This window comes from Epargyreus clarus, unplaced genomic scaffold (genome assembly GCF_041222505.1).
Source record: "Epargyreus clarus isolate Ecla_fem2 unplaced genomic scaffold, WU_Ecla_fem_2.2 ptg000004l, whole genome shotgun sequence".
NCBI classification, from domain to species: Eukaryota; Metazoa; Arthropoda; class Insecta; order Lepidoptera; family Hesperiidae; genus Epargyreus; species Epargyreus clarus.
The window spans coordinates 6,825,083-6,897,171 of record NW_027332212.1 but is presented as its reverse complement, the minus strand read 5'-3'; the positions used below and the strand labels follow the sequence as shown (position 1 = coordinate 6,897,171).

The window sequence follows — 72,089 nt, the reverse complement described above, 5'->3', positions numbered from 1 at the left end:
ATTGCGATGCAGCGCTGAATCAACATCTACTCGTCTATCCTTGAGTTGCTGGGACTTAATGAATGCTTAATTACAGCATATTATTCTACAGTAATGTATTGACTCTTGAAGGAATATATAGTATACTTTGGTTTAACATGTATGGTATATAAGCGAGATTTTCCAATTAGTAGTCAGGCATTGCAGAATCTAAATATATAAGTCCACGCTCGGATATCTGTGTCTTTATGCCATTGAGACGCAAATACGGGTACAGAACGCAGAACGGGTACGCAGATCAGAAATCTAAAATTATTTGTATACTGGGGCGAAAAATCGGGACCTTGATGTACACAATATAGTGTCGGCACATACGAATCTTTGTCTATTATTATTGTAACCAAATAAATTATAACCAAATACTAAATTATCCAATTTTTTAATAAACTAAATACGCCAGTAGTCCGAATATTGAAGTTATACTAACCTAACCTAACCTAACCATACTAAACTTCACCAGCACAGTAAGTGTTTAAACATACAAAACTTAAGTTAATGTGATTCGATAAGAACACTGAACATCATTACAAAGTTACTTAGAGACGCTTGTGATGCGCTGAATCAACTTCAGGCCTTGATCCTAAGTTGAGAACTAATAGGTGCTTAGTTGTACCATTATTCACTTAACACACTATAATTTATAGATGTACATTCTTGGAAGTGCATACTAGTTAATTAATGTGATGCGGCGCGGTTCTCACCAAGGTGGTTCAAGGTAGAGCCGCGATAAAGGTATGTAGTTCTGCCTTACACTTAGAGTTAAGCTCTGCTTTGTTTTTAAGTACAGTGGATGACAGATACATTTAAATGAGGCATTATAACTTCTTTTTAAATGGTATTCTTAGTCAATCTTGACAAATCCATCTGAGATAGATTACAGTTGCCCGCGGAAGTTAGTATAAGTTATCATTTTATCATCAGGTAAACTTCAAGCTACGAGAGCTTCCTATTTTTTGTCACAGGCTTCTGTTCAACTTGCCTTTTTACTTAGCATGTGTATATGAGATTCAAGTCTTGCAGCTGAATTAAAGATCAGTTAATCAATCAAATCAATGCATTGATTAGCTTAGTGACGTCATTCGCAATTGAATATGTCAGACGCCCCAAAATGGCGGAACAGTTTTATGCACCCCCATTAGTTGGGTATCAAATAATAGTCTGTGATATGAAAAAGCTTTTTAAACAAAAAAATTTTTTTTTTTTTTTTTAGCTTTTTTTTATTTATATAAATTTGTTTTTAGTAGGAATTCATTTATGTTACAATAATCATTCCGCTCTGTTACATACAAAATAATAATAAATACCTTAGAGTCGCATGCGGACAAACCAACAAAATTACATAGTTAATTATTTGTTCTATATGTTACGAGTACCTATTGAAATCGATAACTAGACAGATCGAGCGAGCAAGTTGAGACAATTTGCAATGTGCAACTCTACTCCATCGATTACATCTTGAACTTGCTTCGTGTTGCTAATAGAAGCGAAGTTATCGAGAATTACGAGTATGTATCGAGAAATTTACACATCAGATAAGAAGATATCCTATAGCTTTTCTTTAATATATCCGAATATAAATGTTGATCTCCTTCATGTAATAATCGAATTATATTATCTTTGGTTTAAAATATCTTAATATTATTATTTTCAAAATTATTCTTGATTTTAATTCTACAGTTTATACTACTTAAACAAGGATCTACCTTATCTACTTCTTATTGATGAATTGATTAATTTGTATTCTTCTTATTAGGATTTGTATCTCGGACCCCGCGATTGTGTGTTTTATTCAATTATTTTTACCACTGAAGACCTCAGATAGGATAACGCACTCAAATTTAGATTTGATTGTCCACTTCAAATCCATGGGCAGTCACATTCCATCAGGTATGTTGCTAACAAAACTTTATTTTTCAAAAAAATGCTCTAGGAATATTTCATTTAGGCGTACATACTCAAATGCAGTATGGCTTTGAGTTTTGATGAGTTATGATGGACTCTTTTTGGTAACACTCGTTTCGCTCCGTTGCCAATTTCGAGCCATTTTGAACGTTGAACGATTGCTGTAAAATTTTTCGTTTGTATACAGTTTGTTTTAAAACGCCTGCTTTTTTGGAGCACCGTTTTGAGAAATGAGTTGCGAGTTTCGTAAAAGGTTAAAAATCTACTTCTAATTATGTATAACAAATAAATAAAAAGGCCATTTATTCCACACTAACTCATAATAAATGTACAATAATTTTCGTAAGTTTTTATATTACTGCTATATATAATATATTATTGTTGTTATTAATTAAATCAAACTGAAATTGTAAATATTATGGTTTACATAATAATATAATAGTTTTCATTACATTTAATTTATTTTAAATGTTATTCCTCTTATTAAATATTGACAGTTTAACTAGTACAATTGTACTAATTACGTATACCAAATGGTTAATTAGACTTTATACAAAATACCCGGGCAATATTAATAGTAATGTGACTACAGTTATTAAAATATATAAATTGCCTGAGCATTGTATATATGTATATTCTTAAAATGTATCTCCGCTATTAGATAGAGTAATAAAATCCGTATTTCATTACTTTTATCTGGGCAGCCGTCTTGATAATATTCTAACTATTTACTAAATTTCCATGAATTGATCCCTTCTGCTAGCAAAGCGCTGCTGCGCCGTTTTTATATAAAAAAAAAAACAAATAGAAAGCGTGAGGAACAAATTATATTTGTTTCTTATTTAAAAGGAACATTACCAAATTTGTAATGCATATAATAATACTATCGGTAAATATATTAAAAGCTTAAAAACATTACACACCACATTTATTCCGTATTCCTCTTAAAATAATACATTTGCCTATTGCAAACTTACCTCGATTCCGCAGATACTCAATTCAAAACGTTTTAATAAATAGGTACAGAATAAAAGATATTTTTCTTGCCTAGATAACATGTTTGATCGTTGGTAATATAAACCTAAGCGGGATTAGAGTTTATCGGAGTTCTAATATCCAGAGCCTTTTGTATATTATATAGGTCAGCGCTGTACAAAGGCAGATATAGATATTCTAATAAAGTCAAGTAGGAAAACCGCACAAGAATATTATATGCACTACCCTTTTGTTTTTTATTATTAAGCAATAACTGACCTACTATAGCGCATGAGTGTCTTAGAATGAAAAAGGTTTAGGCCTCAGTTACCACGCTAGTAAATTCTAATTAGAGAAATTAAATATTTCGCACTTAAATTAATACTATAAGTATTTAATGCGAAAAATCAGAATTGCCTAAAAACTTAGTAAATTATACCTCAAACTCTTAATGTGGTTGAAATCGCACTACTCAACCATCACAATCATTTGAAGTTGCATGTTAAAAAAACATATTCTATAATCCTACAATAGATGTAACTACGAGTATTTCGTATGTAAATAGTCCTGAAATTATGTGGTAATTAATTTTAGAGCACTACTCCATTAAGGTTTTAAACATACATTTTAAAAGGTATGTAAAGTATGTATGTATGTCAAGTAAATAACTTGAATTTTATCATGATTCATATAAAACGTGGTAAAACTCGCTAACATTTAACCCGCAAATATTGATAACTTCAAAGCCGTGTTGAACAAAACTTCGCTTGTATATTCTCACCATAATTACTTAAAGTCTTTGAAGCCTTAAGCATATCAACTTTCTCAAGACGCGGCATAACTAGGTATTACAACTTAGTGAGCTTCAAGGTAAATTCTAATAGGAACAAGAAAAATATTTTTCAACCTACTAATTATTTTATTTTATAAGACTGAACTAGGAAAGGGAATATACTAGCAAACGGGGATACAGCCAATCTGGTGGTAACTAGCCACAACGATCGATGCGTCCATCCTGAGGACTAAGAGGACGTACGGCTGTACGACTGTACGGCTGTGTGTGGTAAGGTAGAGATTTTCACTTTAGATGTTCCAACTTATCCTTCAGAAATACGTATTTTAAATCAATCAGACATTTAGAAGGTAGAAGGTAGAAGGTGTTACTACCTATCATCATTTTACTGGTAAATGATGAATGAACAACTCCACAAAGAGACCCTGCTGCCCATCACTTCAATGGAATCCCTTACTCCCTTTAAAACTACAGGAAAAAGTGGTCTTATTTATATAAACACCAACATAAAACAAAATAAAATTCGAACGAAATGAGCAATGCGAAGTAATAATGGCAGATTTAAGGATAACGCCGAGATTTGGCCGGTGCTGAGGTAATTTCATGGGACATTTCCCCTCAAGGGCAGTCTGCTGAACGATCTCATAATGTGATAGTAGCTTGCAATGCGTAATTGCTCTTTCCAAATAGTTTGCAAGTTTATGTAAGGCAAGATTAATGGCTTTTTTATACCTATGAACATATTCGTTTTAATATTGACGATAAGGCTATCTGATAAGTCTAACTTACATATGGATATACCTATATGCAATATCAGGGGAGACACCAATCGCCCTTAAAGGAGAACTGTTATTTAACCTTTCTGAATTATAATCTATTCTGGCTAATTAATGTTTGTAAATGTTATACCTAAAATCGAATTGGAATTAATGTTTTTCGATAGCATTATTTTTCTCTTAAATCTTTGATTATTTTTCTGTCTATCTCTCCAGGGAAATTAGAGACTTAGTTTGTAAATTATCAATACTTTCTAAATTACTAGAATCTGTTTATTTCATTTTATGTATATTTACCTCTACCAACATATTGTTTATGATTAACTAACTTCGAATTTCTTGAGTGCACTGCATTACAGCGTAGAATGTAGTAGAATGGAGTTAGCGCCGGAGATTGATAGTAAAAATTTTATACGCAAACATAATCGCATTCTCATCTTGAAGAAGTTAGAAAGTGGTATCTTTTACTTTCTTATAGAAAAAGGAAAGTAGACAGGACCGGATTTGAAAGTGTGGAGGCCCGAAATTATTTTCTGAATTAAAAGGAATATTTCTTCCGTCGGGTTTTTCAAAAAAACATCTACCAACAAAAATATAATACTGTTTGAAAAAAATATATAATTATAATTTGAATCATTATGATGTTTTTTCTCAATTATGGAGAGACATATTGACGGGTCAACAACCTAGGGATTTTCTCTATTATGGCCTATCTTGTGGAGACTCCAGTCAACATCCGGCTCTCGAAATAGATTTCCAAGGAGAAATGGTTTTTAATATGGATAAGTCTGTTAATTCTTCGCAGTATGCGCAACAATGCACTCTAATTTACTCGGTCAAACCACAATGGGAACAATAATATTCGTAGGCGTGACATTACATAGGATCTACTTATTAATATAATCCCAGAAAGTATAGTCTAGTCTTAAATTGTAATACTTTATGTAATAGAATGTAAAAGCTAGAGGACGGTATGCTTGAAACGCAATCGTGTAAGAACAAATTATTCTGCGTCAGAATAACTGGTTAGAAAATGTTAGGCTAAAAATTCTATAGTCTGGTCACATTTTATCTCTTCTGCATAATGTTGGTCATGTATTTTCTTACGAGCTAAATTATAAATGTTTGATTTTGAATTATGAAAACGCAACATGTTCCTTTACTTTCACTTCAAAAGAGCGTCTTATTGCCGCAAAAACAAACTGAAAAACCATGCGTAAGGGAGTAGACGAACGGAATAAAACTAACCTAGCTGTACGAATCAATTCATTATTCCACTCCACTCATATATTATAGTCTGTAGGTATCAACAAGGTTACCGAAACCAATAATTGTAATTGTTCGCCGCCCTAAAGCAAACAGAATATGCGCAATAAATAATTATCGCTAGCATCGACCACCGACCGGCGAACATTCGCTAAAGTAGCAATTCCCCTAACTATTTCCCACCGAGGAATGTGTTGAGAAAAGAAATATGACGCAATTTTCGTAATGCTTAGTTGTCGAGCCACAAGGGAATGAAAAATTCAGGGGGCCGGCGAACATTACGGTAGCACATTGCTAAGAGCGTTTTGTTCCTGGGAACATTTTTTGCGAACAAGTAAGTAATGGTGCTCACTTGTCTCGCGTTTAAGTTTCATCGAGTAGGCGCTCGCGAGTTATGAAGTGTCATGTGTTGTGGAAGTGTTTTCGCTAGTTGTTTATGTTTGCGGCGAGGTGGACGAACTAATATAATAGACGCTTGATGGGTAATATTTTAACGGAGTTTTTCGTAGTACGATATTAGATTCCGAAGAACACGTTGTTGAGACAATAATCTAGAAGTAGTACTGTAGTAGTTAGTAGGCAGTGTCATTGTGTCGATAAATGATATAACAATACGTTCTTCTTAAAAATAAAATCGTTGGTGTCAATGGAACCTTTAAATATTGTACTATGAAACTGCTTTTTAAATGCAATTTTATTTTTATTTTGCATGAGAGATATTTGCAATTTTCACAATAATTATAAGTATTTATGTTTTTAAGCATAAATAATAATTCATCATGTAACATGGTATTTAATAGAATGAGATATTTTTATTACTTGATAAAAAATAAACTTTACTGTATTTATTACTAACCATAAATAATAAAGTTAGACCTACAAACCTAATGAATTCTTACAAAATCTCTCGTTGTAGGTAAATAGGCTGTATTTTCGTCGCGTAGTTTCCTTTTCTTGTCAGATTATTTATCACAAGCGGAATACTAAGTTTAGAACACGAAAACATCTAATTTATAGGATATTTTTTAGTTTGCGATAAATAAAAAAGATACCTTGACTTCATAGATTAGTAAAGATTACTCACTCATAACAAGAAAATGTAACCAGTTTTGACAATTGAAATTGTCACTGTCATCTATTTTTGTGTTTGAAAAATATTAAACATTGTAGTTTTTAGATCATTTAGGAATGAAACGATATTTCTCCGCACTTTTTCTTTGATTTCGTGTTTTTGTACCACTTACCTAACTGCGCATGTCGGCATTGTTCCGCGTTAATTACACCATGACAGCCATTAAATGGCTGACAGAATTGTCAGCCGTTTAAGCCATTTAATGGCTTCCTTCAATTACAAGGCGGTGAGATATCTATACTTATGCTATTGCTTGACTTTATAAAAACTTTATTTTTATATCATTGAAGCATTAAATGCGCATGTATGGTTATTTGATGGATAGCCGACGTTCCATCAAAAGTAAAATTAGTTGCTAGAACATAAATATGTACCTGACCCACCATTATTTTTACTGGCGGCCATCTTGGATTTCAGTTTTTTATAATTGTTGTATTCTACAAGTGAAGCCCTTTCATTTGATGCCCACATTGGGTGGGTTGTATTGAAATATGTTCGCCGCCATTTTGTTACGGCGGCCATATTGAATTCACAACATAATTAAATTTATATATTGCGTACGCGTAATTAAGATATATGCAAATTTCAGCACAATCGGACACTGGGAAGTGGGTGAAAATTAGCAAGATTTAATTACAAACACCGCGTCAGGTGAAACTAAATAAAATATTGTAAAATGAAAAGATTAAAATTAGTCCTATATTTAATTATATTAACAAATAAGTAAATACACAGCGACGGAGACACGGAGAAGCATAATGTTAAATAAGGTACAAGCAAGAATATATAACATAATATTCTTGCTTGTACCTTATTTAACATTCCATTTGAATGCTAACGTTAACGTTACCTAATAGCGTAGGAAATACAAATTTTCATACTAAGAGTGCTTGTTAGAAAACAATTTAAATATGGAAAGAGTTTTCAATCGACAAGAAAATCTTTCATTTTCCGCATAAGAAAGTCATTTCCAGTACAATCATGTGACTTCCCGTGACTAGTGACGTCATAAAACCTACATGTGATGATGTGATGTGATGTGATTTTAATATTTCTTTGAAAACTTTTCTACACTACTAATTGTGTAAAATTTTTATAAGGTAGTGAAATATTTGCATTTACACATCAATATCTGGAAACTTCTACTAATATTACGAAAACGATTCTTATTTTTTTCTTTTAACTTGCACAAATTTCATGAAAATCCGAATAATACAATTTTTTTAGAACTAGGAACAGTTTTCTAAATCTCCGAACATTTAGTGTCCTTATGATAAATCGTCATTGCATTATTGTCATATAGCCCTTTTAATTTCAAACGACGTGAGTATTTATACCAATCAGCGCACGAAAACATGCTGAACTATTCAGACGCTCGTCTAAAACAGCCGTTGCACCCACTTCGGGCGCAGCTGCAACCAATTTATACAAGAGCAGGTGCGACTAGCAACTAAGATAAAATGCTTTTACAACCCTCGCTTCAAACATTGTGTAGGACCCGTCTGGGAACCTACAAAAATATAACTTTAAAAAATATAACCTTTAGGTTTACTGGTAAAGTTGTAGGTGATTAGCTTGTAGTATATTTTTGAGTCAATTTCTTCAGTGCGTATTGTACAAGGAGGGAGAACTATTTATGGCTCGACTCCAGGGGCACCACAGGCATACTTATTACTACCCAATAACAGCTCTAACTGACGGAGAAGAAGACATACTTCCCCGAAGCGTTTTATCTTAGTTGTCAGGGGATAAGCACTTAGTTCCTTCCAGGTGCAGCGGTGGTGTCTCAGAAGTCGAACCACAAAGTGCAACACCTTCATAAACTCTTTCTAACTTTGTTTCTTTGTCAAATAATAATTTCCTTAAATATACGCAGAATAGCCGTCAGTTAAAGTTACTAAGATTTCACAATTAGAGTTAAAGACAATAGTATCCACGATGCAGAAACGCAGATGCGGCGTCTATTCCGAACATTTACGTAGGCATTGCCTGACGTCTAGCAGTCTGTCTGCCTCGCTGTTTACTTCATAACGCAATGACGCTTTTCCGTGCCTTTGATTATTCCACGTATAAGCTTAGGAACTTGCATTAGGAAAGGCTAATGAAAGCTGTAGATTCGACAATCTTTACATTAGGTATCCGATTGTACTTCTTTCCAATATTTTATAGCGAGATGTTTAAATGTGAAAGGTTTAAGGTACATTAAACGTTTAAAGGTCAATGATCTGACGTTCTTGTAAGTAAATTTATGTCTCGTCTAGATTTAACAATTTTATGGAAATAACTCTCACTGGATGACCCCTAACCCATGTGGACGTAATCTCATTTACCGAGTAAGGATGTTATAAGAATATATAAAAAATAATTTGAAGGGAATCGAAATCGAAAGGGGGGCGTACCGAAAATATTTTAAAGAAGCTAACTCAATCACTGAATAACTACATTAACAGAATCATACGCATTACGTAGGTCACTAAAAAAAGAGTTTAGAATGATAAAAACCGTGGTGGAGCACTTTTAGATCCACGTCTGCAAATCATATTATCTTATAACAGCAGTTTACGTTCTTTAAACCGAAGTGTATTCAATTTGGAGTTGACTATAAGTGTCTTGGAGTTACATAAAATATTAATGTACCTATTTATGACGTAATGTTTATCCAGTAGGTATTTGAATAAAACCCAAAGTAGGATTAATTCGTACCAATCGAATAACCCCAGATAAGATTGATACACGGGCATCATAAATCGAAGTTATCTTCATAAATCCGTTGACCCGAGCAGGAGATCTCAAATCGATTCGACGTGATACGGAATACGGGAGCGGCTGTATCGATTTTCTTCAACACAGGCGATAAGGGCGGAATCGTTTCGCTTTCAAATGACGAGATATTATCGAGATTCAATAACGTTTTATGTACTTGATATTTAAATTTTCTTAATCGGAAAGATTTTTGTTTTAAGTGTGATCTAAAGTTGAGTGCTTTTAAGTATAAACATTTGAAGCCAATAGCAAGATTAGCGAATATAAAATTTTATTATCAAAATAATTTTGCTTTGAAGTTTGGTTTGAAATTGGCAATTTTGTGTAACAATAGATTTTTGGACGGATTGAATGACTGAAATTTACATTTATTGAATGAAAGCAGTGTTGATAATTCTAAGTAGGTATAAAATGACAAAATATTTTTTTCGTCTTAACCCCATTTGTGTAGCCATAAATAACGATGTCCATATAACATTCCGCGAACGAAGAGACTACCAGATTACAAGAACAATAAACAAACTTGAGCATCACAAAATCCTTCAAGGCCCTCCAAGAAAGACCCTTATCATGTTACTCTAGTGTCTTACTCTTGAGGAGTTAACGAAACAACTAGTCTTATTTTGGAAACAAACACTTATCTTTTCTTCAATATTGTAATAAAGTGTACACTTAATGTAACTGTAAGTTTGACCCTGTTTATATTTACAGACACTAAACGTATCAGACATGAACCGTTTCAGGCAAAATAAAATTTGTCTGTACAATATTATTGACAGGGTTATAAGGTTATAAGTAGGTCCTTCACTACCTTTATGGAGTGAGTATCAAATATAATTGTTATAAATAATTCAAGCAAAATATTTTTTAATTGAACAATATGTTTGTATATTTTGGTGTGGGTGTTGTTTTTATCGTTAATGTGTGTATAAAAGAGTCACAACATCATCCTAGTGAGATCCATTATCAAACAAACCATTTGCAAACATTTTGGTGTGGTGTTATTTACTTCTGTGTGTGTGTCTTTACCACAACATCTGCAACATTGTGAGATTTAATATCAAAAATACCATTCGTGAAATAGTACTGTAGATACATACGAGTACATTTTTACCAATAACACCCACATATTCAAACCCTCCGTTATTCATAAATAAAACACAAAAAATATTTACTATTCTCCTTTAAAAGCCGTTATCTTGCCGAATACCTTCAAAATCATCCCAGATTACGGCCTGAAGCGGCTATATTTTCTAAATACGCATCCCAAGTACCTTTACCTACGTCCCGAACGTGATGGAGGCTGTGTGACGAGAATCGGAAATAGGATCGAAATGTTTTGTGGTTTTTCCGATTGAACCCTGAAAGGTAGCTCTTGAATTCGGTAGGTTTGTTAAAGTATTCCAGTGGGAAGTTTCTTTTAAGACGAGAGGGCTTACCGTAGTTTGTTTAGTCAACTCAGTTGCTCAATACAAGTTGACGCGTCGTTCACAGCCCTCTAAGAGGTAAATAGTCAGCAAAGAAATGGACACAGATTTTGAGTGTAAGATCGGAATTAAAGGTATACTTTTTACACTTTAAATAATGTACCTAAATTCAGTTTCATTTCATCACTGTATAAAAATGTTTATGATACAATTACCAAACAAATCTATCGAATGGAAAGTACATAATGGATGTACATATATTAAATCTCTTCGGGCAATATTGACGCATAAGCTCTCATTATGATTTGAATTAGAATTTATAGTATATAGACATAAGTGGAGTCGATTTTACTATATAAATTTTGCAGTTTGACGCGACAGGCGCTCTAAATAATTATGCGAGCGACAAACAATTAGCGGTAACTCGCCGCACACACATAAAAGATGGACCTTACGTCAAAACATAATTAATATAGACTGTTGTTGACACACCGCCACTGGATATTATTGATGGACATTATTTATTGCACGGAACACGGGACGTTCTGAGGGGATTCGGATGAAATCAAGAATACCCCAATTTATGATCCCCCTTCAACCTTTGATGACTGCTAATTTTTCAACGGAGAAAAAACTCGACAGTCGCTAACTTTCTTCCTGAAAGGCGCATAAATTTTAATTATGCTCAATTATAATTATTTTAGTTCCGAGATCATTCATTTAGGAAGTTAAAAGGAAAGTTGGAAATAACCGGGGATTGCTTAATAAAGATGTTCACTATTACGAAGGTATATTTTTCAGTGGAACGAATATAAATGTTACAGACTTTATAGTTTTTTACCGTGTATGAGGAAAAATATGTAAGTAAATATTTACAACACCGACATCTAAAATCGACACCATTATAATAACTTGGCTACTAAATGTCGTAAGTGTTGTAGAAAAGACATTTTTAGGTATGATGTAAAATATTATGATATTATTGTATAATAAACAAGCACTTTTTTAATTGAATTACCAGAGAATTATAGCTACTGATGTGCTCACACGCGTAGGTATTTACGAATTGTAATTTTAGTATTTTATTTCTATATGCGTATTTATCATACATCATACCTATTGAGGTCATAGATTAGTAAAGACACTTCGCCGCCTTGAAATTGAATGAAGCCACAAACGGCTTGTTAGTAAGTAATTATTAATAAATAATTATTTCATAATAAATAAATAATTATTTCAAATATTTTAGGGACATTTTAGCACGGAGACGTGGCAAAACTTTTTTACGCAACTATTTCATTTCTCAAAACGTACCCAGTTTTCTTGTTAGGAGTGAGTAATCCTTACTAATCTATGATTGAGGTACTAAATGTTATGAACGTTATAAAGCCTCGCGTCCCTTTTTCGCTTGAAACACTTTCATCTAGACGTATCATGTAAAAAATATAACTCAAGTTATACATAGGTACTTCCATTGTTTGCCGCTGATATTTTTCAAAAAACTATTTCCAGATATTCGGCGACCCTAAATAAATGGATTTTGCTCTATTTACAATTCAGGGGCACTAGTGGGTACTACTAAATTTGAGGCAGAACAAAGCCGACGGATACCATTTTTAATTCAAAACAAAGGCTTGTTGATTTCTTTTTTCCATGTTTTTTAGAAATATAGACAGTTGTTTTAGATATTTCTGAATGTAATGTTTAGATTAATAAGTACATAATCACTTTAGAATATGTCGCAGGTAAATATCAATATCATAGTACAATTAGTGTTTTGCATTCATTCATAATAGCCACCTAAAATATGATAGACCAACTAAGCTTACCGACACAACTTTGGATATCCCGATAACCTCTGATGAAGTTAGGTTTTCATGTGATGATCACGTTGGACGGCAACAAGCAAAATATACCCCTTGATGACGTCAACCCTGAAGAACACAAGGGAAAACCTTTAGATTTGGAACACAGAATCGATTGAAGTGGGTCCAATACGACTTGACTTCGAGTTCTTTTATTATTAATGTTATTATTAAACAACATTTATTTACTTGATTTACTCATAACAGCAGTGTTAAGCGCTGCTGTGTTCTAGTTTGAGGGTGTGGTAGGAGAGATACAAGTATACTTTTCCGAGGAATTTCAGCCTAGTCTTCAGGAATAGCAGCGCATCTATCGTCGACCTCAAGGAGAAATCTAATGTCATTATCGTAGTTGCCTCGTTTTCCTTAAAAATCCAAGCTACATACAAAGACCGCATTGGCATAAGATCAGTTTAGGGTGTAATGCGGCATGAAATTATGTGTTTGCCTACTTACCTAGTGAGCGGCGAAATTGGCTTGAGACCCGCTTGTCCGTCGCAGGGACGATTGGCATTTGACATCCGGGACAAGCTTTTTATTTTAGCTGAAAACAAAAATGTGGGTGTTTAAGTAGGAAATAAAAAAAAATAGAGTAGAATTAAGAATTTAATGTAACGTGCTCATAGAATTACGTATTCTTTTGTATCTTTTCCGTTCCTTTTTGCCAAATTTATTAAACTTCTGGTAGAGAAGTTTAATAAATTTGGCAAAAAGGAATTGCTAAAAAATATAATTATTGTGTTTAAAATCTTAGTTTTACAAGGAAGTTCAGTCTTCACTATAACGTAGTATCTGACGGAATTTATTTAACGTAACACTGTATACCTACTTTAGAAGTGGCTTTCAGTCGCTGCTATTTATCTTTAAAATAGAAGTTCTCGGAAAACTCAAGCCAAATGCAAATGGAAGCACTTTACTGGCATATGACCTGTTTAGGACGTAATGCGGCATGAAATTACGTGTTGCCTACTTACCTAGTGAGCGGGGAAATTGGCCCGAGACCCGCTTGTCCATCGCACAGTCACGATTGGCATTTGACATCTGCGATATTCTGTGAACACAAACTCGAATCATCGATACATTACAATCTCGACTTTCGACATCTCTGAGTCACTTAATATTATAACGAGTGAGTTAGAGTTTCGAAAACAATTAAATTCCACGTTCACACACAGTAATCCCGTACATCCTCACAACAGTAGTCCCGTTACAAAAAACTGTATATACGAGTACCTAATGTCAGAATTCGTCACACAAAATTTTATCTCATCTCCAGACTCGAAAGTTCGGTAACACTAGTACTGTGAACTTTTAAAGAAATACCGACGCATCTGATATTTAATCGCAGATGCGGCGTTCGAGATAAGTATAAAACGATATTACAGAATAGAATTCCTGTATTGCTATTGTAGGTCGGTTCGATAGGCGTTTGTCAGTGAAACCATACGTGTCAGTGTTGCATAACGTCGAATATAAACTGCCTAAATTAGTAAGAATAGAAAGCACTAGAAATTGTTACTTGTAAATAGAAAATTTATTCTTCCATTTAATAAAAATAAAAAAATGCATTATTTCAAAATGCTTTTCAGTAACGCTTATTAGATAAGTGAAAATTTCAATTGGCTAATTACAACAGTTGGCAAACCCAAGTTGGGAGTCTTTCAAAGCGCCTCAGAAGGTTTTACGTGGTTTATCGTTATAAACCATTATATCTACACTAATATTATAATGAGGAAATCTTTGTTTGTTTGTTTGGTTGTAATGAATAGGTTCAAAAACTACTGGACCGATTTTAAACATTCTTTCACCATTCGAAAGCTACATTATCTACGAGTAACATAGGCTATATTTGATATAAATAGATCTTGAAACATGACCAATGACCTAGGCTCAGCTGAAGCACATAAGATCGCTTCAAATTTTGTCATTAGCGATTACCCTAAATTTCGACCGCGCCCAATGTCACTACTTCCATGTCACTATTTTCGACTTTCCATTTTATACAGAAACCTAAAAAGGTCTGTTTTTCATAACTCAACGTATTTCACCATTTAAACTCTAACCATATTTTAGATTTGGTTTTGCCCCCAGGTCACACAAATCTCGCTGACGGTGGAACTTAGCTGAGCAAAGTCCACCCGATTATAAGCTTTATAGGCGCCAATAAATTACGTAGTTAGCTCACAGAGCTAGGCCTGTTAGAATTGCTACTAAATCGCCCGCTTTGCTTTTTGATAGCTTACTTTGGCTATCGTCCGTGAAATAGGTTATTATTGTTTAATTTCAAATTAAATTCGTGGATAGTCTAAAACTAAATTCGCGAAAAAATCACGAATGTATAATGAATACATTTTTTTATAATATAGGAGTAGCAGACGAGCATAAAGTCCACCTAATGATAAGTGCCTACTGCCACCCCTGATCATCCGTAATCAACCTCAGATAGGATTAGATATTCCTACCTGAGGTCGACCACAGATGCGCCGTTACCCCTGAGGACTAAGCCGCAACGCCTCGGATAAGTATGTCTCCCTTATCTCACGCTACATACTAGAACACAGCAGCGTTTAACACTGCTATTATCAGGCAGAAATAGGTGTGGCAGTGGTGCCGCCGGAGTCGAACCTCAGGGGGTTCTACCGCCTTCATACCACCAATACATGGAATACGTAGGGTAAGTTTTACCAATTTAGTCGTAAGATGTGATCTAAGTGTATCGTTGACGAAGCAGTGTAATCATTTGTATTCCGTTCCATTCCGCCACGCTCCAGGGGCTTGGAATGCCAATCGGCCGCTTAGGGGCTCTTAATGCCTAATCACATAACAATTAATTACAAATTCATGGAGGCAAGCGGTTTGTCGCCACTGCCTTATTTTAAAGATAAGAACGTTATCTGAGGAATCAAGTGGTTATCGATAGTAGTTTATTGTACTGATTATAGGTATAATAATTCCTTCACATTTTTTTTATATAATTCCTCTACAAATACAGCTTGAAAACATATTTTATTTTTTCAGGAGTTATATATAATGTTTATTTATTTATTTATTTATTTAAACTTTATTGTAAACATAGTGGTTACAAAGGGCGAACTTAATGCCTAGTGGCATTCTCCACCAGTTAACCCTTGTTGATGGAGAAATGTTGTTATAATTAAACCTTCTGCCTTCTGTTTTTGTTATAATTAAGTCTGCCCTGTCTATCAGTAGGGAAGCTCACCGTGTTCCTGTAGTCTCAGTACCAGAATAGAGCTACGGTATCTTCTGCCTGTCTTCAGAAGCCTAAGAGACGATGTGTGGCCGCATAACGTCGTTAACATTAACGTGTAACAAATTTAAAGGTAGGGTGAGCGTAATCCCGACCCGCGTGGCGGAGCGGTCACCATGCCGGTCTGACGCGCGAAGGGTCCCGGGTTCGATCCCCAGCCAGACAGATATCTAAATGATGTTTTCTGGGTCTGGGTGTTTGTGTATTTGTCTATGTGTGTGTTCATGGCACCCACGGCACAGGGAATCCTAGTGTGGGGCTGTGAGTGTAGAAAGCGTTATTTATTTATTTTATTTATTTATTTAAATACTCATCAGGGCAGAGCCCCATCGGAGCACCGCACTCGGAGGACTACGGTCATGTTCCTTTGTAGATCCCAGCGTCTCCTTCATAATTATATATGCCTTATGTACTTCAACCTATTTTATTTTTGAAACAACGTTAGCGTAACTCCAGACCTCTTTCATTTCCCAAAAAACAACTAACTATATCAAGACATAAATAAGTCGCAAAAGTCGCAGTAATCGTCACAGTCGTCGATAGTCGCAAGACGATATCCAGTCATTTGTATTCTGAACCCATACCGCCACGCATCAGAGGTTTCTGAACGCCAATCGGTCGCCTCGGGGCTCCTACTCCAATTTCCGTGTACTTTATAGATTTCAACTATAAATAATATTTGTAGATAGGGTAATACGGTTTGTGTGCTAGTACGTTATGTATTTTATCAAATTGAGAGACACGGTTTAATATGTAAGGAATGATATCTATATGTATTTTCGGTTTAGAAAAATAAAATTACTTAAATTATAAAACCTTCAACTATGGTTTTTAATGAAATTGAAATAAGCATACAGTCCATCCGATGGTAAGTGATCACTAGACAACTGTGACCATCACCAATATGAATAGGTGTTCTAATCAATTGGAAATGCGTTGTCAAGTCGAAGTTACCTCACATGTACTCGTAAATGAGCCGGCATCCACACCCTCTCCGAAGAATATTGTGAGACGGGACCATGAACACATTCACATTTCGTTGGAAGGGTCACAAATGTCCATGTTGTCCATGGATGGCAGCGACCACTTGCCACTAAGTGGATTGTATACTAATGTTTTATTTTAAATACTATTACAATACAATTATTGATAGATAGGTTAGATACTAATACGCACTTGGCCAGCGCGGTGGACTATGGCCTAATCATTCTCATTATGAGAGGAGACCCGTGCCCAGCAGTGGGACAGTAATGGGTTAATGATGGAGGTTAGATACTTATCATTTCAGTAATTAAAATAATAATTTCTACATAACATTCATATCAGTGCAAATTTCTAAAAGAAACAGCCCAATACAACACAACGGTAATATCTGTACAATTAATGCATCATATTGTCATTTCAATATGAAATATTATTTAAGCGTAAAATAATTATATTTGATGAAAACCAACCGGCGTAAACCTGGAAACTAATTAAATATCAGCTGAGAGGCAATAATGACGGTAACGTAATATTTTATTCCATTTGTTAGTACAAGCTTTTATTTAACTTACCTTATTAATTCATAACTATGTGAGGGTTAAATATTCAACTAAATTTTAAAGCAGCTAACCATAATCGATTGGTCAGTAGTTTTGTACACTCGTTCGGTTTACAAGACAAAGCATGATTAACTGAGTCACATCATTAGAAATCTATTTTATTATATTTAATAAGTTTTTGTACACAAAAAACAAGATAACAAAACCGAAGAGCTAGAAATGAAGTACAAAGATCAAATATGGCGGATGCACCAAGATGGCGGACCAATTATTTTTATCATATGAAAGATTTTTAGACAAAAATACGATAAACTAAATAACTTTACTAAATACCTACCTTGATTTTTAAATCGATTTTGAAAATAATTTTATACTATACGGAATTCCTGAATTAGGTTTTCTTTACATGTAGCGCATACGAATACACAAACACCTGAATGTTTTTTATTCCTAGCCTGAATCCTTATGTCTGATCCTAGTCTGAATCTGATCCTAGTCTGGACTATAATCATTTAGTCTGTAGGATATATCTGTCTGACCGGGGATTAAACCCGGAGACCGGAAGCCTGTGCGTATCAGACCGAATAGTTATACTACGCAAGTTATCAAATCGCAACTACCCACCCACAACAGTCATGACAATCAAATTCAGCTACGAGCATGAGTTTTCACTTAAGCGCACTCAAATTGGAATTGATAATCTGTTCGGCGTTAACCTGAAACTAATTAAAACATCAGGTGGGCGGCTTAGATGAGTAAAATACATAGATTCATCACTCCTAACAAGATAATGTAACAAGTTTTGAGAATTGAAATTGTTGCACAAATAAAGCCACGTCTCCGTTCTAAAATGTTCTTAAAAAACCTTGAAATATTTATTTATTTATTAAATAAATTACGTAGTATTACTTATTTATACGTAATTTTTCTCTAAAAATGTTTTTATTTATCAAGAATTCAAAAAATAAACGTCAAAATCATCCTTTTGTGGCTTTATTCAATTTCAAGGCAGTGAAGTATCTTTCTATTTTATATATCAAATGTGGGCGGCAATAATTCATAGCGGATAGTTCAGAGTCGACAGATGTTGGATGTGTTCGCATATGAGAATTAATTCTGGTAAAGCATTAATAATTTGAATCGTATTTCAATAGGAGCTTGATTGCCTGTATTTTTGTGTAATTGGATCAGAAAACGAATGTGCAATGTAGTTACTGTCAGCCGAATGGGTTATTTATTTGCATGAATTGCTGTTTTACACTTCATTTTAATATCTGCCTTTATAATACTGCAACATAGCAGCGCTTAACTGCATATATAATCCTTAAACTGGTGCGACGGTGTCCCTTTCTACCAATTTGTGCCATAGAGGATATGTTTAAATTGTTTAAAGGAAAAAAATCCTAGATTGTGACCGGAATTCTGGCTTTCATTTTAGGAACATGGTAAATAGTTAATGGGGTGGTGATGCCGCAGTAATACAACAGAGGGTTACTTTAGTAAGTAGTAAAGGTAGTCCTTTAAAAGATAAATCACACTACATCGTCATTTATTTCTGCCTGTTAACCACAGTATTCAGCGGTGGTGTTCCGTTTTGCAGGATATGGTAACGGAGACATACTTTGATAAGTATGCCTCCGTATGATGAGGTGTTTCCAGTTAGTCCTCAGTGATAGCATTGCATCTGTGGCTGACTTCATAGCTCTCTAATTTTATCTGGACTTGATTAAGGGTGTCTATGGTAGTCATACTTTCAAATCACAAAAAATTCCAAGCGCTGTTGCGTTCTGGTTTAAAAGTATGGGATAGGACATACCAAAGGCAATACAACAGTAGTAACAAGGGTAGTAGGGGTAATAAAATCATGTCAGTGACCGTTAAAAATATTTTCACCAGTAAACTAAAACGTTCACTGCGCATAACAAGTCCTACTCTAGTTGGTCGGTAATCCGCTACGGAATGAGCTTCCTGAAAACCGGTATATTACTTTATTACGAGTAGGAACAAATAAAACGTTCGCGTGGCGCCGACGACCTGGAAAATAAAATGGCCAGAAGGACCGAATCTAGAACGCAATCTCGAGTATGTCACGCTATTTCGCGGTTTCTCTAAAAAAGATCTTATCGAATCATAATTATTGAATTTGGTATTACGCACGGGATTTGGTTACAGCAAGCTTCGCAACCCTATTGCCTATTCTAACTCGTATATCTTAGACAATGTCATATACCGTGTGATTAGAAAATGACAAAAGTATCGTAATTTGCACAGATGATTGCTAGTGACTTTTTATAAATGCCTCCGACCGCACGTGAAGCTATCCGCCTAGATGGCATAATAAGAGTCACAGCATTACCATATGTTGGCTACATACGTTGTGAACATTTTTTCCTCCAGTTTATTATAGAAAAGCTCCAGTTATGAGGAAAAAAATCATATTCATGAGTAAATCGTAAAAAGGGTTGCAGACAAGGTTAATAAGTTAAATAGCTTGTAGACTTCATAAACATTGAGAGCAATACTGAGGAACTCATTATAAGAATCGATTTGTACGGATTACTATAAGGAGCCTCAGAACAACAAAGAAATACGATCATCCGCGATGAATTACTATTTGAAATTCGTTTCGACATTCTAATGATTACTGAAACGTTTTTATAACAAGTCATTACGCGGAATTGATGTTTACCTAAAATATCGGGGCAACTTATTTTCTGAGATCAAAAGGAAAAAATGTTTTCCCATTTTTCACGGTGGCGAGTATAATTTGATTTCCAAGGAGGGGTGTTGGCAGTTGATTTTAAATTTAACTTCTCTGAACTTGGTAAAGTGGAATGGATTTTTTATGTACCCACCTCCCGGTATTAACTGTTTGTTTCTGTTAAAATTTACTCACTGATTCGGTTGGAAAACGGTCTGTTTTTTCATAAAACTGTTACGCGCTTTTAATTTTGTTACGCAATTAATTTATATTTAATATAAGGTCAATATTCTATTTTTATTTTTAAAATCAGTCCACTTGTTAGTTTTAATTAATAAGTAGATTGTGACCTCTATTTGCCTACGCAAAAAATATTACTTTATAAATAAGACTTCGTTAGGAATTCTATATTTTTAGTTTATTCTCACGTTTATCGTCTATGCTCACTCAATTATTTTTATATTTTTCTAGGGTACATATTTTTTATTACTTTCCGTAAGGCTTCATAAAAGGTATTTATTAGGTCACGTTATTGGTAGTTAAAATTATAATAGTTAACGTTAAATTGTTACTTGTGAAGTTTTATAAAAGGTATTTTATTAGGTTGCCTAATCAGTAGTTAAAATATTATAATACCTTACATAAAATAATACTTATAACGTATTAACCCCGTAAACATTTACAATACAACCAAATATACATTACATAACCGAAACTGGTGCAAACTACACTGGAATCGAAACTTCAACTGGTGTTATTTAATTTATAAGCCCGCCCGCCCTAACAGATACCGCCCCAACATAAGGCTCTCTTATTTATCGCCGCTCTTCACGACATCGCTACCGACTGGTAATTCCCACACTTTATACGCCTATTTGCGAATACTTGAGGTGTGTAAATAAAATAAAACCCGCTAATGGCCTCGTAACATTTTGTTATTTATTACGACATTCACATGTGCTTAGCGTCTTTGAGAATTGTTAATATGTAATTATTTGAGTGTTCCTTTCGACACGTATCAAATGCCTGCGTGAAATTTAATATTGAATTTGCGTGGAACAATTAAAGATGGAAACGTTAGTCTTGTGAGCGTTTTTTTAATAATTCAGAAATCGTTCTGTTGAAAGGTGGGAAAATAAGTGTGAGTTTTGAAGGTTTTTATGTTTTATTAATTCCTATAATCAGTTATCATTAAGTGTCAAGAAAAGAGTAAAAGCAGTATAAATATAGAAAAAAGATAACAGTAAGAAATCGTGAGGAAGTTAAATAAAAATAAATTAGAAATTAAGTACAGGTGAAGTATGTACTTACAATACAAATCACTTTAATATACACACCACTAGGTTATCACAGTTTTAAATGCAAAAATGTCATAAAAGCTGATGTGACCACACTGTTGGAAATTGCTCCAGTGTAAATAAAGAACGAACGATAGCGTTTGGAACTAGCTCGCGAAGTGAGCTGAATATTGGAGGAGATAGCGGTAAAAAAATTCGTATGCCGTCAAATCTAACTCTAAGATTGAAAACATTAAAATCTGACTTAGAACTTTTGTTTTGGTAAATACATGCGTGAAAAGTAATAAGTGATACGAACATACAATTAGTGTTAAAACAAACATTATTATATCACTTTGTCATGATAAATGATTTTGGTAAATGTTACTAAACGTAACAAAAGATCGATTTTGTGGATTAATGAAACTAATCAAATGCGTCATAAATTGGCAAAATTGATAGTTATAGCCGATAACAACTTTTTTATTTTTTTATTTATATTATTAGTTTTCTATATCTTTAGAGATATTTATCTGCGACCCTTTTTATGTTTGAAAAAACAATTTTATCTTAAATTGTGTGATAAGTTGTGCATTGAAATAGGTTAATTCTGACTATTTAAAATAGTATATTTATAGTGCAAGTGATCTATAATATTATTTGGACTTCGGGTTAAATTATTTGTGTATACATACCGCAGCATTATTATACTTCAGCTTAAAATTAACAAAAGACTTTGGATTAAGGGTAGGGTACTTTCCTGTAAATTCGTTTTTCTATTAACATGGGAACAATTTGATCTCTTGTCATATTCACTGATTAATTAGTTAGTATATCCAGTAAAGATAAATAAGGTAAATAGCAGCATTTACATAAGCCTTTTGTATGCGATCTGTAAACTAATTAGTACCGGCTTTAAACTAGGAATAAATGAATCGTAAACATTTCTGTTACGCGTGTTCAAATTCACAGCCGCATAAATAACTTTGTTAACATCAATTGATGAGATTTCAAATGAAGTAATTATTCGATGTAATGTGTAATTAATTTTGATTATGAATTTATTTACCTTCCCTATCGTTATTGTATAGTACTTCACAATTTTCTCCTAAATTACTTATTACGGATTATTGAGGGCTTTACTATGAAAGGTAAATATGGATACATAGACCGTTAATTTAATGGAATAGTCTGTTTTATTATAAAAGTTTGTATAATACTTGCTACAATTAGAAAAAAAGAGAAAATGAAAAAAAAATATATATTATATTTAGGTATATATTGTAACTAATATAGAGTTGAAAAATGAGTTTTTTTAAATAAGATGAATCCAACATACATATTCTCGAAAACATTACCTAATACCTTATACCTACAAAACTAATTGCGATACGTAGCTCGAACCAATGAGAAATGAAAATCTCCCAGAAATATTCGGATTTTATTCCTTTATTTTCCGATGGACACTTTATAATCCGATACCCACTCCAAACTTTATACAACTTGTAATTCATCGACCCCCAATTTTTCACAAAGTTATCGGAAACTCCAATTTTCCAACAGAGCAATATCGAAGTTGGGACTTAATTCACTATGGATGAATAATATGAAGATAGTAACAAGCAAAACAATAGCGCAGATAGTAGGTATGATTTTTTCCCGTTTAAAAATCCCTGGGTTCATATCTATGTATTGAATGATTATGAAGTCGAACAAGAAATTAAATATGTTAGAACAGATAATATAATTAATAACCTTAGGAAGTCCATATGTCCGTATGAAGATTTTTTGGAAAGTTTATTGGAAGGTTACGAAATAAAAGTAATCAGGCCAAGTCAGAATAAGGCCAGTGTAGCAGACTTAACCCATGACAGTTCTTCGTCAATCCATTACTCTCCTAAAGCTGAGCACGGGTCTCCTCTCAGAGCGTAAGGGATTGAGGCCATCGCGCTGGTCAAGTGCGAATTGGTAGACTTCAATTACTCTTGAGAACTTTTTTTAGATCTCTCGGGCATACATGTCTCAACACGATGATTTAAAACAAGTAATTTTTGCGGTAACATTATTCAGTACGACTTCTGTATTGAAAATACTCGGATGTAAATACAAAACGAAATTGCTCTCGTATCCCGAAACTTTTTTACTATCCACTCGTGGATCTAAGCAATCGAAAGTTATGTGGCAGTTTTATGTTCTGGCTTGACCTTTAGTGGAGCTTGCGGCGTAAGAAATAATATGGAAAGAAGTTTTGACGTGGATAATAATTCTACCCACAAATTAACTTTGGGCGTATTTAGGGTATTATATTGGTCACTTTTGATTGTACCGTTCTCAAAAGATATTGAACATATATATGCTCAAGCCAATTATTCATAATATGTATGTGGTACGACAATCTCTTTTTTACTTCTCTTAAAACCGCATTATTTATTTCTGTTTTATGCATATATACAAATTACTCATTTTCGTTACTCTTACCATTTTCTTCGTTACATAATTGGTGAATATTTTTATTTCCATGTGTTAAATAGATTTGCTTTCATCAATAGCCCTTGAATCTACTCATCAGAATAATCCCATATCGTCAAAAAATATGAAATGATTAACATCGCGCCACGCAAAACAGCTTTTCGATTCGCAAATTGATACACTTTCCACAATTAGAAAAACGAAATATCCGTGCATGTCCACGGCAGAAAAACCGGGACGAGTTAAGTTAGTATGTCACACGAGTGGCGTTTAAAATTAAAATGCACATTTCTGCTTTTTAATTTAAACGCCCTGAATATGTCGCTTAAGTTAACAGTGTCAGGAAACAAAGAATGAAAAGGCAGGAAATGAAATTTATCTCTCTATGTAAGTATTTGCGCTTGTTACGGGCAATTCAGCTGCTGGCATAACTGGCACATTTTATCTAAGTTCGCTGTGACTCGGGAAATGGCTGGGAATTAATATTTCTCTAGTTGTATCTGATGGTAGTGATATTTTTCCTGATATGTTTCATTGGGTGTAAAGTTGTACATTTCTGTACATGCTAACAATGCATGTAAGTGATTGTTTGCAACTTTTTTTTCCCGTTACTGATTATGGATCTCTAAACAACTGAAGGCCTGGAGCATATTTCTCCAAGCTACTTCAGTGCAGATTAGTGGGGAACAATTAGGGTTAGCGGTCCACTTAATAAAGGGACGACTGCTGTCTTACCGATGGCATAAAGGTCACTTTATGACCATTAGTGGTCACACTGTGAACATCTTAAACATGCCACTCATATATCTTCATTTCTTCCCCATTATAAAGAATAATCTTAAATTTTCATAAATGTGTAGAAGAAATAATAGATACAGGTGATTCAACCTGATTCTTTGTATGTTTAAGTTCTTTAATACCAATGTAGTAGTACATAGCAGGCGTTTTAAGTTATAGGGGACAGGTAAAGTGATAAATTTCACTTCTTGTCAAAGATAGAGGGAGACGTAATAAGTTATGCCGCTGAGTGTCGCCTGTGAACGTCTCACCGCCTCAAATATTGTTACACGCCAAAGTACGGATGATCGGTGTGCTGATAAATATTGCACCAACCTTTATATAGGTGATAGAATTGAGAGTTCGAATAAATTGTAGCATGTACTAAAGCAAAATTGATAGCTCTTATCGTATATGTTTTTCATTCTTTGACATTTTAATTTAGAAAATCGAGGTTGCGTACTTTGAAAGTATTGACTATTTTAGTGAAAGGGTTAATATAGTAATGAGTTTTGAGTAAATTAGATAGACTTACAAAGACTAACCTAAATGCTCATTTCTTCAGTTCTGGAGATACAGATAAATATCTGTAGTATTTGTTTGAAAAGCCCTTTGAAATAATTAAATTTTCTTTAGTATAGCTTAACTAAATTGGTAACTGAATAAATTAAAACTTAAGTTTCTTGGATAAATAATATACAAATAGGAATGGCGACCTGAAATCGTTTAATCGAAAATTCGATATTTTGGACCAAATCGATTATTAGATCTCCAGTAGTGAATCGATTCACTGAATCGATCTTTCACTTTGAAAATCGATATTTTCAAAGTTGGTTGAAATTGTTATTGGTTGGTTGGTTGAATTTGTAGACATTATTTACAGACGGATAGGTATTTCAATGCTTGTTTGGTGCTGATGACCTTTTTTCACTATCTTCGCCCTTTAAGCTGAAAGGATCGAAGATTGATTTTTGGAGAATCGATTCTTTGGGCCTCGATTTTTTTATGAATCGATTTATTGCACTTCCATTCGAATCGGAAAGTATCGCCATTCCTATATACAAATGGACCGAGTAAATAAATTTATTATAAACTATATAAAAGCTTGGACAAAATGTTGAAAATCAAGTTGAAAGTGTTTCGCGCAGTCAGCGTATTGCCGGAACACGATTCGCTCCGTTATGAAGTATTTCACTGTGACGTTTTGCGTGCACGAGCGCCGATTCGATTTAAGAGAAGTGTAAATTTGATGAAACACGTGAGTATTCCGATCTGATAACCCTGTAGTGGTATTGGACATTACTTTTTGGTATCTAGTATCTACCAGGTTTTGAAATATTACTTTTTACTTAGCCAGTATATTGCCAATATACGTTTCATCCAGTGGTGGATATAGTTTTTTACCTTTTTTTTCGCTTACTCATTTTGATAGGGAGCGGCACAAATATTTGATTATGCAGCCCTCCGTATATTGATTTGTATTGGCTCACGATCGCATCTGGTCTAGACAACTCTGATGTAGGGTATAGAATTGTAGAGGTAGGTAGGGGCGGCAAAATTTAATACGATTTATTAGCACTGTAAAGATGAAATACGTGATCATTCTGATCTTATGATAATGTCAACGTTACGTAATGTAGTTCGATCGTATGTATATATGTATGATGTTTGTTCCATTCTTTATCACGCCGTGTAGCTCTAACGGCATGAAGGAATTTAATAACGGTATTCTTTGATTTGTCTGAATTGTGGGAGAGATATAGGCCAATTGTTTTAACCATATTAAATTTAGTTTTCACCTGCAAAATTTCGAGAACTGGTTTAATAAAAGTGCTTCTGCAACACCAGTTCCCGCCTCAATTACTGTCTTTGAATCGCAATCGCGATGTTATGGTCTGAAAAGTCAGCATACTGCCGGAACGCATTTCGCTCCCGTTATGAAGTATTTTGCAATGACATTTTGTATTTCCCAATGTCGATTGAGCTTAAGAGATGTGTATTTTTGACTACGTAGCAATTGAACACTACTGTTTAAATAAATTCAAGTTCATAGTTGGTTCAAAAATTGGTAAAATACTCATGTAATATATTTGAAGCATACTTCTAAAAGTTAAGTTAATTTTCATAGGTGGCAACGTATTTTATTTGTGTTTTATTGACTTTTTATAACTGCACTCGTTGGTTATTAAGTTTATGTCCAAATGGAATTTGGATTCTGGAATTGGAATTTGTATGTTTAACGAAGAGGTGCGGCTAAACATAACGATAACTAGATAGTGTAATTGTTCAAGTGACCACTCATCTTACTGGAGCAATCTCAATTTAAAATCTCCATTCTACTACTTCTTTATTACAAAGAATAAAATAATTAAAAATATCCACTCTTTATGACGTATACACTTTGGTCCTATCACGTATCATAAAATATCTTACGTTTTTGATTAAGATTTATTAAATATCAAATTCCTAGGACGCTGATAGATACCAATCAAGTCTTAATTGTTTTGATTAACCTCTGAACCTGGAATTTGACCTGTGAATTAAGGGCAAATGTGCCTAACATTTCTGTAGTCGGGGAGTAAATTTTCAACGTAATATCTACCTGATTAAATACCTGCTATAAATACTAACAAATTCTGAGTATAATTGAAATAGTTGGATTTATTTAAGATCTTGTAATTAATATCTTAAAGTCGTACATTTTAAAGTAATAATTATCAGAGATGAAAAAATAATTAGTTTTTTTAGTTTCAACATTATATTTATTAATCGTTTAGGTAGGTCTATAAAACTTTGCTTCACGTGTGGCTTGGGGACAAACCTGAGTAAATAAGTGAGCACCCAGACATAGCAGAGCAGACAAGCAGTGATAGCCTAATGGTTAAGAAACTCGACCTCTCGGTCGAGGGGTCCGAGGTTCAAATCCCAGGCAGGCACCTCTGATTTTTTGTTAGTTATGTGCGTATTAGAAATTAATTATCACTTGCTAAACGGTGGAGGAAACCCGCATACCTGAGAGATTTATAAAAAAAATCTTAAAGGTATGTGAATTGTGAAGTCTACCAATACGCACTTGGCCAGCGCGGTGGACAATGGCCTAATCCTTCTCATTATGAGAGTAGACCCGTGCCCAGCAGTGGGACAGTAAAGGGTTGTTGATGATGACCCAGACATAATCAGGAGTAGAACCACTTTAAACGAAGTAGTTCTACCCTCATACCTACTTCTAGTGTGAAGCAACTCTTACGTTTTAGTAGAAGAGTGTGGATGTCTGCTTCGTTACATATAAGACGGCCATATAGGTTGTTAGGAGCTGCCACGCATTCGTGATCAGCTTCAGGTACAAAACTCTGTTCTATATGGGCTTGGTTATAAATGCCTAATGGCAGTTACCATTAACCATCAGATGGACTTCATACACGTTTGCGACTTGGAAAAAACTGATCGAGAACTGATAGATAGAATCTAGCATTAAGGTGTCTACTTCGTTGGAGCTCGAACCCGGAGCTGCATTTCAGATTACTATGGTAACCCCACGTCACGCAGATCGTTACTGTAGTCTGCGAACATCTACTTCTCATTCAAACAACATGCCCCAACACGTCCCATAGCCATCAGAAATGCTCTTGGGAAGGCGACTGACTTATAGACACGGTTTGAGCTGCATTCAATTCAGCACGTATTCAGTTTAGAATAAATTTGCCTCGTGGTACTGGAATACTGATTTTTAGTGGCATTTGGGTAACTTAGAGTGATTCAACCGTAAATGTTGGCGTGTATGAGTTTGAGTATTTTATGAATTCACGTGATTTTCGTGTTTTGTTCGAAGGGCATTTAAAGCAGGCCATTAGTGTTACGAGCCAAACGTTAAGTTGCTGTCAGAATGTTAATAATAGTCACGATAGGAATGAGCGCATAAATTAATTTAATTAGACTTTCATTGTTTTGAAAACGAAAAATAATGCAAGTAAATTATAAAAGTTTCTCGTCGTCAGTCCATTATTGTCCCATTGAGCACAAGTCTCATGTCAGATTGAGAAGTATTAAGTGATGGTTCACCGCGTCGCCGAAGAGCGTATTGGTAGTCTTCTGATACCATTCCTTTAATCTCTCAGGTGTACATGTTTCCTCAAGATGCTATTACGTACATAACTTTGAAAATGCCTAGAATTTGAACCTCGGTTCCCTCGATCGAGAGGCAGAGTTTTAGCAGGCTAGGCTAGGTTTAGGCTGTCACTACTTAGAGAATTAGAGATGGTATATTAAAGAAATATAGTTGAGATTTTAATCGGAGTAAACAACATTTTGAACTACTTATAAGCTTAATATTTGTTGTGAAGAAAATGATACAGCAGCAGCAGCCTTATTTACTTTGTGTGATATAACGATATAAGTTATTGGGTGGTTCTTCGACTGAGTTCTTAAAAGTTTATGGATAAGATGGAAAGGGCATTTATGGATAACCTTAAGTATGGCCGAATCTCAGGCAATATTCCAGGTAGGATTTTGTAATTCCTGATATGGCCAGCAGAGGCCATTTACTTCTATATTATACAAAAATACGGAATGTATGTTAAAGTACAGCATCTTAATAGCACGCTGAAAGTATCTGGCTTTTTCTTTGTAACGAGGTCGTTGCATCCATTACGGTATTTGCAATTAGGTGCTTACTGCTAGCAAGGTTGCGACCGAGAAGTGACGTAAGAGTTTTAAAAAGTGCTGATATTTTGACGATTTTTTGTCAAACTAGCAGCAAAGTATTATTTATGTCTGCTAGCGTTAAGTAGTCAGCAGAGCTTAGGCACCTGCATCAAACTATTTAAGGAAATTAATTATTAAAATTAATTATCGGATATAATTAAGTGAGTACGTGTTATACGAATAAAATGGTCAAATGTAATGCTCAGGGGTAGCAAATAGCCATTTATCTAAATTCTATCTTTGCGACTTCTGTTCAAGTACGAAAGATAGGCTAGACAGACTTTTTTGAAAAACGAAAAGAGAGTTGACATTACTCTTCAAACACTAACACAATTTTACTTATGGTATTATCTAATCAGTATTTATTTCATTTTTTGCCAAAAATACCCAAGAGTAATTTTTTGAAATTAAAATATACAAGAAGTTTTAGCCTATTTTACTCAACTGATATAGGTATTTTGCGAACACATGACAAACCAAAACTTAAAAACATCTATGGCATAAGTTTATTTTCGTACTAATGAGCATATCCCTGTGCTATTTCTATTATTGAAATATTTCCCAAAAACGACTTCAACTGCAATATGCTTTGATGCCGATGACCGCTTAGGCAGGGTAGGTTTCCTCGCTGCATACATGAAAAAACAAACTAGAAAACTCCACGAAACTGAGATACTAGTCCGCCCTAGTTAATTGAAAGTAAACCACCAAGTATAGTAGGTAAGCACAATTTCGTATCATCTCCAATAGAGACCTAGTTTCTTTCTAGAACAAAGTGAGACTATGTTGCTATTTAGTAATTAGTTCCTAGCTTCAAGCAACGTTGAATGAAACGCGTGTATAAAGCTGTTTCGTTCAACTTTTTCGTTGATACAGTTCTTTGAAAAGATTAGGTATTTATTTCACATATTCGCTTTCAGTTAACTTTATTTAGTGCATCTGTTTATAAATGATTCATCTTGATACCACAAGTATGGCATAATAAGTATATTATACCAATGTATGTATTGAACACTATATAGGAATGCAGTTTCTTAGTCATGCATGAACATTAATAACATCAATAATTCCACGCGTAATATTTTACAAAAATAATATATTTATAGCGATTGAATCCACGTTTAAATCCGCAAAAATCGTATTTTATACAAAGTATATGAACTTATACCTTCCGGACTTGGTAGCCCGGTGGTCCGGGCTGACCCCTCAAACTATTTTATAGCAAAATATGTTTTTCTCTGACATAATCAATGGCTATAGATATAAATGTGACTGTCGTAATATACGAGTAAAACATAACCGACACGATGTCAATGCAGTTACAAATGCGTCGGCCAACTTTGTGAGGAGTACAACGGTACGTGCTGCAGGTGAATGAGCGCCTCACGAAAATCAGATAAGCGCGCTTCCAGTATACGGACATGTACGACAACCGCTTACAATTCAACTTTAGGGAAACATTCTGTACCGAAATAGTTGAAGAATTTATATTTGTATGAAGCGATATTGTCATACACGTAGGACTAATCGTAAAATAACTTGTAATTCATGCCCTGCCCTGGAATCAAACGTGAGGACTATGCACTAAAATTGACATATTATTAAGATTATACATTCATTACGATTGAAACCAATCTTTATTCGTATTATAAAACATTATCGTGTACACGATGTCAATGCAGTTACAAATGCGTCGACCAACTTTGTGAGGAGTACAACGGAACAAAAAAGTTTGGAAAATCCAAAAGTGCAAGACTCATAATGCTCATTTAATTATGAAATATAAAAAAAAAAGCTTAAGTCGTTCAAAATTAATTGCCGAAAAAACAGCTGTAGTAGGAAGAAGGTACTGCACAAGCGCCCCTGGTGGAATAAATGTACATAATATCTATAGATAATATCTATAGAACGAAAACTACAAGACTGTATTTGTAGTTTTCGTTTTTTATTAATTGCAATTAAACGAAACTGAATTAATTAATCATTCGCATTTAGTGACCTACAATCGTCGATTAGAATTTAAAAAAAAAAAAATTAACTCAAATGATGGATTTTTTCACAAGTTACAGTGTTTTCAGGTTTCACACATGACGGACAGGAAAATTTTTTGACCTATTTTGGTGTTTTTTTCCAATTCTATTGCAGTAAATCAATTTTTAAAAAGTATGGAATTAATCTCCATTAAATTGTACTTCACTGCATAGTCTCTTCAATGATAATGTTGACATGTAGTACACCGCCAGTCGTCAGCCTTGTGTCACGTATATTCAGAGCTAAAAACCTCGAATTCAAATAATTTAAAACAATATCCAACCTACTTATAGCGCCCCCTACCGGTAAATGTCATTATCGTTTTTCGTGCAGCCTGTGTACATTTATGATTTTTCAAAATAAGAAATAAAATAAGTAATTTATAGTAAAAATTGTTAATTTATAACAAATATTTCAATCAATAATTTATAAAAGACGTAGGTGTGATATATTGTGCAGAAAAGTTACAATGGAAAATAAAGAATTTTGACGAAATTATTCTGAAGACTTGTACTAGGCGGCCATTACGAATGCCGTCGCAAATTGAAAATGTATTTTCATTTATTAAAGATAAGATGATAATCTTATATATTAATGAGGAATGACAAGGTAAATTTTTACATATATATTTTTCCAAGCAAAGGATTTTTAGATTACCATATTGTTCTGTAGCAAGGAATTTGACGTCTTATGTTCATTAACTAAGCTTGTCACCTATTTAGGTGATCTCGCTTATTTAAATCCTTATATAAATCTCGTTTATATAAAGCTATGAACATAGAAATAGGGTGCTATTTAGCCCCGTGCATGGGTACTAACCCGTTTATACTGAGTATTTACTCACATAAAATAATCTACTATTGAGTAGAATATACCTAATGGGTATTCACCCGTTCAAATAAGGTTATGACCCTTACATATTGGATATTTACCTACATTACAAGAAATAGGGTGCTATTTAGCCCCGTTCATGGGTACTAACCTGTTTATATTGAGTATTTACTCACATAAAATAATCTACTATTGAGTAGAATATACCTAATGGATATTCATCCGTTCAAATAAGGGACCCTTACATATTGGATATTTACCTATATAACAGCTATAACAAGATACTACTATTAAGTAGACGGATACAACGGATATTCACCCATTCTAATAGGGTATTATGTCCTTCACATTGGGTAAATAACCTATATAACAAAATACTAATAATCAGTAGATAGACACAACTATTACCATCGAGTGGGTGTAATGATTTCAATGAATGAACATTTTATTGAAGAATCATTCAGATTAATAATGTACATGATACAGGATATAGAGATGACAATTTATATCCTTTTGTAATACTCTAGAAGAACCTAAATTTGGTTTAACCATTCATAAGAATTTGGTATCTAGGTAGATCAGCATATTAAAGAGTAATTTACTAAAGGAACTATCTATCTATCTAGATGGTGATAGATAGACTAAAGGAAAAAATAGTTTAAAGGAAGAACACTAGCCTCTAGAAAACTGTGGGACGGATAACACATGATTAGACTTTAAAAGTTGCACAAGTCGCAGTTACTATTGTAGCTGTAAAGAGTCAAAAGCCATGCATGCCACATCAGGCGAATGCTTACTGCTCTCGAGCATTTGACATGATTGTTTCTTAATAATTTTAAATTATTTGCCTTTATAAAGATAATTTGCTATCAATTATCTTATTACTGGTGCTGGTCATTTATTATGTATAATAAATAATAAGAATAAATTTCATAGTACAAGTACTGGAACAAATGATCGGCAAAATGGTTTAAGAAACAATGATTGTTCAATTCATATATATATAGTACAATATTTTATAATAACAAATATAACGAATATATTTACACTTCATCCTATGATAAACTTCATCCAAAAGTTTGAAATACTCGTACCAAATAGGGTCATTATCTGACTTACAACAAGCCTCATGCACAAATACCTGTGTCACAGAAAGGCTTGATCAAAGTTTCCTTTGGAATAAATCTTCAATCACAACAGATTTTTAGGTGAGTGGTTAATAATGTGGTCGATTATAATTATAATTTTAAAGACCAGTGGTAACAAATAACAATTGACCTAAGCTTTGCAAGTGGTTAGCTTTAAGAGTCTAATTGTATAAACACTTAAACTCATTATTCTCAAGGAATGAAGATTTTTTCAAAATATACTCGGTAGGTGTGTAGAAAGACTTCTCACATCAGTGGTAACATATTGTTTACTCTTAACCAATTTTTTACAATATTTTTACTTTACCAACACCTGATGATGGTGATGTTGGTTTATATTGAATATCTTGGTCTTAATCTTGAGCTTTAAATAAAGCCTGGCATTCCACTCACTACTTACTATTGTTTTCAAGAATGCATATTTGGATACTAATTCATGATTACCTTGAACAGTGTTTACAGTCTATGGTTAAATGGAAATTCTATGCATTTCAAGTTCTTTCCTTTGGTTTGAACAGAACACTATATTTATGTTTTTACTAACCTTTTAAAAGATACAAGACCATACATAACTGATTAAGATCTAGGGACATTGTGTCAGTTATATATTTATATAACATAGTTCCTATTTGAAATGTCATAATAATGGACAAGGAACAATAACGACACTTAGTAATTTAGGATCATAGACATAATAAGCTATATCATTCTTTAGGATTTATTGGTTACTTAAAAGATAGTTTGATAATTGGAAATAATACAACTGTTAAGGTTGTTCATTGTATTATACAAGCAATGAATAAATAAAAAATCAAATTGCTTTACCATTAGATAAAAGATTAAAAATCAACACAAGGGTGAAATAAAAAAAAAATATATATATATAATAATAATATTAAAAAATAAAAGTTATAATAAATGCAAAGATATGTATATATATATAACAATTTTAATAATGTTTATCAAAATACTATCCCTCTTACAGATAGATATAATTACAGGTGGTAGTTGTCATATTATTTTTATTATCGGGACACAATCAGTTATGTAACATATGGTCATTATTCTCGGTATTTTTGTTATTTGATTTAAATAACAAATCCGATCAACTATTTAAAGTTAAATGCAGCGTTACTTGTGCTTAAAGATATTTTTTCAATAATCATCTTCAACACGGTGAAACCCTAATACGTGTAGGCAACTCCACAGTTATTTCATATAGAAACAGCATGGTGTTTAATACCCACATTTAACCGTAATATCAAGGCACATATTGGATTTATTGAATACCCAAAGAATGTTTTTATTTCCCTAATACATTCAATAATTTTCAGAATGAATTTGCTATCACTAAATCAAGATTATACATTGCGAATTAACACTTTGAAGGTTTTTTAAATAGATTTATTTACTAGGAAACCTACAAGAAGTATGACTTACATGTCATGACTAAGGTTATACTATTTAAATGGAAATATTCATTTTATTTCTAATAAAATAATTGTTGTTAAAGATTATCTCTGAACGGTTGGGGAGTTTGTGGTAGTACCAGACTGGTCCAGACAGTCCTAAAAAATAGTATTAAAAAAAAAAAAAAATAATAAATAAATAAACCTTTCATTTTGGAAGGGTTGCATTTTGGGTCTCATATGAATTTAAAAAAAAAAAAAAGATCTAAATCCATTTGTTTTTCGTCAACGCTTTACCCTGTATGTTACTCGCTTCCTCGAGGAGCGTTTCGTTTCTATACACGAATCTCAAGATTTTGTTGCTCTACAAGCAATGTTAGACGCAATAATGAAAACGTGATGCTGGTGCTTATAATATTTTGGCCTAAACAGTGTAAATAACTAGATCTATCTGTAGACTGGTTACAATATTCTTTTCATTTTGATATATATATATATATATATATCTAGAATTATTTTTGTTCTTAAAATGCATATTTAGGTTTTCTATCCTCCATATCCCAAGTATGCTATTACTTGGGATAGTTACATCTGATGTATAAATATTTTTAGCGAGTTAAGTGTAAAATATTTTATATTATTTAATGGAGATGAAGAAAAAATACTATTTACTTTTTTTGGTTATTGTAATTACTCATATAGTAAAAAGAGAAAAAAAAAAAAAAACAATAATAATATATAAGTAATATATATATAAGTAATATATAAAAACAATAGATATCGTATATTTTATGACGTTCACTTGGTGTAAGCCCGTGAATGCCATTATTACTACCGATTCGCCTACATCTGAGTCGAGACTTCTAAAAAGTATACATAAACATAATAATAACATTATTGTATATTAACCAAATTGCTTGTCGGAAGATATTGTATATTAAATTGCCACATCAATTTAAACCTTACTATAACCAGTGTTCAAACAATCTAGTATTACCATTATTTCATAGTAATCATAGTATTTGTCCAGCACATCCTTAATAAAATTACCTAGATAGGCCTAGTAACACTTGAGAGTTGCAAGAATAAGTTTATTTCTTTTATGTAATCTCATAATACAGTGACCTTCCAGACGACAGTTTCTAGATTTTATCAACCACGGAAGATGATGGCATTGATATATCATTTTTTACAATACATACCATTGGAGAGCACGCATTACCACGCTGCTACGCTGACGTCTAAACATATGAGTGTCAGTTAAGACCGTCTTAGAAGGATAGCTGAATGGATCAGATCTAAGTTCAATTTTGTAGTAGAGACGTTACATCAAACGTATACTTGATAACTGTAATTAATATTTAAATAGATATATTAAATTAGGAATTTTAAAAATAGTAGGATTTAAATGTTTTTGTATTTTGTTTAATACGCTCGTTATTTTACAAATCTCTAAACATCTACATGTCAACATTATCATTGAAGAGACTATGCAGTGAAGTACAATTAGAAATTAAACGAACTTACCTAAGTGAAGTTCCATTTCAATTGTACGAACTGCATAGTCTCGAAATGATATTATAACCCACCCACCCATACTTATATACGATAAGTATTACCCATAATATCATCTATGTTGTAAAATAATCGAGCTAATGAACTTACATCTTGACCCCAGGATCTCTAAACTTAATGACATTTACCGGTAGGGGGCGCTATAAGTAGGTTGGATATTGTTTTAAATTATTTGAATTCGAGGTTTTTAGCTCTGAATATACGTGACACAAGGCTGACGACTGGCGGTGTACTACATGTCAACATTATCATTTCGAGACTATGCAGTTCGTACAATTGAAATGGAACTTCACTTAGGTAAGTTCGTTTAATTTCTAATTATCTCGACAATAGTATGCAAAATATCTTGATTCCGTGAACTATCAAGGCTATAATAATAAAATAGCCGCCAAAATGAAGCGAAAAAAATTTTTCGATCGTAAAGCACTCTCTGATGCTTCGCATCATGAGTCGTGCAATACGTGCTGCAGGTGAATGAGCGCCTCACGAAAATCAGATAAGCGCGCTTCCAGTATACGGACATGTACGACAACCGCTTACAATTCAACTTTAGGGAAACATTCTGTAGAGAAATAGTTGAATTTATATTTTTATATATGTTGTTCTAAACACACGTAGAACTAATCGAATATCTGCCTCATCTTTTAGGTTCTGACATGATATCTAACGGAACATTCTGCATGATATATGAATATTGTTGTTAATATACGTTGCGTATGTTGTCAATACAAAAAACAAACTTATAGGGTTTATTGTAATATAAGAGTAGCAGACGAAGATACAACCCAACTGATGGCAAGGAAGTCTGTAATAAACTGCAAATAGAATTATATTCCTAACAGACGTCGGCCAGCTATGCGCCGCTCAGATCTCAGAGGAACTGGAACACAAAAACACAACAGCGTTTAACATTGCTGGTGACGACGTAATCGAACAACAAAGAGTCGTACCACCTAGGGTGAATTCTGGACAAAAGGATAGTTGAAATATTATAACATCCTTAAATTCGACATCCATTTGTATATCGTATTGTATAGTTATGATTTTATGTACCTAAATGTCAATGCGTCAGCAATTTTTGTAAAGAGCAAAGCAGAATACGTGCTGCAGTTGAATAAGAGCCTCACGAAAATCAGATAAGGACGTTTCGACTGAACGGACATGTATGACAACCGCTTACAATTCAACTTTAGGAAATTCTGTACAGAAATATAGTTGAAGTATTTATTTGTAGGAAATGATTTATCGTCTAGAAATTCATGGTAGGAGAAAATTCAAGTTGCAAATGAAAGTTACAAGAAAGATACGGATATAAAGATAAATATTTCATGAATGTTACATTGTTATTAGAGTCAAACTTACCTACACAGAGAAAGATTTATTTACAAGATTAATATGGGACGCTTTATAGATAAGAAATACTTATATATATATATATATACGTAAAGTAAAAAAATCTGGAAGAATGTTTGAGGGCAAAATCCAGTTATATAAAAATGGATTTTAAGGAACATTTTCAAAACATAATTTCCAAGAATTAAATTCAGGAATTTAAATGGGTTTACTAATTATATAGGCAGAGATAATATAGTCAGCACTTAATGGATACATGAAAAATGTACTAAATTACAGAATATATTGCTATATCTACATTTGTTATCGGAATGGTAGCAAAATCAATGAATGAGCAATACAGTGAGCAGAGCAGTGGCCACCAGAGGACGACATCAAAATTCCATCAAGAAGGGGAGCGGTTGATCTGAATTCGATATGCGTTCCATATTTGGCCATTTAGAATCATACATAAACCTATAAATTGTACATCCATATCTACTATAAGGTCATACACGTATTTCAATATACAAATACGGAAATGCTGCAACCATCAATATAAAACACGCAGTGATTTGTAAAATTGTGATCGTCGATTTTTTAGATCCTAAACCTAAAAAGAATGATATAAATGAATGTACATTTATGCATTTCTGTTTTATTTTATTGAATGGTCAGCTCTTAGCTATTAGCTCTCCAAATAAATAATATTATTCATCAAAATAAAGTGGCAAATATAAGATACTAATATTAATCGAAATAAAGTGTCAATAGATGAAATAATGATATTCACAGTTTTTGAGTTTTAGTACCATATGAATGAGCATGTAATGTTGGGGAAAATGATTAATTTTGAAATGAAAGCAAGAAATGGGGATGTTAACGATTTAATTTTGAGAATATATGGCCTCCATGATACAGTTAAAGTCGTACTATGTTGCTATGTAGTGTAGAGTGTTATAATGATGAGTTACATCTTATATATAAAATTCTCGTGTCACAGTGTTAGTTACCGTACTCTTTCGAAACGGCTTTACAGATTTTCCTCTAATTTTATATGCATATTCTGTAGGTCTGAGAATCGGCTACTATCTATTTTTCATACCCCTAAGTGATGAGGGTTGCTCACCCTTAACATTTTTTTATTTAGATGGCAACAACGTTTGCCGGGTCAGCTAGTAGAAATATAAGAAACACAACAACACCAAATTATTTACATTCAATACAAAGATTTGTTACACTAATGATGTAAGTAGAAGAAAATATCAGCTTCACTACTATTATAGTTATCAGACACATTAAAATTTCGTAAAGTACACGACCAAAAATACAAAAAGTTTCTCAATAAGAACAGACTACAAAATATCTATTCTGTATCCGAGAGCACAGAAAATTCACGAATTACGTAACAAAAAGTAAAAAGAGTCTCGAAAGTTGTCAACAACTTGTTAACGGAAGGCTTTTATAGAAACAATAGCTAATGCCCGCGAATTTGCCTGCGCTGATGAGAAGACACTACAAACGGGAAGTACAAAACATAGTACCTTTTTCATACAAAACTAACTGCAACACAAATCCCGATGTGTGATATTACACAGGCTGCTGTTTTTGGTTATTCACAGATAAATTGGTCGAGTATGTCATTTGTCCATTACTGGTTAGAATTAATTACTGAGATATCAAAGAAGCCGTCAACACCCCAGATTTGATAGCGAAGCCAATAACAGAATTTATTCAGGTATTATAGCAACAAACAAGAACCTGAAGGTAAGTGGTCCCTGTTGTCTATGGAGTATGGATATCAGCTGTAAACAACTTCATATTATAAAACAATATACTGTAAGTAACACGCCTATTCTACCTAATAACAGCAGTGTTAGGCGCTGCTGTGTTCCGGTTTGAAGGGTGTGGTAAGGGAGACAGACTTTTCCGAGGCGTTCCAGTTTAGTCCTCAGGGATAGCGGCGCATCAGTTGCCGACCTCAAATAGGAATATCTAATCCTATCTGGGGTTGATTACAGATGTCCATGGGCGGCCGTAGCCACTTACGATCGGGTGGACTGCATGCTCGTCTGCTACTCCTATATTATAAAAAAAAAGAAAAAAACGTAAATCTACCGAAACGTATGAACTGCTTCACGCTAGAAATAGGTATGGCAGTTATACTTGCCCTATTGAAATATGTCGGATCTGTAAGCTTTCAAAGTACCTATTTCTTGTTATTTTTTGTTTGTACGAGTCATAAATAAGTATAGATATCGCACTGCCTTGTTATTGAAGGAAGCCAATAAATGGCTTACACGGGTGACAATTCTATCATGGCTGTCATGGTGTAATTTACGCGAAACTATGCCGACATGCGCAGTTAGGTGGTGCAAAACAAGAAATTGAAGAAAAAGTGCGGAGAAATATCGTTTCATTCGTAAATTATCTAAAAACGACATTTTTTTAATATTTTTCAGACACGAAAAGAAATGACAGTGACAATTTCAAATGTCAAAACTGGTTACATTTTCTTGTTAGGAGTGAGTAATCTTTACTAATCTATGGTACGAGTATGTCATATTAATTGTAATTTTAAGAGAAGACATATGCCCAGTAGTGGTACAGTACCTAATGGATAAACGACGACGACGTTGAATTTATATACCATTCATGCAATACCTTAATCACTTTTATTGAGATTTTCGTTGAATTTATATACCGTTCCTGCAATATTTACTGAGAAGTTTTTTGATAACACATTTTAGCTATGTCATAAACAAATAACTAAAATACAATAGAACCCCTTTACTTGAAACTACGTGGCTCATCTTAACCTTGTGTTGAAGGCAATATTCAAGGCGACCCACACAATTGAGTGCCAGGCCTGATCTTAATTTGAGTTTGAAAAGACCGTCTGGGATGAAAATTAAGTATTGAAAAAGTTTCTGATGTACAAATTTTCTTTTAATATATTTTCAAGTATAAGGTTATTTCTACAAAATTTCTTGCACATGTTATAATATTTAAAAACTTTTTTGATCATCACGGTATGATTTATTTATTAAGTATTTTTGTAGTTCATGACATTTTGTCCCTTAGAGGGCGCCACCCTCACTTTAATGTGATGTCATATAGCCGTTTAACTCAAAAAATATAAATAAGACATATATACATACCGGTTTAGGACATATGTCATAATCTTCCTTCTTGTTTTGCTATGGTCGGGTAAAAAGTAAGAAGTAAGTACCATCATCTTTATCTTACCTTATTTGTGTTTATAACAAAATTTAAACAAACAGTTGTTAAAAGCAACTTTTTTTATCGTCACTTAATTTATCATTAATGTACGTACGTTATCCCCATAAACGTCATTATGATAATATAAATCAAATTACAAAATATAATTTAATTTTTAAGTTAATTTTCAGTTTATTAATACGTATCAAAATCATACCGTTACCAGTTTAAGCTTTAATTTTACAATTACTCCAGCTTTAGCTGTATAAAATATTAATTTCCATAATGATCTTCGCAGCTTCATTTTGCGTGATTCCACTTAAACCACTGTCGCACTGCAGTAATATTGCGCGTTATAATTGCCGAATTAAAGTATACTGTTGTCAGAATGTAAGCGAAACAAGCGAAATTTATCAAACATTATACAGCTAAGCGTTAATGTAATTACTGTTAATACAATAAGAAATTTTAATTTTCAACAGATAAACTTATACTTATATTGAAGAATTTTACAGTATTGAAGATTTCAATGAATGGACCTAAATTAGATAGATGAATTTTACTGAATGATTGAACAGAATTTTCCAACATTGTTCTAACGATCAATTTAAATGAAACAAAATAATCATTCATCGCATAAGCCAGAATATCTTAGTAGCATGTAATTGGAGTCCTATGAAAAAATATATGTTAAAATATCACGAAATTTTGAAAACTTTGCTGTTGTAAGACTTAGTAAACAAACAGGTGTTAAAATTGGTATTTAATAAACATTCATCAGTTTAAGGACTTTAAGCTCAATTTATTCTAGCTTCAGTCAGGTTAGGTTAGGTTTTGTTCCATAATGATCTTCGCAGCTTCATTTTGCGTGATTCCACTAAAACCACTGTCGCACTGCAGTAATATTGCTCGTTATAATTGCCGAATTAAAGTATACTGTAGCACTACCATGAGTTGGCATAGAAACGCCACTATAGAAATTGTAAATAGAAAACTATTGTCATTTTGCTAGTGAATTACACTTAACTACTATCGTTACGGTATTTCTTGACAACGTCTGTCAAATTAATGACTCATGGGACCGAATTTGTATGGCAATAGATCATTATGACATTAGCTAGCGATTTGATTTCGATAGGTTTTTTACGTATCGAGTTACGCCACTACGGATTTTAGTTCTACGAGTAACCACCAGAGGCGCTGTACAATTTTTCATACATTTATTTTACGCAGTCGCTAGCGAGTAATACTTTTGTAAACTCATGGTAGTGCTACTGTTGTCAGAATGTAAGCGAAACAAGCGAAATTTATCAAAAATTATACAACTAGACGTTAATGTAATTGAAGTTAATACAGTATGATTTCTTTTTTTAAAATATCAACAGATGGACCTATCTTTACATTAAAGAATTTTACAGTATTTAAGATTTCAACGGATAGACTGTAAAAATTTTTAATGTAAGTTTAGTAACACTGAATAATTTCACAGGGCAACTAAACTAAATTTCAAGCGTTAACCCAATAATCAATTTTAAACTTAGGAACAAGAATGCGGTTTTTATTCATAACATAAGCCGGGTAATTTGTGTGACTTCGCTTCTTGTGTGTATGGTAACTTATGTGTAACAGCTTCATTTTGCGTGTAACTTAAACCACTGTCGCACTGCAGTGATATTGCGCGTGTAATAATTACCGAAATAAAGTATACCGGTGTCAGGACGAACGCGATCGTATACCAAGCGATATTTATCTGCAATGGCAGGCCACAAATTTGTCTAGAAATAGAATACGCAACTACAAATGCAACAGAACTGTGACAGTTTAGTGGTATTACATCTGGAACGGGCTTAAAATGTAGTTTACATCCTGATATTTTAAATGTAATAAAATTAATTATTATTTGCGTTTATGATCGACGAAGATATTGTAAAAATACATACAGACGTACCAGAGAGCATAATGTTGATGAACGGCCAGTAAATAAATACTAGATAGAACTGAGTATATAACTTGAACAGCAATTATAGATCTTTGTGTCTCATTACGTTGATTAATGTATATGAATTATACTTCTATTTGACTGTATGCCATAAATTATAAAACTACTTATACGTAGGGACCGTCGACATTTTTTATGAAATATGAACGTTTTTTAAATACTTTTCAAACACGAAAATAGACGACGGTGATAATTTCAATTGTCAAAATTGGTAACATTTTCTTGTTAGCAGTGAGTAATCCTTACTAATCTATGATAGCATTAAGCGGAAATAAAGTATAGGTACGTCAAATTAGCGTCAAGCGTCAAGAAAAGGCATCAACATATCAAACACCGCCAAGAAATTAGCCCAAGTTTTCGCACAACGATATACGCATAATCAAAACTTATCTGCTTACCGTTATGTGAATATAACGTGTCAGCACGAACTTAGCCAGAGTTCTTATTAGGTAAATAAACATAACTGCGTCATACGAAACTTTCCCGTCGCGAAAATACCCTTATTACAGTCATTTTCGCCGAAGTTACTTTACTAGTAATCGTAAGTCCAAATGGTCTGGTTATAAAGCTGTGGCTTCTAAATATGAATAGCTGCTTATTAAATGGTAAATGATGATTACTTGTCACATTATAGGTACGAAAATGCAAGGTTGGAAAGCAGCTGTGCTACCTTCCTCTACCTTATTTATGTGCCTTTTAATAGATAGATAAATAGTTGTCGCAGCCTATGCATATACTTCCTAACACGAGATAGACTATACCGGGAAGCGTGACTAGTGTATATCCTAATGGATCTAAAAACGATTGATGGTTAAACCTTGTCGGTCACCTCATAGATGGTTTGAAAATATCCAACTTAAGTTAAATTGACTCATAATTACATCCACCAATCCGTAGAACTATGGCGAGATACATGCTACAGTCTTCCATGTTATGAAAATAGATCCGTACTTAAAAGTGTGACATTAAACAAGTTGTGTTCAGTCGTGTGAGTTTTCTTTTAAGAAACTGCGCTTTTCAACAAGTAACTCATTTGAAACCTTCTATGAGCCATCAATGTATTTGAGCTGTAAACCTACCAAGCTACCCTTACCATGAGTTTTTACGTTTTGACAAATATGATTGTTTTGGTATTTGTTTACGTATTTGCCCATACAATTTCCAATCAGCGCCCCTAGCTGGTTGTATCAGAACTATAGTGTCAGTAACGTAACATTAAATGTCTAAAGTGACAAAATTGCGCTTTATGTTTAGTCTCTCTTTTTGCGATCATGTGAGGTAGACAAAAAGACTTGAGCACTTACTTACTGTTACGTTTACTCAGTCTACTCAAGCAAACGGAACAGAATAATGAATTGAGTAAACGTAACGTAAAATTGTGGGATGTTTTGAAAACTCATGGTAAGGGTACTGGAATATTTAATTTTTCAACCCTAAAATCTTTTTGAGTCTCAGCAATTTGAGCTGATTAAGTTTGCGCTGCGCTGCCAGGAGAAACATCAAACAACTTCCGGGCTGGAGGCGCCCTTTGTTTCCCTAAATAGCCGAAAACTGAAATCATTCATTCCGAATTTTCAAACAAAGGGTGAAGGACAAAGGAATATTTGAATCCAAATGGAATGTACAATTTGATATTGCATTAATACGAACGTGGAGTTGGAAGCTGCTACAGTAATTTTAGCGAGATCGAAAGCGAAATTTAAATCATGCAAAAATTTTGTAAACTAAGTCAAAGAAATCTATTAATATTAACAAGATCATTTATTAACAGCCTTTTTAAAAAAACATAGTGCTAAATAATTGAAGAAAATACTGAAATATTTACTATTTAAGCTCCTAAGTTGAACGGTTAATACATAGATAAGTATAGATTTCTAACCTTGTAATTGAAGGAAGCCATTAAATGGCTTAAACGGCTGACAATTTTGTCAGCCATTTAATGGCTGTCATGGTGTAATTTACGCGGAATGCCGACATGCGCAGTTAAGACACTCAAGACAACACAGAAATCGAAGAGAAAGTGCGAAGAAATGTAGTTTCATTCGTAAATGATCTAAAAACTATTTTTTTCTTTCTTAATATTTTTCAATTACGAAAATAATTGACAGTGACAATTGTCAAAAAGTTACATTTTATTGTTAGGACTCTTTACTAATCTATGGGTAAATATTTAAGAATTAGGTACTGATCAAAGATATAGGATAGCGTAGCCAAAAAATTCTAAATCTATGGTACTAGCATTAGCAAATTTGAAAAGAGATATACTTATGATAGAAAAAATAAACAAGTTAAATGAAAGTAACTAATGTAAGAAGCGATCACATTAGATTTATTGTTTATTATAAATATAATTAAATTCACTCAATTAAAGTTATCAATCTTCTATTTCACTTGACCTCTGTACGAGGGTTTCTAAATCTATGGTACTAGCATTAGCAAATTTGAAAAGAGATATACTTATGATAGAAAAAATAAACAAGTTAAATGATAGTAACTAATGTAAGAAGCGATCACATTAGATTCATTATTTATATTATTAATTAAATTCACTCAATGAAAGTTATAAATCTTGTATTTCACTTGACCCCTATAAGAGGATTTCCTGCGTCATGATTTAAATGGAACTTGTTAAATATGAGAAATTCCCAATAAGAAGGATTAGGCCATAGTCCGCCCGGAGGAGGAGTCGCCGCGGGCATACGTAAATGGCCCAGGCGCTGTGTCGCTGTAGTTTCGGGACCAGAATAGGGCTACGGTATCCCCTGCCTGTCGAAAGAGGTGACTAAAAGGGGGCTTCCGGGGTTGCGGGTGGCAAGAGTGGGTAGCTCGAACCGCCCCGTACGCGGCTCCGGGAAGGGCGGCGGTATGTGTGGTCGCATACCGTCGTACGCACCAGACGGTGTGGCGAGCGTCAAGCTCACCTGGGCAGAGCCCGACGGGGCAACGCGCTAAGAGAACTCCGGTTGCGTTCCTTTGGAGATCCCGGAGCCCTCTACGCAGCGCCGAGGACGGCCACTGGGGGGGTTTTAGTGCGGTAAAAATCCCACATAACCCTGCGTCGCTCCCACGGCGCCGGGTACCTTTTGAAGGTTTACCCCTCGTAAACAAAAAAAAAGGCCATAGTCCGCCGCGCTGGCCAAGCGTGTATCGGTAGACTTCACATACCTTTGAGTTTTTTTTTTATAAATCTCTCAGGTATGCAGATTTCCACACGAGGATTTCCTTCACCCTTTTTGGCATATGATAATTAATTTCTAATACGCACATAATTTTGAAAAATCAGAGGGATTTGAACCTCGGGCCCCTCGATCGAGGGGCCGAGTTTCTTAACCACTAGGCTATTACTGCTTCTTGTTTAATACTTATAAATTGATTGATTCTTCCGTTTACAGCAAATGAAATTTGTACAAAATTCCTTACTCTGTATCCAATAGCCTGACATTGAAGGCCACGTCTACTGATTACGTCACTATTTCTGATTTGAAGCACTATCAATGGATAGAAGCTGAAGCGCCTCAAAGCCGGAAGTCGTTTGATGTTACTCCTGGTACGGCGCAGCGCAAACTGAATGAGACATAATTGTGCTATGAAAATCAATAGCTTGGAAAATTACAAAGCTCTAATGGAAATAATTAATGAAGGCGCGAGTAATTTATCTGGTGTTAAGTCCTTACGTCGCTCTTGATGTAAATTTTATCTATAACAATTGTGTTATTTAAGTTATACAAAATAACATAATTATAAGCGAGCTATGTTCTACTTATAGCTCGTTAATTTACAATTAAACAAAACTTGTAGAAACTTAAAGAATTGGACTGAACGCATTTTTTTGTATGTAATAGAATATATTATAATATGTACAAGTACATCCTAATCCTATTCTTCCATGCCTAATCCTTCTGATTATGAGAGGAGACCCGTGCCCAGCAGTGGGACATTAATGGGTTGATGATGATGATGATGACAAGTACATAGTCTATTTTTTACGATTTTTTATTTGGCTCGTAATTTTATATTATTATTTTAATGCCATATTTACACTACATACCTATAATATTATGTGCTTATCGTAAAGATTTGCCAGTTCTAGGTTCTAAGTTATCTAGACTAAAATGGTCCTAGAATTAAGACGATCTCTTGTACCGATTTTTAGGGTACATTCGTTCATGGTAAATAAATAATAATTTATTAAACTGTGCACTCTATCTGCGCGATCACTTAAGTTTAATAGTACAAAATTATTGTACATTTCAAATCGATATAACTGGAAGTAGGTCAAAAGCGACTATCTTTATGTACTTACTTTGACAGTTTACGCTTCTATTAACTTCACTTGTACATAATACAAGTACTATGTACTTGATAAACTCATTTTATTAAGAACGTACTATACAAGTTTATATTAAAGATAGAGACGGCAAAACTACTCTAAGTACTTTACCATTTATTACTAATCGAAATTATTTTATGGCCATGTTTTTTCCAATTATTGTTATAAGGTAACTAAAAAATAAAATTGTCTTTAATTTCCATTTTCAATTTCCTATTCAAAATAATCTAGCACGTCGTGTACCAACAGCTCTATGTTAATCCGTAAACCAATCACAAGAAACACACTACTATCTATAGACTGTACAAATACTGCCACGTACACGTGTAATCTAAATCAAATAGGCATATTCAGAGGGGAGCCGTGGTTCATTAACGCTAAGCCTATATTAATTCCTTGCAAGTTACACGCCAAGACCGCTTAAACGAGAAACTAACTGCAGCGGGAAGTAATTCCCAGTGATGCGACTTGCGACTGCGACTTGCGACTTGCGACGCGTCAGTTGCGGCTTAAGTGCGTACAAAAAGTGATAAAGCAATTTCTCAGAAAATGTTTAGGTTTTTTAACGATGTTTTGTGTAGAATAAATCTAGTTATTACAAAATACGGAATCAGTTCTCTTTACATTGTTTTGAGCGAAGTCATAAATACCTAAAGTTATGTACTGTAAAATCAAACCATGGATTTGTCTAAAGTTTCGGAGTTTTTTTATTCGAAATGCTATGTTGCGCATTGGTTTCACAAAAAAATGAACGATATTAGTAATTCAACAGAAAACTTTCACTCTGTATGTCTTTAAGTTCGTTCGAAGGAAATCAGTTTGGACAGACCCGAACTTCGTTCAAACAGAATATACCTCAAATCAGAATCAATAAAACAGGTCAGTTCTATCTGCAGTATTACTGAAAAATAAGTTGCATGGCATTATGCTATAACCTGAAAGTAGAATATTCTCGATTATGTGTTTAGCTAAAGTAAATTTGAAGGGCATGTTTATTTTTGTTAAATATGTTAAACAGTATGTCTGATCTCCCAAAAGATTTATAGTTAACTGGTCTGGTACACCTAATTGTTGATTTTAGTATAAATATCTTCGACAAAAATTGAGAGCTCTATATGAATCACAATTCTCATGAATCCATAACCGCAAAAATAACCAAATACTATTATAACATGGGCCGCATGAGCCGCAAGTCGCTAACGCAAGCCGCACGCCATGGAAGTCTACAAGATTGTGGAGCAAATGAGTTTATGGCGTGATAATAATTTGCCCTCATTGTGTTATTAGGGATCAGTCCGTGTTTGTACGTTGATACCGTTGTAATGATTTTTAGAGGACGGTAATGTAACACGAAAATAGATAATTATGTATGATTTGTATTATTTTTCTTTGAACCTTATGTGGTGTACTGTGTGAGTCCCAGGTTCAATCCCCAATCAGACCAGACATCTGGGTAGTGATTTTTTATTTATTGACGCTGGATCATTTTACATACATAGAATATATATAGAATATATATAGAATGATATATATAGAATATATAGAATGATATATACTCGTATATAGAATGAATCTTAGTTGAGGCTTAAAGTTTAAACCATAATAATAAAAGAGTGGCGAACTAAGGCTTACTAATATTTTCACGAGGCATTCGAATTTAACCTGTTATATAAAAACATTACTATAAATAGTTTAAATTATAACTGTAAAATTTCTGGGTTCAAACATGTAGACAAAAATAGGACTAGTATAAAGAACGTACTAACTTAGGACTTTTAATTAAAACGTCAAATTTAAATTTCGTATGAATTTACAAGAAAAGTCTTTTAAGTGTAACTTTAAGGGAAATTGTTTAAGGGAAAAAGGAAATTAATCTTTCTCTTAATTAGCAAACTTGGTCGGAGGCTACGATGGGGAATTCAAGGCCAATAAATCAAGGTGTTGCCTCAGTTTGAAACGGCAGTAGCGACCATTCTTTGCTTTTAAGACTTCCATATTTTACAGCGCCCTTGTCGATATTTCAGCTGTCGTCTAACCGAGAGGTCGTACTTGGTACAGTATACTAAAATGTTGTATAACTCACAGCAATCTATCTTCTGATTCTATCTACAGATAGAAAAGTATACAAGAAATAAATTGAACTTGTCTTTTATTGTAATCTTTTTTTAATTTTGAGAGCTCATTTTACAATAAAACGCGAAAGCCAGTAATATGGTCATAATACGAATATTCTAGTGATATGTAATACTATGTGGTAAGCGAAATATACTTTTCTGAGGCTTTCTAGCTTGGTTTTCAGGGGTAGCGACCCCTGAAAACCAAGCTAGAAAGAAAGAAACCCAGATCTTAGATAGAAATGTAATCTTATTTGGGATATTACAGATTTCCATGAGTGGCGGTAGCCTAATACTATCTATATGCTGACCTGTAAAAGCACGCGCGATGGTAACAGCACCCTAGAAGATAAAATAAATATTTAATGAGTAAGTTTAAGATGCGCACACATCATTACTTTGAAGAAACTTCACTAAAAAGCTAAGAGCAGTCACAGTACACAGTCACAGTACACAGTCACCAGATAAGTTTAACTGTATGTCAATTTCATTTCGCAATGGGAAGTGCTTTTAAATGTATCAATATTTCAAGTTTTCCTTCCCTACTCGAGCCGAGCAATTCAATTAATAGATGAAGCAGACTTCTGACATTGCAACAGTGAGCTAAGATATGCAAACATCTTTAGTTATTTATGTTTCTAATTGGACTTCCCTTTGCCTGTCTAGAAGTCTTCATCTATTTTAGCAACAGTTACAGACGCATAATGATTTATACCTTGATCTGTACATGAAGAAACATTATCTTATATACAAAATTCTCGTGTCAAAATGTTAGTTACCGTACTCCTCCGTAACGGCTTTACTGATTTTCACCAAATTTTATATTCATATTCAGTAGGTCTGAGAATCGGCTACTATCTATTTTTCATACCCCTAAGTGATAAAGATTGGTCACCATTAACAATTTTTTTATTTATAGTGGCAACACAACGTCTGTCGGGTCAGCTAGATTTCAATATAAGTAATGTCGTACGTGAATGACAGGTTCTCCAAATATTAGGGTTCAGCTGTTTAATCTTTTAAGAGATACACCTTTAATTATATGGAATTTGAATAAACCAGCTACTATACCTATCTATTAATGTTGATAGATGTCTGAACTTATTATAAACATCTTTTTCCAAAAGTTTTAGTAAAAATCTTGATTTTTTTATTATTTTTATATGTCACAAGCGTAACAAAACATTAGCGTCTAACTCGAGACAAATCTGTATTAATACCAAACTACTTTAAGGTAAGCGTAGATACTAGAACTCAAACATGCACATTCCTAAGTAACATCCCGATTACTCAATTTTTTATAATCATATTAAGTTTACCACTCGACCTATTATACCCTCCGCGTATTCGATTAAGCCTACATCTCAGTTTCGATTCGCCACAAATCCGCCACAGATTGCGGCCTCGCCGATATGACAGCATTATCCCATATTCCGTTGACATCTGAAATTGCTCGATGCTCGAGTAGACAATTATGTAATTGGGAGTGACCCTCCGGTTTTAACGGATTACCGGCTACTACTGTCAGGGGACCCTGTCCTCTTGGTCCTTAGCAAGAGGGTGGTAGGGACTCAGTGCTTTGGACAATTTGGAGACATAATGGCAAGTTAAAGACAAATAACTGTCTTAGGCTTTTCGGTGTGTTATGGGTTCTGATGTTGGACAACCAAAGGTAAGTTAAGTGTAAAGGACCAGACACGGAAAATTTCACTCTTAGAGGCCCAGGTTTGATCCGACAAGGCATACAAATATTTCATTTATTTCTTTATCCATGTCCTTGTGTTTGTGTGCCCATTCTTGTATGTGTCTAAGACACCAATAACACGAAAAATATAGTTAACTATAGAATAGTATAGTGGCTAAGAGTGTAGAAAGCATTATTCTATTTTCGTTTTCTTTGTTTTTATGTAAAACTGCGATGTCGACTTTTTTCCTGCTCAATATTTCCTATTGGTTAGATTTTTTCTACATTTCTGTTGATTCTACATGTCGTATTTACTAATACAAAAATACTAATATTCAATACAATGTAAAGTAAAATAATATTATACAAAGTCCCACAATCTAAATGAATATGGACTCCCAATATTTAAGAGCATTCCAGGACTCTTTATATATTTGACATTCCGCTAGGGGACAAAATGAATTTTACGCTTTTCTGAGGACATTTATGCAGCATTACTACTCTTAATTGATAACCTCAGGGTTGTCGCATGTCATACGTTCAATTCTGAGAAAATTATATTAAAGAGACGATAGGAATCCCGGAGGAGTAAGACGGAAAGTTCATTATGAATTAATAAGAGCAGGATGTAGCATGTTAAGTGGTAGTTGCTTTACAAAGTTCAAGTCGGAAACTATTAATGAGAAAATTTATATGGTTGATGATGTAATGAAGGTAATGAATTTTGGTAATAAGTTATACTTTGCCTTTCGAATGCGGAAGAAGAAATTGTCTTTAAGATGACGATTGGACATATATTAAAATTGTGTGAAGAAAGGTACCAAGTACGAATCAAAATTGTTGATATTGGCTTGGTTTAAGTACTGTCTACTTATTGAGATTCTAAACTTGCTGTTAACTTAAACGTGGCATTGCTAATAACTACAATCAGAATATATATTTTGTTCCTTTGTTCTAATGTATTGATGTTCAATCATTGTTACTTGCAGGAGGGTAGAACTAAAAAATCCAACAAATTTGACTTTTAATGACACTTCTTACGGCCAGCCGTTGTCGTGTGCTTGGCTTGTATAAAGCCATTGTGTATGTAATATAATGAATATTATTGTTAAATTCTAGAGGAAGTGTGCAGTAAAGTGTATTCTCCTTTCTGGTTTTGTAGCTCAAGTGTTCCTCGTGGAGGTGTTATCGTATATGACTGTGATGTCAATATGCCACTGCTCAGGAAGCTCAAGTCATGCTTTCTTCATTGGCACCAATACGCCGAACACATGATCATACCCCATTCTAGTCTGCAGATCGACTTGGAAAGCAAGGTTAGTGATTTTATTTACTATTGTGATGATTGAAGGATTCCGTCATAGTATATCTTTTTCATATCATAATGTTTTAATACAGACTACATCGATACGCAAGCGTGTGAGGCCTATGTGTACCACACAATTGATGTTTATTGAGTATTTTAGGTCCTCTGACACTTACAATGGAATTGTAAATAAAGAAATAAAAAAAAATTAAATCTGCAAATGTCACCAAAAACATTTTTTACCGTCCGTAGTTACGTCTTTCAAAATAATATTACGTTCAATAGCATTTTAAATAAAAAATATAAGGCGGAGCAAAATAATTGGAACGGAACAGATAAATTAAAATTTCCACACGAATGCATTAGGAGGGATCTAGCTGTCAGTGGGATTGTAGACACGTCATATCGAGTAATAGTGATGCGACACTCGAGAGCAATACTATCGACAATTTTAATTTTAAATACCCTCTCTAATAGAACTGGTACTTACTGGTACTCTTGATAGTTCAGATGTTCATACCCAATGTATAGCATAAGCTATACGTATAGTACATTGTTAGGAACGTCAACAGAAGATAGAAAATATAATTTTAAAATGAGGGTATTAAGTAAAAAGGGCCGTATAAAAGGGCACTGTAGATGATCGCCTTCTGGGCAGTTATTTTCCGACTATTGTAAAGAACGTTACTCTGCCACTTTTCTTGTCGAATCTATAATTTGTATGCTTAATTGTTATTTTGTTAACTTTGTAAAGTAAAATTGTGAAGTAAAATGTTCTCGATTTATAAACGTTGTTTGTTTTTAATTAATAAATTCCTGACAAGTTTTCCTAATAATATATATATTTTTTATATAATATAGAAGTAGCAGACGAGCATGCAGTCCACCTGAGGGTAAGTGGCTACTGCCGCCCGTGGACATCTGTAATCAATCCCACGTAGGTTAGATATTCCTACCTGGGGTCGGCCACAGATGCGCTACTACCCCTGAGGACTAAGGTGGTACGCCTCGGAAAAGTATGTCTCCCTTACCACAACAAAACGGAACACAGCAGCGCCTAACACTGCTGTTATAAGACAGAAATAGGTGTCGCCGGAGTCGAAACACCAAGGGTTCTACCAGCTTCAAGTAATTAAAATTGATACTAATAGTAGTACAGCTCCTTATCATGAATTATAAAAAGTATCGATACACTCAAGAAATAATTCCTCTAGTATTGCTCAAATTATCGGTTGGCTATCGATAGTCTATCGATATACGACTATCGTTTGGCAGCACTATTGATCAACATTGATACTGTTGCATATACAGCGTGTATAATATTCTGGTGGATTTAACATGTCTATTATAGTAGGAGATAAGAATATGATTTCGAAAAAAAATCAATCTAACAAGATTTTTAGGTCTTCTCACATTGTTTAATTATTTTATACATTTTTTTTGTTACAAGTAAACTATTAAAATTAGGATAATTTTAGAGAATTTATATCTGTATTTCTTCCAAACACATATTTTAACTCACAACAGTTTAGTTTTAAAAGGACTTATGAGCTGCTATTTGACAACATAATTATTACGAACGATCACTTCACTGGGAAACTCACCCCTAAAGAATTTCATTTACACAATTATTATTTCATTTTTCTTCGTTTCCCCCTTATATATAGCACATACTAAAAGTTTCCTTAAATAATAATTTAAGAATCTTTATTTTAAATAAAATTAATATGAAATATCTGTTACTTAAGATCTTCTTTCGTAAACTTGTAAGAACTATCATTATATTATTGCCATAACATAAAAACTTAGAACTAAACTATTTACCATATATACCAATAAAAGATAACCGAGAAAGCTTGTGAATTTATATACTATCTATAAACTATATATAGAATACTAGTGGTAGTAATATCAAAAGTAAGTCGTGATCATTTTCTACGAAATATTGTTTTACTGCATCTGACAATTACACCAACTTATCATTTCTCGGTAAAGAAAACATTGCTTAGAAACCGCTATTGTAAGCACTTGTTATGAGGGAAAGTCAATCGCAGACCACCCCATTTATTCGCAACCATTAGATTGCTGACATCTGTCGTACATTAGACAAGCTTAACCATAAAGCAGGGAATAACAATGATTATTGTGTGGCAAGACTCATTCGTTTTGATATTATTTTAATAACATTAAATTGAAATGTAATGATTGAGTTAAAGAATATGTGATTACTCACGTTCAGAATATGGCGTTCATTTTCACGTAGGTAATCGTTCTGAATTGTTTAAGTTATAAATTAATTTACGAGATTTAACGATGAAGTAAAACATTGTGAGGAAATGTGTTTAACGTCTGCCTAAAAATGTACTTGCAAGGTTTATGATGTCTAGCCATCCACTCGAAGCCTGTAGGACTTAAAACCCTTTCTCTCCCGAGATTCCCGTATTCAGTAGCACTGATTTTTACATGAAAATGTCAAAAGTGTCGAAAATATCAATAAATAATGTGATTATCTTTGTTCCTATTTATGAACAGTATGTCTGTAGGTCTATACTTTCGTCAAAATGAGCTTAATTTAAAACCAACGAGTGTACCTACTACATTAAATACCTAATGAAATATGAAAAATAACAACCCTACATAACAGTTCTAATTTTAAACACGTCCCCAAAGAACTTAAATAAAGCTTAAAAATAATTCCGCTTCATATTTCAGAATTTTATTACCCATTCCGGAGCTAATTCGAACAATCTTTCAGCTACAGCGCTGAATAGATACATGCTATGTTGCGTGCAAACGCGTAACGGATTCCTGAAAATACGGAGACGTATTTAAGCGATACCGAAGTTTCAGTAATTACTGAACTTCCGCAAGCCTAACAATGTTGCCGTTATTGGAATAAGTGGGAAAATAAATAACTATATGTGAACTAGTGGTATTATCGGTTGATTCAAATACTTATTGGATTCGTTAGATATGACGTTTTTTTATTCCGTTTGTCGTTTTTCCTGCAGTTTTATGTCTCGTGACTAAGTGCGGGTTTTTACGGTAAAAGTATATTAATAGATACGGGTTTTTGAGGGAAGGTAAAGGTACCCAACAGTATCGGATGTTTTCAAACTGACCTTACGGCCTCCGATAAGGTTTAACGCATGTCATTGTATGATAAAAACCAGAACCTATGATTTAACGTGACCTCTAAAATACGGTAACGTACATCTAATTTTACCATTAGCGGTCACCCATCCAACTTTCAAACTCGATCGTAATATAGGTAACAGAGACATGGTACAAAATTTCCCAAATATCCATTAGCACTCAATTATAGGTAATTTCTTAATTCAATACCATTCGGTTGAAAGCTTAACTCGAGCCTGTCGTAACCGACCCTATAATATTGAAGGGAGCAAATCTGTTTCACTCATTCGTTTGCATTATTTATTCGCGCTAATGTGATTCTTGAGTTCTGTTGCTGTGGGGTAGAATTATTGTTTTAAAACCGATAATCGTAGCTAATACCTATCTATCTATGTCTTAAGTGTTTAATTCAACTTAACAACGTAATACTTCTGTTTTATTTCGGTTATTTCTTTATATTTTTGATACTAATACATCTATTAATGTTGATAGTTTGATGGAAAATGGTTTGCTATAAAGATTGCGTCTGTTTACACAATATTTTATATTTTTTAGATGCAGAACAGATATGAAAATTTATCTACTATATTTAATGAAGTGTTTTGAACTGCATCTTTGTACTTCCACCTTACTTATTTCTGTCTTATAATGAGATAAGTGGTTAGATGGTACATTCTTATTTATAAACATACTAAGCCTTACTTACCTATAAGGCATTTAAAAAAGTCTTAAGAGCAGTAATTCATCAATGATAGAAGTGCAGTGCAGTGCAGTCCTGATTTAACTGGCGGTAACGACGTCAAAAGGAGGCTATGACCCTTATCCATCACATAGAGTCTTCTAATATAATTTATAATACTTCGTATATAGATATAAAGTAATACCGGATGGTAAAAAGTAATATACATACTCAATTATTTTGTATAAAAGTCAACGATTATTCAAAAAACCTCGCGACAAAAAATATATTTCTCCAGTTACTTCAACCCCAGTATTTGAATAAAAACATAATGCTGAGTTTCGTATAAATCAATGCAAGGGTAGCCGATTGGATGGGGTCGCACGCAATGCTGGCCAGAACGGTAAATCAGTACGGCCAGAATGGATTAAAAAATAAGGATATACTTATAAATATTGCATTGGGAGATTACGATATATTTCAGTAATGTAAAGCTACACAAGTGTTACACATGTAGATGGGTGAAATTTTGGTTAGATTCCTAATTTTAGTATAACATAGATGCCAATTTTGGATATATTTTTTTAATTATATTTTTTTTTGATCCATTTGATTATTTATTTAATGTTCTTAGAGATAGAGAGCTTTGATTTTCATAAAAAATGATTGGGTTATTTGATTGCGTGATCAAACATTTGATTAAATAATTTTAAAATTTTAAAAATAATATCATTTACGTCTAAAATGAATCGACATCCATTGCTATCTTCAAGTCACATTATGATGAAGAACAAAGGTTAATTTGTTAATAATTTGTTTTTAAACACCTGTCCCAAATAAGCTTGTGCTACGAATAAGACTGTAAAATTATTTTAAAATTTAAATAAATTAATATTCAAATAATATTTAGGTTATGTCGTGTCATATTTACTTATGGTTAAAATATTACCTTGAACTTAAGGATAAAAAATACAGGGAGGTACTTGCGTGTATAGATTCATGGTTGAGCAGCTAATTCGACGTTGCACGCAATACGGTAAGCTGTATAAATCTCGCTAACGATTTACAGCACCGTTTAAACCCCTCACTGTTCTCACAGAACAAATTAAACTGATTAACTTTTGACTTCGATTTGCATTTTTCTTACCATTTGGTTAAAACTTATTCAACGACTGTAGCCATAAGAAGTAAATATTGCAAACATTCCTTGTGTGTTCTACAATTCCCTATGTTACTAGTAATTGTTATGAAAATAAAATATCCAATTGCTGAAAAATATAGCCTATATCAGTAGCACAATTTAGACAAATCCAATGACATCTGATATATAAATATCCGTCAAGCCGTTTGGATTATGACGTATTACTTACATATTTACACTCAAAAACTTGCCTACGCAGTCAGGAAAAAATAAGCAGGTAATATAACACATTGGCCTAATAACACATTGGCCACATTTTTTACATTAAGTATATTTGACATGCCTATCAAGCAACAAGCTCTGTTTAATACACGAACATTTAAATCAGGTGGTATTTTATTGTACCTTGTACACTGCTCGCTGAATTTTGATGTAATTAACGAGATCCTATGTAAATATGTAAATCTGGCTCGTGCAGTCAATTCGACACGCAACACTGTAAGGCGTATATTTCTCACTAACTATACCGTTCATTAAAATTTCCCGAAACGTGCGTACGATAAACCAGTCCAAAATACCTTCCCCGCCTAAACTTCGACTTATCTCTCGCACGTAGAAAGTCGTTACGTTGGAATTATGGCTGCGGTTAAACACATGCTACGTTTACGAAACTTCATGTTACGCTCGAATAACTTCTGGTTAACAATGGGTGAAGCGGAAGAAAGCAACACTTGGGTGAGGACTCTTAGTGTACTGGATTTAAATAGTTTTTTAATGAGATAGAAAACCAACGAAATAAGTATATGCATTAAAATGTAGAAACTCAGCCAAGTAAACTATTCATTTTTCTGTGTTTACAATTAGTTATACCATATAACAAAATTTTAACAAAAAGACTGAGAAATATCTCATACAAACGACGTCTTTAAGAATACTGAAGTAGGTACTAGAATGGTATCGCAAAATGGATTATTGATTAAATTACATCACAAAAGATAGCATGGTTAACATGGTTCTATTAATAGTGTTAATAAATAATCATGTAATATGTTGAATGACAAAACGAATATAAAGCTTGGTCACCCGAATACTACAGTTGATAGATTAAACTTTTGCTTTTAATAGATTATTATTGATCAGTTACATAATATCCAATAATATATGGCGTAAGCCAACAAATGCCATCTCTTGGAATATTGAGAAGATGTTGTCAAAAAGTTAATAATTAACAGTATTATATTACGAGATTACGATATATAGCTGTTAACAAATGTCTAATATATTATTAGATCTAAGGGTGAATACAAATTTGGCGAGTGCGCTACGAAAGCGCTGCGGGCGCGCCTTACGCGAATCATTATACAGCTGCTTGGCGCACTGTTTTACCAACAACTCCGCTTTTACTACGATCCACTCGCATGCAGATCGCAAGCATGCAGTTCAGTTCCTATAACATTCAAAGAGCATTAACGCAGTCTGCGCGCGGTCCACACGCACCGCTTAGCTTATGCGCGTGCGGCTTAAAAGCATCGCGTAAATAGAATACGCTATATAACCCACACATGCAGTTCGCGAGCCTTTCAAAACATGCGCGTTTGCGGCGCATTAGTTAAATGTGTACACACCCTAATAAATGAAATATGTACAATGAAAAAATAACAAAACTCGTTTACCCGGCAACACATTAATTACATTAAACTTTTGCTTTTAACGGGTTATTACGGTTCAGTTACATGAAATCCAATAACACTTACTATTTTTGTATGTTGTTTGAATTACATAAAGCGCGCCTAGGGGTAAATATAATATTATTAATGTGTGCACAATGCGAGCCCGCGGAAATGAACAGACCGCGCCGCATTCCATAATACTCGTAATTAACAAAATAATACGAACCACATCCGAATATTCATTCAGCGGCAACATCAAAGAGAAATATTGCGCATTCGATCGAATCACACGTTTAATTATACCAATTTCGTACTGGGAGTAATTTCGGAGCACCTCGTGTAACTGGGAACCAATTCGGGTTGTATTCTAGTTTTCGTTTACACAAACCTTCGTCTCTTATTCAGCCATAAAGGGATGTTTTCAAACATTTATCCTCAAAAATATGCTGCATGATTGATTACTTAACTCATAAAACGTGAAAATTTTCATGTTCACGCTTCATGATTGAAGTAATCAAGCATGCAGGCCACAAGATCGGTGAAGTGGTCACTGCAACTAATGGACATCGACAACTGTTACCCATTCCATATAGAATAGGAGTTCTCCAACTTCCTTAGACTTTATACTTATATAGAATACTTGAAGTTGATTACGTATGTGTTGCCACTCCGGAATACGAGGATGATCTTCACCAAAATAGAATCGATACACGCTAAAATATATAGCGGTGATATCTCCCCGATCGAGCCATAATATACCACCTTTTAAAATCTGTTTTGTCTATGTCATTATAAGTGTCGACGTAGCTGTGATCGGTATAAGTAGAACCTATGTTCCATATTGATTTGTTGCAGATGTCCATGAACGGCAGCAGCCTCTTACCATCAAGAAGATTACGTACTATTTCTATATAATAAAAAAACTCAGAATCATAAAGAATTCTACAAAACAATCCTACGTTAACATTGTAAACGCTATTATCAAATAAATATCCATCAAAGTAACTTATCGTTTTAATTATCATAAGTCTGAGAGAAGTTGATATCATGCCAAGATTCCCGCTGAGTTTCATAAATGAGAGCCAAATCTGCCTATGAAGGCACCACACTTAGTAGGTTTTAATTTAGCACTATTCGTAAGTAGCTGCGAATTGAAATAAAATATATAAGGACACTTTAATCGTGGTTGTTCTAGGGTAAGTTGATGTTTTATTAAATTAAACTAAAAATCTAAAAATAATATATAGTAGTAATGGTATTGATGGTTTATACGCCACAATCATCTTATTTAAGGCCCACTGGGCATGATTCTCTCTGACAATATGTAGCTATATACTTTACTTGAGACCTTTCAGGGTGACTACAGGTATCCCTTACAGGGAATCATGTCCACTTTGCTGGTTAATACAGATTATCATTAATAGTTAAGTATATTTATATATATTGTTTAGTGTGACTTACATACGCCATATTAGTCCTCTATGAGGCAACGAATCTGTGGTAGCCTCAGGTAGAGCCTCAGTTCTATATGAATTGTTTACAAATGTACATGAACAGCAATCAGTTACTCTCAGATAGACTGTGTACTCCTTTGTTACTTCAATGTTAAACTATAGTCTGATTCATAATTAGATGTCCAAAATGTAAACAAACAAATGTCACTGTCAAAATTAACAAGAAACAAAAATGTTTACAAAAACAAACAAAAAACGAAAACTTTACAATTATTCACAATTTAACAAACGCGCTATGAAAACGATAATACATTTGAGTTCGATTACAATCACGAAAATGAATAACATCAGCTACGAAACTTAAAAATGACGGCACAAGAAATGTTTTGGGTTCCGATTGTGTTACCATTATCACATTTTAATTTTCTACCATAAACCTTATTTTTTATTATTATTACTGTATGGAACGAAATTGAGGTAATATAAATATTAGAAAATGTGAATTGATCTTATTTTATTTAGATTATTATTTTATTATTGTTGTATTCATTTAATATCGTCAAAAATAAGAAACTACCATTTGAAACGTATTTATTTGATAGGTCAACACCTTTGTTTACATTTTGGACACCTAATTATGAATCAGACTATAAGTAAAAAAATTGAATTATACTGATGACAAAAAATAAATGTTGATTAATGTTATCAGAAAGTAGAAAAAACATTTCTTTGAAATTCTCAAAAGGTAGTAGTGTTTTTGTTTTTGATTAACTTTTCGGAGGCAACTGTCAAATTGTGTAAAATAATATTATCTGAAATTAGAGAAAACATTTCTTTGAAATTATCAAAAGGTAGTAGTGTTTTTTGTTTAATATTTTGTAAGCAACTGTCAAATTGTGTCCAAATTCATTGAATGTGACGGGCCAAGAAAAAAGTTTCCCTTTACTTAATTAGAAGAAAATAGTCACAAAGCAAGACGTTTAATGAATTATAACAAATTCAATTATAACAGACTGAATGAGTTCAGAAATTTATCAACGAAATTCGCGACAGGTGCTTTGTTTCAGTTATAAATAATTTGATTTTCTTCAGTTTGTTCGAAGCGGACAGTATTATTTTATAAAGGCGTTACTCGATTATTATTCACAAAACATTTTGAGTACGAAGGCGGGGTTTTAAGGTCTTTATTAAATTTTGACATGGAAAAAATAAGCGCTCTGGACCTATTTATTTGAGCGTCGAAAGTTAATGTAAGTTATTTACATATTTAAGTATTCGATGACGGAAACAAAGAAGGCATTACCGCTGTTGTTTTGTTTTAGTATTACTTTTTAAGAGTATTAAAAAAAGGAGGAGGTTTCTCAATTCGACCGTATACAGGGTGTCCCGTAAGTACCACGACACACTTGGGGAGAACATAGGTGAGGGTCTGACCTCTTAGAGAACTTAGTAAAAGTGTCACCGTTTTTGCACTATCAATTGTTTTAGATTTTTTGAAAAATTCAGCCTTCTTAACTTCTTACGTTAACTGCGTGTACAAATTTGGTGATGTAGTGTTTATTTTTGCTGTTAAATACTATCAGATAGTTGGTCTATCATATTTAAATGTAAATTGGTTAAAAGATGTAGAGGAACCATGAAAAAAATAGGGATATTTTTAGATTTTAAATTTTTTACTATTTTTCCCCCAACTTTGACTCGTCGCGGTGAAAAAAAATGTACTGAACTATAAGTGTACATTGCGCAAAAAATATTTCCAGTTGATAGACATTTCAAAAAGGTACCACACTTACTATTTAAAGTTGAAGAAAAAAAGTAAAGACCGTTTTTGCATGAAAGGGACTGAAACCAACTAAAACGTAATGATGGAGTTTTTATTTAAATTACGGTTTCTAGCGACTCACAACGTGTCAGGCAGTACTAAATCACATTATTACCTAGCTACACACTTAAACATATCATTTTTAATTATTAAAAAAACATAACCCTTCCTTGGCAGTCGTGTAAAAAACAATTAAGTAACTAACGAGCAAACAAATTAATATAATTTATTAAGTCAATTTTTACCTACTTTGAACTGTCGTTTCGAAGTGAAACTTCGTACATGTAATGTACTTTGAATGACAATGACAGGTTTGTTGCCATATTATTTTAACATTAATTTTAGGAATATTCTTTAAGAAAAAGGGTAAAAGTGAAATTAAGAGTTGCCTACACGAGCTAATGTGATTTAACCATCATACAATGTTACTTAATCCTTACAAATATCCTTACTATCCTTACTAATATTATAAATCAGAAAGTAACTCTGTCTGTCTATCTGTTTGTCTGTCTGGTTGTCTCTTCTTCACGCCCAAACCACTGAACCGATTTTAATGAAATTTTGTACAAAGATAGTCTGAGACCCGAGAAAGGACATAGGATAGTTTTTATCCCGGAAATCCCACGGGAACTAGGGATGGCGACTTAAGATCGATTAATCGGAGAATCGATCTTTTGGACCCAAAACATCAATTATTTTAATCGATATTAGTAAGGATCGTGAATCGTACACTATGCATTTGATCAAGTGATCATCTTTAGCAAAGTTGAAGGTACGAATTTTTAGTTTTATGTATGTTAGTATGTTATATTATTTTCTTTTAAACACGGGCGAAGCCGTGGGCAAAAACTAGTATTGTATAAAACTGTACTGTTAAATGAAATTAGGATCCCTCGAGCTACAAATGTAGCTTATCTTTCAAATCCTAAAAGCCATACGTTGTAGTCCGATTTTAGATCATTGTGGTTTGAACTGGATTAAGACTTATATGGATCTAAGTGTGTGTATCCGACACACAATCTTTCATTTAAAAAACATTAAAACATGGGCTAAAGATAAAAGTCGTATGTTAATTTTGAACGCGGAATATCATCGCTTGATAATGCTGATGATGATTAGTAAAACATTAATAAGTAGTTTGATTGCCATATGCAACAATAATTTATCGTTCATATCTACTTCTGTCTTAATAGAGTGATTCGCTTTTGTGTACTAGTTTGAGAGGTTTAATAATAACGGTCAATATGAGGCTTTGAAACTTAGTCCTTTTAGGCAAGAAAGTATCGACGTTTCTAAGTCCTCTTCATAGCAGATTACACATCTACAGCCATTTCACATTATGTCAGTTCAGGCAATACCCGAATGCCAATTAGGTTTAAGTAGCTATGTATTTATTTAATAATTTAGTAGTATGTATTTAATAAATTTCAGTGAAATACCACATATTTCTATTTTAAAAACGTGTAGGTATAGATACAAAAATATTTTTTGTTTCTGTCGAACCAAATTGCATTCACCAAATATTATTTTGTAGGCATCGCTTTACATGACAGATATTTGATTGATACGGTATCAGTTCATGCATGCATTAGGAGTATATTTGCTTCCTACAGGCACGTAACTACAGATCAATATGCCTACGTTTTCAATACGTTGTTACACAAATAACAACCAACAAAAGCACTTAGTTGATTAAGTTCGATTCATGCCTATCGAAAAAAGCTTTGAAAAATATGAAAAAGTGGCATAGGATTCCATGAAGTGTACAATAGCAATTTATTCGTTTTGTACGCTTTGGACGATAATAAAGTAACGACGGTAGCGTTTGGGAGTTGGGTGGGTTACCGTTGTATATTTCTTTTGACCCTTAACTTAATTTCATAAATTAATATAAAGAGAATAAAACACCAAAAATTCTAACATTTCATTAAGTTATTAAACTAAAATAAAGTAGAACTCTAGTTTAAACTAACCCTGATGATTATCGTTACTAATATATAAATTTTTTTTCAACAACCCATTACTGTCCCACTGCTGGGCACGGGTCTCCTCTCAGAATGAGAAGGATTAGGCCATAGTCCACCGCGCTGGCCAAGTGCGTATTGGTAGACTTCACATGCCTTTGAGTTTTTTTTTAAACATCTCTCAGGTATGCAGGTTTCCTCACGATGTTTTCCTTTACCGTTTAGCAAGTGATAATTAATTTCTAATACGCACATAACTATGAAAATCAGAGGTGCGTGCCTGGGATTTGAACCTCGGACCCCTCGATCGAGAGGCCGAGTTTCTTAACCACTAGGCTATTACTAATATTATAAATCCGACAGTAACTCTGTCTGTCTGTCAGTCTTTTCTTCACGCCTAAACCACTGAACGATTTTAATGAAATTTTGTACAAAGATAGTCTGAGACCCGAGAAACGACATAGGATAGTTTTTATCCCGGAAATCCCACGGGAACTAGGGATGGCGATCTAAGATAGATTAATCGGAGAATTGATCTTTTGGACCAAAAAATCGATTATTTTAATCGATATTAATAATAATAATAATAATAATAATATGATTTATTGCCCCAAACACAAGAAACAAATTATTTACAGACAATAATCAGACATAAATAGAGATACAAAACATAACATACAAAATAATGTCCAACAAAAGCAAACAAAATTAACAATAAATGGAAGGGCAAAGGAAGTGGCTCAGCATTATGCTGGCTCGTGACGTAAGCCCCGAGCAGCGCTGTTTTTCAGCCACTCCTTGCTCCCTCAGGTCTCGTGCGGGAGCTAGTAGCGCTGTTCCCCAATCCCAGCCGACATACAAAAAAAAAACTTATCCATAGTGAATAGACCAGTATACATTGAATAGAAAAAAGAACTTAAATAATTAATTATTTTACTTATATTATATTTTTTGTGACTCTTGCAAGCATATGTGTTTGTGTGTATATATGTGTGTGTGTGTTTGTGCATGTGGGTGTGGGTGTGGCTGTGTGGTAGTGTTAATGAACTAGTCCGTATGTATGTTTGTGTGTACAGATATTGCATCCTGTAGGGATTACTCACACTTAAGCAAAAAACTCCCTTAGGTGGAAAGACTTCCAATGCGCATGTTTCAAGTTTTCTGCAGCAATCTGTCTCCTTAGTAGCGCTGAACTGTATTTAGCTTTAAAGGATTCTGTACTCATTTTCTTTCTCAACGGCGGTGGTAGATCGTTCCATATACTTGCTGCAGCAAACTTGAAACAGCCTCGATATCGTCTAGAACTGTGTGTAGGAGTTATTAAGAGATTTTGTATATGAGAACGAAGGCTGCGACTGGAAATATCCTTGACCCAATGGAGCTTCTCAAACAAGTATTCGGGCTTTTTGTTCCATATAACTCTATGCACCGTGCAGGCATAGTGCAGCTCTCTCCTGGCACGCATGTTCAGTATACCTTTGCGATTCAGATATGGAGTAATACATTCTCGCTTGGGCACGTTAAAACAATAGGGTATACAGGCATTCTGTACTCTTTGAATTGCTCTCTCTGTGTACGAGTTGATTCTTGGGCCAAATGTAGAACTACAATAAATGAACTGTGAAAGTACTAGGGAATCGCACAGTAACGTCCGTAGCTCCTCTCTGATATAGGGTCTTATCTGGTAAAGTGTTTTAAGTTTGTAAAAGGCAGTTTTTATTCTGTTATTTGTGTACTCTACAAATTTTTGTTCCCCGTCCAAGATCAAACCCAGATTACGTGCACTACTCACTTGCTGCAGAATAACATCATTCATTTTAATTTGTATGTCGTTGTCTAAAGCACTTTTAATTTGCTTTTTCGTTCCCAATACTAAATATTGAGATTTCAATGGATTTAGTACTAGTGAGTTATTCTGAGACCATAAGAGGATACTGTTAAGGTCATCGTTAATTTTTTTAATAGCCATGTGCGTGTTTTTGCTGTCAAAAGAGTAATATAGTTGCGTGTCATCTGCATATAAATGATAATTGCAATGTTGTATGTGTTTAGGCAAGTCTGCAGTGAAAATTGAGAAGAGTATGGGACTTAATATCGAACCTTGAGGAACGCCTCTTTGGAGTGTTACGAGGGAGGAGAAGTTCTTGTTACCATGTTTGTCGTCTGTCACCACCATTTGCTGTCTATTCGTTAAAAAATCACGAAACCAACGGCAGGTGTTCTCTGAGAATCCATATATTTTTAACTTTTTTAGAAGCAGACCCGGGTCCAGGCAGTCAAATGCACGGGAATAGTCGAGTAAGACCATTATGCTACTCATGCCCATATCCGATGCTTCAGTCAGGTCGTCAGTAACATGTAAAAGAGCTGTTTCGGTCCCATGACCTCTGCGGAAACCAGATTGATATTTAGGAATTATATCTTTATTTTCTAGATACTTTAGTACTTGATCTAATACAATCTTTTCTAATATTTTTGATAAGACCGGCAGTATTGATATCGGGCGTAGGTCTTTTAGTTCGCTGACACAAGTTTTTTTTGGAATAGGTTTGATCAGAGCTTTTTTCCAGCAGGATGGAAAAGTGCATGTTTCGATGGACTTATTGAGTATGCTTGTTATGACAGGAAGAGTCACATCAAGGGTCATTTTGATCATTTCTATATTAAGGCTATCATGACCTGCTGCCTTTGTTTTTATTGTATATAGTATTTTTTCAACTTCTGTTTCCGTTGTTGGTTTAAGCTCTAAGACATCGTTTTGCTGAAAGTCATTGATTTTCAAAGGGATCTTGTCTGTGTTTGAAGTGTTAGTTTGTGGCAGTTCCAAAAAGTGTTTATTTAAAATATTTGGGTCATTTAGATGGTCAGGGATAACGTTTGTGTGGGGTGTACATACTTGTGTGGAGTTTTTAATATTTTTCCATAGTAATACAGGGTTTTTAAGATTGCTGTTAATGAAATAATTAAAATAACTCTTACGTTCCCTTTCAATCGTAGCCGTTACGTAGTTTTTGAGGGTTCTATAGTAATTCTTTGAGCTATCCATTTTAGTTTTATGCGCTTTTACGAGTGCTTTGTCCCTTAAACTCATCATAAATTTTACCATTTCCGTGATCCATGGTTTTTGTTTGTCTTTAATAACTAACTTACGCATAGGGGCGTGCATATCAAATAGATTTACAATAAACGAATTAAAAGTATTCACCATTTCATCTACTGTATCTAGAGTATGTATATATTCCCAGGGAATGAGTCTTAGGTTGTCTGCGAATTGATTTAGGTTTATATTGTGTAGTGCTCTATGAAGTTTGAATTGTTTTCCTAATTTTGGTTTTTTAATATCAAAGTCTACAACAACGAGCGCATGATCACTTAAGCTGTGGTTATGTATAACTTCTACTTTTTTACATTTAGAATTCATGTTTGTCATAACAAGGTCTAGAATAGTTTGAGAATTATCCGTAATCCGAGTAGGCTCTTTTATTAATTGCTCCAAACTGTGTTGTTGGCAGAATTGTAGAATTTCTTTGCTTTTATTAGATTGTGTATTGCTCATGTCGATGTTAAAGTCCCCCAAGATACAAGTGAGTTCACAACTAGCCATCAAGTTCATAGATTCACTAAGAGCATCTAGAGATTCCATAAGGCCTACACTCTCCGGTCTATAAGCAGTGCCCAAAGCTAATGTAGACCCGGGAAGCTGCACTTCTAGCCACATTTGTTCCAGCGCGGATGTCGGATGACGTTGTAACTTAGTTTTAATTCCCTCCTTTACATAGAACCCTACTCCACCACCTTTCTTGCCTAGTCTCGGCTTGTGAAGGAATCGGTATTTAGGCAACACAGGTGCAAGAGCCTCCTCCCCCGATTTTAGCCAAGTCTCGTTGATAGCAAGGATGTCTGGTTTGTGGTTAAGTACAGCAATAAAAAGTTCATCTTTACCAGTATTTAAAGATCTTGCATTCAGTAATCCCAATCTCAAACATTTTTTCGTCATGCAAGCCATTGCATAAGCGGTAAGTAAATACTAAAGAAAGTGCAATTTATTAAACGCTTTATGTGTAAGTTAGTATGTGAAAGTGTAGTAGTGTAGTATTTCGGTGTGTATGTGTATGTGTGCGTTGCATGAGTCCTATTTACAGGATATGTTAGACTATAAAAGAGAAAATAACAAAAAGGATAGAAACACGTGTTCAAATATGGCACTTTCCAAAAACCCTTAATAAGTCCGTATCGGTGCGTAAACGGTGTCGCGCTTTGCCTTCGTCCTGACGTGCAAATATGTTGCCCTCGCGGGTCCAAACATATTTATACTGCAGCTCGCGCGCTAGAGTGCGCGCCTTCCGGAACAGGAGCCGGTTGTGTTTGGTCAGCCGCTCATTTATGTATATTGGTCTTGTAGGTTGTGGCAATTTGAGGCCCGTGGTGTTCAGGTCGCGTCGTGTACGCGCGGCTTGTAGTATAGCGTCCTTCGTGGCGCGGCGGCTCAGCCGCACGGCGATAGGCCGCGGCCGCGCAGACCCACTGCCCTCCGTAGTTGGCCGCACTGGACCCGCTCGGCCTGCGCTCACGACGTCCTTTTCATCGAGTTCCACGCCGATTTTCTTAGCGATTGAAAGAACTATGTGAACACAGTTTTCACTTGCCACTTCTGAACAGCCAGATATTTCCAGGTCATTAGATAGAAGAGATTGGTCACGCTCTACTATGTCGGCCTGCAACTGCGCAACTACGCTCTCTAATGGTGAAGTTCCCACCGAGCCAGCGTGTCGCGATTCTACTGACTTACTTTCGAGCGAACTGACTCTGGCTTCTAACTGCTCGATTCTAGTGTTTTGGGCTTTAATGGCACCCGTTAAATCGTTGATGGCCTCTCTAATAGCCTCCGTTTGCGTATGTACTAGTTCCCGCATGTATATCTTTAGGTCTTCCACCATTGTGCTATAAGGGCTTCTAGAAATGAACTTGTCGTTGTCATGTGCAGGAGTCACGGTATCTTTGTCATTAAATGAGGGCGTTCGTTGGGACTTGCTACGAAGGGTAACATACTGCTCGTCACTTCTTGAATCTATTGGTGCCGCACACCGGTTGACATCGTATTCTTCTTTTCCATCGACTGGTGATGCTGTGTTGCGAACCGGGGTATTCACATTACACTTCTTTGGCCGCTTACACATACATTCGGGGCATTTCCACAGATCTTTTCGCTCCATTGACTTAAAAGCTTTGCTGCTAACATTCGCGCATTCGATATCATATTTAGCTCTGCACATCGTGCACTGCAAAAAATCCCGTTTTGGTAAGGGGTTGTGACACCCGGCACATTTCAATGGTGTACTCATCTTGTAGTTGTCGATTTTATGGACGTTATAAAAAAAAATCTGCTGTTCCTCAAGATACCAAATAAAAACGGGAAAAACTATAAAAATGTGTGCCTTGAATAAATAGTAAAAAAAAAAAAAAAAAAAAATCAAAACTTTTGAACTTAGGATTTGAACTTAGCACCCGAAGGTTGGTGCGCGCGAAAAATAAGTCTTTGCGCATATTATTAGTGAGAATTGAATCGTAAACTTTGCATTTGATCAACTGATCTTTACCAATGTTGTTGTCCATGAGCCCACGAAGGTTTCAGAGTTGGTATGACCAATTTTCGCCAGGTCATTCCAATGAAGGTACGAATTTTCAGTTATGTTAGTATGTCATATTATTTTCTTTCAAACGCGGGCGAAGCCGCGGGCAATAACTAGTTATTAATATTCAAGGAATTAGTAGCCACTTATCATTAGGTGCATACTCATTTGTTATTTCAACTTAGTTTCCATAAAAAAAGTTAAAACGAAGCAGTCTTTGTAGACTGTCGATAGTAGTGAAAACTGAGTAAGTTGTAAGTAGTACCAGTTTTAACATTAATCCTTGATTTCGATTCTTAATTAACCAAAAATTAAAAATAATAATTTAATTGCTCGACAAAATTATTAACGAATTTTATTTTAGTTCGCGTTCGGTGACAATAGCGTCAGTTCCATGATTTTTGTTCACTCAATAGTGCTCAAAGCGCCTAAAGAACTTCACTTCAAAAACTTAGTAAAAGTTTTCCAAAGAATTCTCCAATCGTCATTAATACATTCAAAATCAGGTATCAGTTATTATTCCCATATACCATTAACAGAACTCATGCACATCCCTACGTGGAAACCTTATTCATTCGTAACTCACGGCTACACACCCGTTCGCCGCTCATCCAAACAATAGAGTATTCATGGAACATGATACGACATGTCCTGTTTCATTGGTGCTTACACGCTAACATGTACGTATCTACTGTTATATTTACATGCAGTAGAAACACATTTGAAAAGCAACATTTCAAATGTACGAGTAGGGATTAATTTTTGAACGTGATTCGAGTATCGTGTGTTAGAATATGGTGTAATTTAGCAGGTATTCCTTAAAAATACCCTTGTTTTCATAAAACATACATCCATCCACCTCTTTTTTTAATTTCTAACACTCGGACTAGTCATATGCCCTCTAGATGTAGTAGTTCTCACTTACATCTTCTTGTCTTCATCCCATTTAGTTAGGAAATTGTTATTCTTAAATCAGATTAGCCAAAACAGACGAACGTGCAAATACAGGGTCTAGTAGAATGTTTAGGTGGTAGTACCAACCCTCTTAGGTTCAACTCCTGCGGCTCCACCGCCGTACCTATTTTTGCCTCGAAACAGCAGTTAAGCGCTAATGTGTTCGGATTTGAACGGCGTGGTAAGGAAGACTTTTCCGATGCTTACCAGCTTGGTTCTCAGGGGTAGCGGTGCACTGTAGTGACCGATCTCAGGTAGGAATCTAATCTTATCTGTGGTTGATTGCAAATGTCCATGGGTGGCAGCGGCACTTACCATCAGGCAGACTGAATGCTCGTATATTATATAAAAAAACTTCCAAGCAAAAAGCTTTGTTGCGCTGCAGTATTACTCTGAATACATAACGCTAGTGTTTTATGCCATCAAGATACTTAGCGTCTTACGACGTCGTACTAACTATTAATTTACACGACGTAAATTCTAGCTTGCTACATTGATATACTAAAAACAAAACTACGTGTTAACATGAAGGTAGTTCTTTTTCATACATTCATTTCATACGTTTTTTAATATTATTTAATTTAAAATCAGTTGTCATTAGATTGTCTTGACAAGTCTGCTAAGTAAGATGACACTAGCACTTTTTAGGGTTCCCTACCCAAAGGGTAAAAACGGAACCCTATTACTAAGACTTCGCTGTCTGTCCGTTTGTCCGTCTGTCCACAGAGCTATATCTCCGGAACCGTAATAAATAGACACATGCTTTTTTTACAGAGGATGCGTAATGGTGGTTGTTATAACAACAATTACTAAAACTAAAATAAAGTTGAATATTAAAGGGGGTCTCCATACAACAAACCGGTATTTTTCGATTTAACTGTTCAACCGTACTAGGGAAATGGTTGAAATTTGTACAATCCGTTTACATATTTGCAACATATTTTAATATAGTATCTTAATTTTATTATACGTTATTTACGTATC

General features: G+C 34.1%; 1 protein-coding gene across 1 annotated transcript; it reads right to left on the bottom strand.

Annotated features, from left to right (window-relative positions):
• Positions 1-65,626: 65,626 nt before the first annotated feature.
• On the bottom strand, positions 65,627-68,527 carry LOC140757127 (uncharacterized). The gene is made up of 2 exons (XM_073092663.1): positions 67,727-68,527; positions 65,627-67,282 (listed from the first exon to the last, which is right to left on the bottom strand). The coding sequence occupies exons 1-2, from the start codon at positions 68,525-68,527 to the stop codon at positions 65,627-65,629; spliced, it is 2,457 nt and encodes an 818-aa protein (XP_072948764.1).
• Positions 68,528-72,089: the final 3,562 nt, after the last annotated feature.

What these genes read in the sequence shown, in the direction of transcription:
- LOC140757127 (XM_073092663.1), bottom strand. Translation starts at nt 68,527, where the DNA reads ATGGCTTGCATGACGAAAAAATGTTTGAGATTGGGATTACTGAATGCA. An exon ending in TAGATACAGTAGATGAAATG is followed by an intron (nt 67,283 to 67,726) that starts GTGAATACTTTT and finishes AATGACTTTCAG; the next exon opens with CAAAACGATGTCTTAGAGCT.